Genomic DNA, 72,089 nt, shown 5'->3' with positions numbered 1-72,089 from the left:
TTGGCCTTCCACCTGCCACAGCCCGGATCTATCCTGGCCCCAGCTTGGCCTTCCATTGCCTACAGACTGGGTCTGCTAACTTCATTTTGGCCTTCCACTGCCTACAGACAGGATCTGCTAGCTGCAGACCGGATCTGCTAGCTTCATCCTGGCCTTCCATCTGCCACAGCCTGGATCTGCTAGCTTCATCTTGGCCTTCCATCTGCCACAGCCTGGATCTATCTTAGTCTCAGCTTGGCCTTCCACTACCTACACTCTGGGTCTGCTAGCTGCATCTTGGCCCTCCATCTGCCACAGCCTGGCTATAACCTAGCCCCAGCTTGGCCTCTCACTGCCTACAGACTGGGTCTGCTAGCTTCATCTTGGCCTTCCATCTGCCACAGCCTGGCTCTAACCTAGCCCCAGCTTGGCCTCTCACTGCCTACAGACTGGGTCTGCTAGCTTCATCTTGGCCTTCCATCTGCCACAGCCTGGCTCTAACCTAGCCCCAGCTTGGCCTCTCACTGCCTACAGACTGGGTCTGCTAGCTCATCTTGGCCTTCCATCTGCCACAGCCTGGATCTATCTTAGCCTCAGACTGACTAAGGCTGGGCCTTTGCTAGCCTTAGCTTGGCCTTCCAACTGCTGTAGCCTGGACATCTGAACTTTGAATATTGGACCTGGGTAGGTAGTAAAACAATTTAACAATGACTTTGACAAAAGCTCTGTATTTAATATTAATGCTTTTTCCTGGACTTGTTTTCTGCAATTGTAGTGGGGTACCTGGCCAGGTGCTCCACCAACCTTTAACTCTACCGAACGCAATAACAATCACCTGGTCCTACGAAACTACAGCATTTACACAAAGCTTATTGATATCTACATGTGGGTCAGTGCTAAATAATTCTAACCAGCTTCATTTATGGTGTATTTCTGTGTTAAATAGATGTTTTTCTCCTTCTGAAATTACTCATTTTGACATTGTGAAGCCAAGTAATGTTGTCATCGGGTTACCTTGCCACATGAAACGAAACATTTTTATATTGCTCTTACTTCTTCTATCAGGCAATGTGCAACCAAATCCAGGCCCAGCTTTGTACAACATCAGTACTCCTGATGAATTTAGAGCTAGGTCAGGTCTTGGTTTAATTCATTCAAATATTAGAAGTCTACTGCCAAAATTAGACTTAGTCAAAATCTGGATTCAAACAACCAATGCAGACATATTTATCTTATCAGAAACCTGGCTAACCAAAGCAGTCTCTGACAAGGACATTGCTATAAATGGATATAATGTCTTCCGATGCGATCGTCCTCGAAAAGGTGGAGGAGTGGCTATGTATATCAAAAACAAATTTAATGTTACCTTATTATCATCACTGTCAGTCACTAAACAATTTGAACTCCTTGCCCTGCAGCTTGAATTCTCACATGGCCAACCTCTCACAATTGTAGGCTGTTATAGACCTCCCTCTGCCTCCACTGAAGCCCTTGCCTCGCTTGAATCCTTTATGAGTGGGTTAAAAGCTAGTGAACTTCTCTTGGTTGGTGATTTAAATTTTGACTGGTTGACTTCCTCTTCTGATAACCTTAAAGCTGTATGCAACTCACTAAACTTAACTCAATTAATCACTTCCCCAACTCGACCCAATACTAAAAACTCCTCAAAATCATCTTTACTTGATCTAATTCTAACCAACGCTCCCCATAAATACACTGGCACTGGGGTGTTTGCCAATGACTTGAGTGACCATTGTACAATTGCAGCTGTAAGAAACTGCAAGCTACCAAAATCAAAACCCACTATTACATGCAAAAGAAATATTAAAAACTTTTGCCTCCCAGCTTTTATATACGATTTAGCTGCCTTTCAGTGGAACAGAGTTGCTTTAATTGATGATATTGAGATAGCGTTCAAATACTTTTATAATGAATTTCAACGTATAGTCAATAAACATGCTCCGTTTCAAAAACTTAGAGTTAAAGGTCGAAATAATCCCTGGTTTTCCTCTGCAATTGGAAACCTTCTCAAAGAGAGAGACGTTGCTTGGGCCAGGGCTCGAAAAACAAAGACAGAGGCTGACTGGCTTAGCTTCCGCCAGCTTAGAAATAAATGTACTTCGCTTGTTAAGAGGGCCAAGTCTGATTTTTACCTGCATGAATGCAAAAAACATACAAATGATCCCAAAAAGTTTTGGAAACCATAAAAGCTTCTTTAAATCATGTGACAACAAATGACTTTCCAAGTCCTTTAATTACTCAATCTGGTACTTTGTCTGATAAGACAACTATATTAAATTGTTTTAATGAGTATTTTGTTTCTGCCGGATCCTTGTTTGAGTCGTTGAATCCTCAATTGTCAAATGTTGGTTTAACTAATGTTAATATACCAAATACACCACAGGCTGTAAATAGACGCAGCACCTGCACTTTTGAGTTCACACCTGTATCAATATCCGAGGTAAACAGTGCACTAAAGAGCCTGGACACAACTAAAGCAGCAGGACCTGACCAAATTGAACCCTTTTTCTTAAAATTGGCTGCTGATTTTGTTGCTGAGCCTCTCTCGCATATTTTTAACCTAAGTCTAACAAGCAAAAGCATTCCAAAAATCTGGAAATCGGCCTTTGTTCTTCCCCTGCTAAAAGGGGGTGAACCCACAAATATAAATAATTACAGACCGATTTCTAAATTATGCATTTTAGCAAAATTGTTTGAGAAGATCATCAGTAACCAGCTAGAGGATTTTTTAGAATCAAACAATATTTTATCTCCATTTCAATCTGGTTTTAGAAAACAGCATAGCACTATTACAGCTGCTCTTAAGGTCTTCAATGATTTAATCGAGGCTGTAGACGGCAAGAAATATTGTGTCGCCCTATTTATTGATTTGTCAAAAGCATTTGACACAGTAGACCACAGTCTGTTAATTCAAGCCCTTCATCACGTTGGATTATCTAAAAATGCAGCTGCTTGGTTCACAGACTATCTCTCCAGCAGAACACAACGTGTACAGGTGGCTGGGACCACCTCTTCATTACTGGACATTACCAAAGGCGTTCCACAAGGCTCAGTGCTGGGGCCCATTTTATTTTCTATCTACATAAATAATCTTTGTAATAATTTGTCATATGCAATGTACCATTTTTATGCAGACGACACCATTATTTATTGCTGTTCAACCTCCATCACTCAGGCTTTTGAGTTTTTACAAGCTGCTTTTGATGTCATCCAGACTCGCGTATTTGATCTTAAATTGGTTTTAAATACAGATAAAAGCAAGGTAATGGTTTTCTCTCATTCAAGGGTGCTACTGGAAAATATTCCAAATATTGTAACATCAAATGGAAACCCTATAGAGCAGGTCTTAAATTACAAGTACTTGGGTTTTACTCTTGATCAGGAGCTTTCATTTAAAGCCCATATTAACAACTTGGTCTCTAAGCTTAGGGTAAAGCTTGGTTTCTTTTTTAGAAATAAAAACTGCTTCTCTCTTAAAGTCAGAAAGAAATTGGTGACAGCAACTATCTTGCCTGTAATTGATTATGGAGACGTGCTTTATTTTAGTGCTTCATCTAAATGCCTCCAGTCCTTGGACACTGTTTTTCATTCAGCACTAAGATTTGTTACTGGCTGTCGTAGTCTCACCCACCATTGTCAACTGTATATGAAGTCAGACTTATCTTCATTGAGTGCACGCAGATACACACATTGGCTGACTTTAATTTATAAGGCTCTTTTAGGTTTAATACCTCCATACTTGTGTACTCTGTTACAAAGAAAAAGCAGCTCTTACGCATTACGTTCTAACAATTTGTATGTTTTAACTGTTCCTCATGTACGGACTGAATTTGGCAAAAGAGCTTTTGGCATTGCTGCCCTTATGGCATGGAATGAATTGCAGACGAAACTGAAACTTACAGAACTACTTCCATTTGGAGCCTTCCGTTCTGTCCTGAGGGACAAACAGCGAGAGACGTTTGCACAGTGCCTGTGTTTTTAAAGATGTAAATCTCTGTTGTTTTACACTTCTCTTATGTATTTTAAAATGTATGTCTTAATGTATTTATTTTGAAACTGCTCTGTGACATGTGCTGTTGACCTCTTGGCCAGGTCACCCTTGTGAAAGAGATCTTGATCTCAATGGGTTTTCTTATCTGGTTAAATAAAGGTTCTAATAAGCAGGAAACTGAACCAAAATAAGACAGCTGACAGGAAATAAAAACAAACAGAGGAAAAACCAAAACATTACTAAACTGTCAGTGAAAAACCTGACACTATATTGCTTTATTCATTACTGTAGTTTATTTGCCACCTTATGCCGCAAAATTTTAACATGTGATTTCCAGTTCATTTGAATTCAGAATTCAGTTAAATTCTATTGGAATTGTGTTTGACTGTCTTTTGAGGCATCAGAATAGGACTCGGTCAGATCCTGTGCTGCTACAGAGAGGCAAGAAGGGGAGCGGGAGAAGAACTCCTCTGTTGCTACCCAGAAACCTAGCAAAAGATTGAGTCACAGCAACCCCAGCAGCACCTCCCGAATACAGGATTCTGTCTCCATCATCAATCATCACCTTCACCACGGCCCTCGCCTCAAACCTGGGTCTCCACCTGCTGCATTGACACCCTGTGGAGGTGCTTCTCTGTCTTTCAACTCGCCACTGTCACCCATGAGACTTCCTGACTATTTTGAAAGCTTGGTGAAATCAGGGTTTAAAATCAAGGATTATGTGATCAAAAAAAGTCATGTCACATATCATCACATAATAGCTGAATGTTATGGAGTCGATGCACACTTTAAAGGAGAAATGCTTTTCACTAGATGTATTTATTACTGAAGTGGACTTTTAAAGCTATGTAGATCACACTTCCTTTTGAACCTGCAAGAAGTAGATGTACAAAAGTATGGAGGCTCATCATTTATTTACACTCGAATGAGTCAACGAATTAAGCATTAACCCATGAAACAATGTTGGACTTATTTGTGCATCAGGATGTTAATGAATACCATGTGATCGTTGTTAGTTTATGAATTGTTAGGTAATTTGCTTATATAATATGCTCTCTTGTTGCAAGCCAAACATCGTGCTGTCATCTATAATTTCTTGTTTGCAGTTGCTCTGATGGTGTGTTTCAATGTTTAGTTAGGCTACTCCCCTGTTGTCCAGCAAGCTTTTAGTTTCCAGCAATATTCAATGATTCTTTATCGTCAATTTTATTTTATTTTTTAAAATGTTTATATTTAGTTACATCAAGATACAGTATGTTGTTGCTATGAAATATGCAGCCTATTAGGGATTTTTCTTAATCTATTTTATTGATAATATTTATACACAGACGTTTTGCATGAATAAGCACATGTAAAATGTCAATTTATGAATGACAAGGCGCTTCATAGGAAATGTTACCGCAAACGTATTCCTATCCCCTTCCTGCTCTGTCACTGATATGAAGACAATGGCAGATTTCCCCTGACATTCTCATTGTTCCCTGTGGTGCGCAGCGTTCATGCTGGTCTTGCGCAAATACTTGTTCAAACTGAAAATGTCATTATTCTGGATAAACTAGGATATGTTTTGTATGTCATCAGTGTTGGCGTATAATGGTAATGAAAATGCCGTAAACACAGAAAACTCTGAAAACAGCAGTCCTACACAGATTGTGGGACCATTGCTAAGGTAGGATAAGAATGACTTTATTCATCCCACAACGGGGAAATTATGTGGTTGCAGTGCAAATACAAAGACTGCATTTACACTGCAGGCCAAAGTGGCCCAAATTGGATTTTTTCTATATCTGATTTTTTCCAGCTACTGTTTCTACTGCAAGTAAAATGTGATCTTTATCAGACTCCAGTGTAAATGCGCACAAGCCCCAGTGGGGCCCCAATGTGGTCTCGGCATCACTTGCATGCGCAGTTAGATAAAGTGAAAACAAAAAAAGTTGACCGGATTCTGTAAAGGAAGTCACTACTATGACTACAAAATAAAAGTCGCCACACCTTAAGAATGAGTGTTTTGTTTTTTTACGAGAAAGTAAATTAAAGTGATATAATTTATGAATGGACATATAGACTGTAATTTACTTGGGAGGGTCTTTTTAAATAGAGGCATCACGGACATCAACGTGGATCTATGTTAGCTTTGTGCAGAAAATTTTAATTTCCCCTCGAGGATTAATAAAGTATTTCTGATTCTGATTCTGATTTATTTTTCAACTCACTTACGTAACCAACTACGCAATGTACGTAACATGTAAACAAATACACCACACCGTCAATGCCGGTCCTTCAACAATCGCAATTTCTTCTGAATCAAAATATATATCCATATATTACATATAGCCTATTATTTGCGCACTATTGACTGCCGATGCACCAAAATTCCGCCTTCAAAGAAAGACTTTGCTCACCGAAACCGGCGTTTTTGATGAAGTATCCACTTCTGCTGGCGGGTTGCATCTTTCCTCGCGCACACGAATGACGTAGCTCGCCCAAAGCTGACGAAAATGTCACATACAGGTCGCATTCAGGTTGCATTGCGTTTAGACTGAAGTCACATTTCAAAAGATCAGATTCCAATCGAATTTGGATTACCTCCTGATAAGGCCTGATTCTGATGAAAAAAGACAGATTTGAAGCACTTTGGAGCGTTTAGACTGGCAAAAAAACAACCCACAGAGTCACTTCAGGGAAAAAAATTCAGATTTGGTGTGCAGTGTAAACAGGGCCACTAAGTCCACAAAAAATATAGTAAAAACACATGAAAACAAGAGGGAAACATCAAAGAAAGCAAAAGACATAAAATACATCAGAAGAGCACAGAGCTGATGTTACCAAATACCACTTCAGTAGCTCTATTTCTACAAAAAGCTCAAAGTAAAACACAACGAAAACCCCCCAAAAATGAACAATAAATAATACATATTGCGCACATACGATTGCACCAAGCATAGACAAACAACAAAACAAAAACACCATTTCAATAACCACGTACTGTACATGAAAATCCGGGGGAGAAGGTGTAAATCTCGCGCCAGGCCGTACCCATATCCGCAGCAGGTCTCCAAGGTGAACAGCCTCTGGCATGTTAGAACAAGACAATGACCACAATGGCGTGGTAAGCTCCACGCCATTGTTTTCTGGGGTCGAGAGCTGCACGGCCAGAAACAGGAACAGATCCAACAAAGTAACCAAGAGAGCTGATTCCGTCCTAGGCTGTCCACTTGCACCCGGCCAATGTCCGGTCCGTGCGGTTGATCAAGAATCCGTCTAGGGAGCCCAGAGTGTCTCATGCTGATTCAGCTCATGAGCGGGCCTGTTGACTTATCTTAGAGAAGCATCAACTCTAATTTTATCCAACTATTTTCCCCAAATTTAAAGACATAAGCTATTTTGCAGGCAAAATGCTTGCTTATTTATTTTGAAACAAATATGTTTTAGTGAGGAAAAGGTATTGACAAGACTTATTCAAAATCAAAAGTATTCAATGCATCTTTTTTATTGCCTTTACACGTCAAACTTGGCACACACATACATGTCTCCCCCCCGCATCCTTTGTTCAAACTAACTTGCTATATTCCCTCTGGTTTTCTTCTTTCTGCATGCAACTTTTGTTCCCTTTATGACCTACAATCTCATAATACCATTGATATTCTATACCTTCTACATTTTGGTCATATTTACTTTATTTCTAAATGTCTACTTCCACTTACTAAACTTGGCTGCATCAAATGTGTTTAAAATGTATGTTGTATCATTCAATTACCTTTATCCTTTTCGCAACAACTTCCAGGCCCCTCAGAGAAAAGCCAACTCGCAAAAGATCAAATATTGTAATCCTTAACCAAATGTAAACTGTTTCCGACAAACATGGTCCTATTAAGGTCTTGTTTAACTTTTTATATTTCATATATTAATCAGCCCTCAGTTCTTTCAGCATTGCCACAACCGGAACGCAACTAAACTAAAATAGAGACATGATTAACAAGATTGTAAACAGAACGAAAAAATTCAAGCATTCCCACTGCAATATTATCAATATCCTTAAATCGATGCAGAATAAAAAAAATGACTTCTCACACCATGAAATTAAAAAAAATGGCAATATGCAGAGTTATAAAAAAAATCTGCTAACATTAACTATAAGTAGTGCGAAGTCAAGTTGTGGCCTTTACAGATCACGCCGGGGTCACCAAATAGAAGGGAGAATAACTTTTTCTCCTACGCATATTCGTTTTAAGTCTAATAAAGCTCATAAAGTCATTGTGAATTTACAGATTCACCGTCTTAGATTTATTTTACAGTGTGATTGTTTGAAGCAAAGAAATACAATCCCCCCATGGCCACAAGCAGGAAAAGGGAGACATCCTGCTTCCTCTGGCTCTCTAAATATCTGTCTTCTCTTTTTCCCCAGAGTCTGATAAACTGTCTTTGTCCCATCTGACTCCGGTTTCCATGGTAACTGTTTAATCATACCCCTTTGCCTTGTCTTTAGTTCACTCACACTGTAACTTTTACATTTTTGGAAAAGGTCTCTTCATGTTTGAAAGAAGGAAGGTGTTAGGGAAAAAAATAGTATGTACTTTTGTAATAACTTTTTGGTGATAGTCAATGAGTGTTATGTAGTAGTTAATATTGTAGAATTCGTCATAATCTGTTATTTTTGTAGTTGTTAGCTTCAGATGTAGCAAGTCTTTGAGTTGTATTTTTGACGTCCTTGTAATCCAGATGATGTCATCCTCAGATTTGTCCAGTTCTTAGATGTAATTAACAACAAGTACTAGTTTTCTGCTGTCTTCCATCTGACTTGATGCAGATTTTACAGTTGAGATTCAGAGCTCCAAGTGCTCTGAATTTTCCTCTGCTTCTTCAACTCGCTCTTTCTTGTGGATATCAGCATTGCATTTTGTTAGATTCTCATTGACGTAGATCAGGGGTCTCAGACACGCGGCCCACGGGCTGCAACGGTCCCCACCTTAATATGAAAGATTAATGTTAGTGCGGCCCGCGAGCATACTTGCCAACCCTCCCGATTTTTCCGGGAGACTCCCGAATTTCAGTGCCCATCCCGAATATCTCCCGGGGCAACCATTCCCCCGAATTTCTCCCGATTTTCACCCGGACAACATTATTAAGAGCGTGCCGTGATGGCACTGCCTTTAGCGTCCTCTACAACCTGTCGTCGCGTCCGCTTTTTCACCATACAAACAGCGTCCCGGCCCAGTCACATAATATATGGGGCTTTTGCAGACACACGTAAGTGACTGCAAGACATACTTGATCAACAGCCATACAGGTGACACTGAGGGTAGCCGTATAAACAACATTAACACTGTTACAAATATGCGCCACACTGTGAACCCACACCAAACAATAATGACAAACACATTTCGGGAGAACATCCGCACCGTAACACAACATAAACACAACAGAACAAATACCCAGAATCCCTTGTAGCCCTAACTCTTCCGGGCTACAATATACACCCCCCCGCACCCCCCAAAATCTCCCGAATTCGGAGGTCTCAAGGTTGGCAAGTATGCCCGCGAGTTATATATGAATGGCGCTTGACAGTGTTGTGTGGAATCTACCAATCACGGTGTGGTATGTGGCTCTCGAGGGCCGAACATTGACGTCACTTGCGTGATGCAAGCAGAAAAACGTTTTTGCCGCTTTTCCACTAGACCCGCACGCGGTCTTCCTCCCTCTCTCTCTCTCTCTCTCTCTCTCTCTCTCTCTCTGTCTCTCTCTGTCTCTGTCACTGTGTGTCTCTCTCTCTCTCGCTCACGGGCAGTCCGGGCGGGGGAGACGAGCGGTCCGGTAGCTTCCGAAGCACTCAACCGAAGGACCGAGCGACAATACAAAACTGTGGTGCACTGGACCCCAGCGCTGATACTTCGACAGACAGTCGCTGGGCGAATGGGACGTGTAACACATTAGTCGTGATATTAGCCCGTCCGGGGCTAATTGTGCTACCTTAATTGTAAACTCCACAAACTTTTATTTCTTTTTTAAATTTTTTCATTTGCATTGCCTCACACGATGAACACTACATATATTTTTATATGACGTCGGATAACACTCCGGGAGCCGTCACTTTTTTGCGTTTGCTATCCCGGTACTTTCCGCCGACCGCCGTGTTGCTGTAAGGAGGAAAAGCAGAACGACACACATTGCGAAAATAACATTATTCTCCGTGCGTCGGCTAAATACAAATATATTCCACAACCCCAAACATGTCTTTTTGAAAGCCTGCAGTGAAGATAAAGGTTAGTGATGAGCAAAGACAATTCCAGGAAAAGTGGGAGATGCAATATTTCTTTGTTGAGCACAGGGGCACCCCGACGTGTCTTATTTGCACAGAGAAAGTTGCGGTGCACAAGGAATACAATTTGAAACATCATTATACAACTAGACATGCTGAAGAGTATGCAGGGAGATGAGAGAGTGAACCGGATTGCAAATTTTAAAACCAGTCTACTGAGGCAACGAGATTTCTTCAAGAAAGTAACGGAAAAGAGCGATGCAGCAGTCAAAGCTAGCTACATGGTGAGTGAGATGGTTGCTAGGGTGGTAAAGCCATTCAAAGAAGGTGAATTCATTAAAAAGTGCATGTTAGATTTTTTTTAAGAAATCTTTTCTTACGGCCCAGCTTCACCCAGTTTCTGCATCCAGTGGCCCCCAGGTAAATTGAGTTTGAGACCCCTGGTTTACAGGGTGTTGCAGTATCCTCACAAAGTGTAGTAGTATCTTTCCTCAGTTCCTTAATATCTATCAAGCCTAGCAACCACTTTGGTCTGCTTGGCTTCCATATTATGTAACATCCTTATGACTTCTTGGAGGGTACCTGATTCTGGACTCTTTTCCACATCCCCCTCCTCCACATTTGTTGCGGTAGAAGCCTTTCTTTCTTTCCATGTTGTTTGGGTTTGACGGCTTTGAAGCTTGGAGGTTGGAAGTGGTTAGTTTGTCTTTCCAGTGATGGACAGCATTCATAACTCGTCTTTTTCGAGGACTGAGTTTCTCCCAAACCAGTGGTATCAGTAAACAGATTTGGAGTAAAAATCTGTGGTCCGAAAGAGTACAATATTGGTGTACAAACCTTGAATCAGCACAAAGCTCTTTTATATCCCATCCTTTCACACAGGAAGTGACATCAAAAAAGATACAACTTTGGTTTGAGAATCGATATTGGAGCATAAAGATCTGGTATCGGTGATATAGATATTTCAGTAAGGATCTGCACATCACTAAATAGTAATAGTTTTGTCACTGAATACTTACTCAAGTAATTTTTAGATGACTTTACTTTTTAACTTTTACTTGAATCATATATATCTACAGCAGGGATATTCAACCTTTTTTCTTCGGAGATCTACAATTACAAAATTAAAATCACAGAGAGCTACTCATTTTAATAGCTTATTTTAACCAAAACAGAGGTAGTACGCTTCGTTTGCCAGAACATTAACAAAATGTTGGTATACACAACTCACAACTTGTAATAGATCAATTCAACAGCAAAACATGTTCATCTGCATCTTGTATTTCAGTTTGCATGTCTTTCTTGTTCAGTTGTTTTTAGACTATTTATCACCAAGCTACTTTGCACAAAAAAAAGAGAGAATTTGGGGTTTTATTTTTATGTCTGGCAGCGCGGTCATTGTCTTTGTGGCAATTGTCATTAAATAGAGGCATATTGTCTGAATTGAACAGTTATACAAATACTGAGAGTTTAAGTAAATATTAAATTGACCCTTTGGTGAGCTAATCAGTTGGCAAGTTACCGGTTAGCGACCCTTGCTCTAAAGAACTGCCCTTTTACTTTTTTTAAGTACAAACTTTTGGCTACTCCATCCACCTTTGTGTACGAGGCATTTTCACTATGTTTCCAACTGATTCCTTGTAAGGAATACGCTTGTTTGCCCCGTTTGTACACTTCACTTGCTAACCGTGTTACAAAAAAGGTCAGTTACAATAATACTGTACATAATGCTATGAATTAGAAAAGGGGTACGATTAAATAAGAGTGGCTTCTTCCTACCCCTTTTCGGACACATTGTAAAGATAACAGGAGAATATGTAAATAATTTGATGTATAATAATAATAATAATACCTGGGATTTATATAGCGCTTTTCTAAGTACCCAAAGTCGCTTTACATGTTAAAAACCCATCATTCATTCACACCTAGTGGTGGTAAGCTACTTTCGTAGCCACAGCTGCCCTGGGGTAGACTGACGGAAGCGTGGCTGCCAATTTGCGCCTACGGCCCCTCCGGCCACCACCTATCATTCATTTAACATTCGGATGTATATGTTGTATCATATTGTAACTTTATACGTGTTCGAAATAAACTTAACCCATCACCATCCATCCATCCATATATCTTCTTACGCTTATCCGAAGTAGGCCAAGCAGAGAAGCCAAGACTTCCCTCTCCCCAGCTTACTTCGTCCAGCTCTTCCGGATAAATCTTAAGGCGTTTCTAGGCCAGCTGGGAGACATAGACTCTCCAACGAGAGTGGGTCTTCCCCACTGGTTGGACGCGCCCTCAACACCTCCTCAGGGGGCATTCTGACCAGATTCTCGAACCACCTCATCTGGCGCCTCTCAATGTGGAGGAGCAGCGGCTTTACTCTGAACTCCTCCCGAATGACAGAGCTTCTCACCCTATCTCTAAAGGAGAACCCCGCCACCTGACGGAGGAAACTCATTTCAGCCGCTTGTACCCGCTTGTCCTTTCAGTCATAACCCAAATCTCATGACCATAAGTGAGTATAGGAATGTAGATGGACTGTTAAATTGACACCTTTGCCTTCAGGCTCAGCTCCTTCTTCACCACGACGGACCGGGGACCGATACAGTGTCTGCATCACTGCAGACGCCGCACCGATTTGCCTGTCGATCTCACGACCCACTCTTCACTTACTCGTACACAACACCCCAAGTTACTTGAACTCTTCCACCTGTGGCAGGATCTCGTCCCCAACCCGGAAATGGCACTCCACCCTTTTCCGGGCGAGAACCATGGACTCGGACATGGAAGTGCTGATTTTAATCCCAGTCGCTTTACGCTCAGCCGCGAACCAATACAGGAGAGCTGAAGATCCTAGCCAGTTGAAGCCAGCAGGACCACCGACCTAATCTTGCAGCCACCAAACTGGATCCCCTCAACGCCATGACTGCGCCTAAAGTTTTTGTAAAAATTCTCAACAAAATCAGTGACAAAGGGAAACCCAAATTCTCACAGTGGTTTAACTATTTCAAGTTATTAATCAAATCTTGGAAGATGGCAAACAGTAGAAAAGCCCTTAAATTGTCATCTCTATAGGAGGAATTTAATTGTTTCAAAAAAGCAGTTTTTTATTATCATTTTTATTTTTGTATTTATTTGAGAGCATCTTATTTTAATCTGATTAGTATGGTCTCTTATATTTACTCTCACTTTCTTTAACACGTTTTGTTTTTATGAGGATTGTATTTAATTAGATTGATTTTATATTGCTATGTAAATTGCTGAACCTGATTTCAAATATTGGGTAAATATTGATTCATTGTATATGTATGTCCAATTGTTAAATACAAAAATGTGTGACCGGATGTGACGTCAAGTTTCTTATACTTCCATATACAGTGGTTGCTCCATTTGACGTATGTCTGTGTCTCTGGTTACTTCCACACTAGAGTAGGTGAAAAGAGAAATGGTGGAGTTTACACTTCCGGTAAAAAAATAACTATTTCAAAACAAAAGCACATTACGGTGAAGGATGTAATGTACTTATTACTTAGTGCCTCACGTCATCTTTTATTTTGAAATTAAGAATCAACAAGACTCGCTAGCGTGACAAAAATGTCACACACTGTATATACACACGCTGCATTGTTCTGTGCAATTTGCTAAGTCACAGATCAACCTAGTCAGTCCCGACTCACATGAATAATAAATACATCACCTCCTAGATAATTCATGTGTTACATGTTTTTGATATTTATAGCTCAGCACTATATAACTATAATTAAGATGAATCAGCGGTATTACCAAACAGGCGTTCGTGTAACCGGATATGTAAAGTGTTTTTTTCTTCTGAATGCACAGAGTCGCAGCCCAGTCCGGTAGACGCTGCGGTGAGTCACTCATTGGCATTGAGCAGTGATGGAGGCTGCTAACTCGACCTTTAAAGACGAGAAAAAGGCTGCTTTGATAGCCTCGGATGAACAAGCGACCCACAAGGAGACGCATGAGAAGAGACCCACATGGAGCGGGCAGATGGAGTTCATCCTGGCCACGGTTGGCTACGCGGTGGGGCTCGGTAATGTCTGGAGGTTCCCCTACCTGTGCTACAGCAGCGGCGGAGGTACAGAATACCTGCTCATGTTTTCTTATACTGTATACCTGAAGATTGTGTGCTAGTCATACAAGTAAATATTGACGATTTAACCATTTTCATCTGACATCAGTTAGAAACTGAACGAGGTGAAGCCATACATCACTCGTACATCCTCGTGCAGTTTACATAATCAACATGTTCTGTAACAGGCAGTTGAACTTTCTTTAACAACAAAAATGGTTTTGTAAAAACACACATCACCATGCATATAATTTATGACTGTAGGGGAAAAAGCCTTACCGACTGTATCGTATTTATTTAATTAATTACTGTATTTAAAAAAACAAAGCGCGCATGCGCAAATTTGAGGGAGTGTATTGGGTGTGAATGGGCATACAAACGCACTGGGTCAGTGACTACAACTGCCAACATTCATTCAAACAATCTTCTTTTTTCCACCCAACAAAGAAATGGGTAAATGAGCTGTTTGCCACTTGCTCAAAGTTTCATTTTTCAAACCAAAAGTTAGAGCTGGCTGGCAAGTTTAACACATTACACACACAACATAACACAAAAATACAATATAATATAATATATCAGTATATATCATATAATGTATACATAGTATGTAAATATTACATATGTTAAATTTTATATTTTTACCACAGTACATTTTTAGTTTACTTTATACCTGCATTTTCCTTTCCATCCTTACACTTTCCAACCTTTGTACCTGAGCTACTGTGTGGAACAATTTCCCTTGTGGATCATTCAAGTTTGTCTAAGTCTAACCCATGTGATTAACTTAAAGTCAATTCATTTAAAAATTAATCAATTATATGTGCAGATTAATCACACAGTTTACTTTGTCCGCACATGCTGTTTTGCCTTAAAGGGGAAGTGCACATTTTTGGATTTTAGCCTATCATTCACAATCCCTAAGTAAGACAGGAACACATATGTTTATTTTTTATTGCTTTCAGCTAACAATGGAGTCAATGGGAGTAGCTCTATTCTGCCGATGCAGCGCTCGACAAACATCCAAATACCTCCATCAATGTTTTATATACATGTTGTAAGTATACAAACCCCGTTTCCATATGAGTTGGGAAATTGTGTTAGATGTAAATATAAACGGAATACAATGATTTGCAAATCCTTTTCAACCCATATTCAATTGAATGCACTACAAAGACAAGATATTTGATGTTCAAACTCAGAAACTTTATTTTTTTTTTGCAAATAATAATTAACTTAGAATTTCATGGCTGCAACACGTGCCAAAGTAGTTGGGAAAGGGCATGTTCACCACTGTGTTACATGGCCTTTCCTTTTAACAACACTCAGTAAACGTTTGGGAACTGAGGAGACACATTTTTTAAGCTTCTCAGGTGGAATTCTTTCCCATTCTTGCTTGATGTACAGCTTAAGTTGTTCAACAGTCCGGGGGTCTCCGTTGTGGTATTTTAGGCTTCGTAATGCGCCACACATTTTCAATGGGAGACAGGTCTGGACTACAGGCAGGCCAGTCTAGTACCCGCACTCTTTTACTATGAAGCCACGTTGATGTAACACGTGGCTTGGCATTGTCTTGCTGAAATAAGCAGGGCCGTCCATGGTAACGTTGCTTGGATGGCAACATATGTTGCTCCAAAACCTGTATGTACCTTTCAGCATCAATGGCGCCTTCACAGATGTGTAAGTTACCCATGCCTTGGGCACTAATACACCCCCATACCATCACAGATGCTGGCTTTTCAACTTTGCGCCTATAACAATCCGGATGGTTCTTTTCCTCTTTGGTCCGGAGGACACGACGTCCACAGTTTCCAAAAACAATTGGAAATGTGGACTCGTCAGACCACAGAACACTTTTCCACTTTGTATCAGTCCATCTTAGATGAGCTCAGGCCCAGCGAAGCCGACGGCGTTTCTGGGTGTTGTTGATAAACAGTTTTCGCCTTGCATAGGAGAGTTTTATCTTGCACTTACAGATGTAGCGACCAACTGTAGTTACTGACAGTGGGTTTCTGAAGTGTTCCTGAGCCCATGTGGTGATATCCTTTACACACTGATGTCGCTTGTTGATGCAGTACAGCCTGAGGGATCGAAGGTCACGGGCTAAGCTGCTTACGTGCAATGATTTCTCCAGATTCTCTGAACCCTTTGATGATATTACGGACCGTAGATGGTGAAATCCCTAAATTCCTTGCAATAGCTGGTTGAGAAATGTTTTTCTTAAACTGTTCAACAATTTGCTCACGCATTTGTTGACAAAGTGGTGACCCTCGCCCCATCCTTGTTTGTGAATGACTGAGCATTTCATGGAATCTACTTTTATACCCAATCATGGCACCCACCTGTTCCCAATTTGCCTGTTCACCTGTGGGATGTTCCAAATAAGTGTTTGATGAGCATTCCTCAACTTTATCAGTATTTATTGCCACCTTTCCCAACTTCTTTGTCACGTGTTGCTGGCATCAAATTGTAAAGTTAATGATTATTTGCAAAAAATTTTTTTTTTATCAGTTTGAACATCAAATATGTTGTCTTTGTAGCATATTCAACTGAATATGGGTTGAAAATGATTTGCAAATCATTGTATTCCGTTTATATTTACATCTAACACAATTTCCCAACTCATATGGAAACGGGGATTGTACATGCAATGTAGTAACAGGCCCAATTATAATAACATGTAATATTTACGTTTTTTGCTCATTTTAAGTATACGGCAGCGCATTAATTTCATAGATGTCTCACAACGTTCACTTTTTCCTTCAACAACACTGACTACTCTCATGGAGACTTCATGAGAGACAACAAACATAATAAAACACCCTTAGTGTACAATGTCGGCTCTCATTGAGATGACAACTGATAGGATGCTCATATCTTCCGGTTTAGATGAAGAATACACATACAGTGCATCCGGAAAGTATTCACAGCGCTTCACTTTTTCCACATTTTGTTATGTTAGAGCCTTATTCCAAAAATATAAATATTTACAGCCTTTGCTCAATACTTTGTTGATTCAGCTTTGGCAGCAATTGCAGCCTCAAGTCTTTTCGAATATGATGCTACAAGCTTGGCACACCTATCTTTGGACAGTTTCGCCAGTTCCTCTTTGCAGCATTTCTCAAGATGGGAAGCGTTGGTTTTCATCCAGGATGTCTCTGTACATTGCTGCATTAATCCAAGTCTAGTCAGGGAGGTGACAAAACCCATATGGTCACTCTGACAAAGATTGAACTCTTTGGCGTGAATGCCAGGCGTCATGTTTGGCGCAAATCAGGCACCGCTCAGCACCAGGCCAAATCATGGATACATCAGCACACTATGATTAATATTAACTTAAGGAACACAAATGACAGACTAGCAAAATAATGTATTTATAAAGGTAGAACAGTGCCCTGTTATATTACCAAATGTAATGGAAGCCAGCTGTTGTGGCTGGGCCATGTGCACGATGGTAAACCACACTCCCTGACAACCTTAAAAGGGAACTGCACTTTTTTGGGGAATTGTACTTATTATTCACAATCTCTATGTGAGACAAGAACACATAAAGTATGTCTTTATTCTTCTAATGCATTCTAAATTGTAATAATCTGCTTGTACTACATGGCTAACAATGCAGCTAATGGGGATAATATCTCCCGGTCATAAGGTCTTCTAAAAAACATTTAAAAAATGGCAAACATACTCCATTTACTTGTCATGACCTGCATATTAACCAAGTATTAGCGACATTGTTATTATAAGAAGTAACACAGAGGAACTTTCTAGTGGTGTCTCTGTCACAGAGCGGTAACTATCTTATATTTTATCGATATACTAAATGTAGCGGTAAAGTCGTAAACTATTACTGCTATTGGTTGCTGAATATAAATGAAGCTAGTTTAGACGTGTGCGGTTAATAATCGATGTCCAGAATTATATCCATGTTTAACAAAAATATTTATTAACATACAGTCACGTAAATAAAACTCACTTTGTAACAAAACGGAAAATAAACGGGAGCAAACAAATACTAGCCTGGCACAATCAAAAACTGTTGCGCCTCCACTCAGCAACACCTGAGCAAGATCCCAGCTCCTCCCCAAGTAGACTGGCATTTGGCCTTGAGCCAACCCCTTAGTGATGTCATGAACTTGACAGACAGAAAGAGTATATGGCTCTAACACTGCTGGATCGCCTCTAAGTTGGTAAAAGTTAATGCTAGATCCTAAACCATGCATCTCACTTTTACTGTTTAGTTGAAAGTTTTGGTCACAAACCGAGAAGTTGTTCAACTTTGAAATTCAATTTTGCCCCAAAGACATCATAAAGATCGACACAAAAAGACGCTCATTTGCGTCACTTTTTAATTATTAGTTTTTTACCTCAGTGGGGATTATGCTGAATTCATCAGCTAAATTGAAAACACAAGTCTCGAGAGCAGGCATTAAACAGTAAGTTATTGTTTTATTATGTTTGTAGTTTATATTTCTTGTTCAGCACTAGTGCTACATGATGTTTAGTGTTTGGATCTTCTTATCGCTCAGCGTCTAAAATTAGTAGTTCATCCTCCGTGTATTCAGGTTAAAAAATATAAGGTTATGGATCATCATTTGCCCCAAAGTAGTTTTTTTTGGATGTTAATGAAGTATGCCATGATTAGTAGTTGTTTTTGTTGTTGTTGAATGAAATAGCGAACGTTGTAATGCGTTCTGTTAAATCAATGCGCTACCGTATGCTTAAAAGGATCAAAATACTGTAAATATTACATGTTGTTACGATTGTGCGTCTTATATATATACGTATATACTTACAGCATGTATATAAAATGTTGGATGTTCATGGAATTTTTTTAGAAGGCTTTATAGGCAGAATAGATCAAATTCCTGTTAGCTGTCTACCACGACCCTTATATGACAAATTAGAATACACAAAAAAGAGAAAAGCATACAGTATGTGTTCTTTTCTCACATCGGGATTGTGAATTATTGGCAAAATTACAAAAAAGTGCAGTTCCCCTTTAAGAGCAGTGCTGATAACAGGTTGATAGCTGTGTTTAGCTCCATCTTTCTGAATCTAAGCGTGCTCCTGCAGCAGTGGAAGCACTTTTTGTTGCAGGAACAAAATCTAACACGACAGTTGCTGCCAGCCACTGTCCACAAAGAAATTTCTTCACCTATGTCAGGGGTCGGCAACCTTTACCACTCAAAGAGCCATTTTGACCAGTTTCACAAATTAAAGAAAACAATGGGAGCCACAAAACTCTTTTGAAATTTAAAATAAAATAACACTGCATACAAAGTTTTTTTTTGCTTTGTGCTATGTATAAACCAGGGGTTTCAAACACGCAGCCCGCATCTTAATATGTAGATTTAACGTTAGTGCGGACCATGAGTTTTATATGAATGGCGCTTGACAGCGTCATACTTGCCAACCCTCACGATTTTACCGGGAGATCCCAGAAATTTAAGTCTACTTTTCTCTAAATTGTCTGCTGATTTTCCCCCAAACAACAATAATATCACCCTCTACAGCCAGCATAGACAACATGCCAGTCAAGGTACATGTTGTATGCAGCTTCTGCTTACACACATATGTGACAGCAAGGCATACTTGGTCCACAGCCATACAGGTTACACTGACGGTGGTGATATAAACAACTTTAACACTCTTACTAATATACGCCACACTGTGAACCCACACCAAACAAGAATGACAAACACATTTCGGGAGAACATCCGCACTGTAACACAACATAAACACAACACAACAAATACCCAGAATCCCATGCATCCCTAACTCTTCCGGGCTACATTACACCCCCCCGCTACCACCAAACCCCGCCCACCTCAATCGACGCACGGAGGGAGGGAGGAGGGGGGGGGGGGGGGTTTGGTGGTAGCGGGGGTGTGTAATGTAGCCCGGAAGAGTTAGGGATGCATGGGATTCTGGGTATTTGTTCTGTTGTGTTTATGTTGTGTTACAGTGCGGATGTTCTCCCGAAATGTGTTAGTCATTCTTGTTAGGTGTGGGTTCACAGTGTGGCGTACAATAGTAAGAGTGTTAAAGTTGTTTATATTTCCACCGTCAGTGTAACCTGTATGGCTGTGGCACAAGTATGCCTTACTGTCTCATATGTGTGCAAGCAGAAACTGCATACAACATGTACCTTGACTGGCACGTTGATACTGTTGTCTGTAGAGGGCGCAAAATGCTGTGTCATCAAAGTATCCCCTCATTATAGTTGACAGGGTGAAAATCAGAGAATAATTGCCCCGAGAGATTACAGGGAGAGGCACTGAAATCCGGAAGTCTCCTGGGTAAATTGGGAGGGTCGGCAAGTAAGCAGTTGAGCCGCATCAGAGTGGTCAAAGAGCTGCATGCGGCTCCGGAGCCGCGGGTTGCCGACCCCTGACCTATGTGAACAGAATAATCACCTGACTGACATGACAAACGCGGAGTTACATAAATGTTGTCCGCAGCAGCATCACCGACAGTGTTTCACATCAGTCTCGTTCAATTGAAATCACCATTAGTACTGTTAATATAATTCCTTGTTAACGTTATGTTGTCAGCACATTTCGAATCAGATAAATGGAAAACTGGGGTCCACTGCGTTTCCTTGTTAATGTCTAAATTCTGGACATTACTGGAGATTTGGCTAGCAAAGGCCAAAGATCGTACATTGAGTAAGGGTTATCTACCGTAGAGTAATACAGTATGCTTCGCACGCGATGTACTATGCATAGTATTTTTGTATTAATACTAAGTACATGGCTACGGTGTCTCGTATGGTATTGAAGGCTATAATGTCATGGGCAGGGCCGGTTTCAACGACAGGCGAGAAAGGCAACTGCCTTGGTCGAATCTGCTGGAGGGGGCGCCAAATTGCAGAATCTACAAATAAAAAATATAAATACCATAAAAAAATATGTAAATACAAATGAATGTATAATAAAACACACACTGCACACGTATGATGGAAGTTTACTTTTAAATCAACTTAAACCCCCAAAGGATTGTTACGTGGGTAACGTGGCGCCAATTGCTGAAGGAGATGTTTACTTGTGAAATCATACTATTACATACAGTAAGCACACGCTAATTTCTCTGTGTTGAATTGTAGTGTACTCACAGCAGTTAAACTATGAAAAAAACAATTCTTAATGTATTTATATTATTTATTCCTATAATTTTAGGTCAGATTCTCATGCCTAATATTTTCTCCAAGTTTGTACAGCAACTGAAATCAAAAGCTAAAACGGTTGTCTGTTTAATGTTTGCACTCAGTTTATGGTTGGGTGAGCAAAGCAAGAAAGATTTGTGAATGTCATCTGTCATGCCTAAATAAAAGCTAGTCCTTGTTTATTAGCAATATGTTTAAAACAAAAGTCACAAAAAATGTAAAAATGTATTCATACATTCCAAATACAAAATGAGCTGAGCAAATTTGAATGTTATCCACATTATTCACATCCAAATTCTGTTTGAGGCTTGCAAGCCATCATCGCCTTCTTTCTTTTTTGACTATCGCTCTGTCTGCGCTAGTCTGTTTTTCAAAATTTTGTGCTGATATAGTAGTATTACTGTAGATGTTTTTATCTGTTTACTGAATTCTGACAGCCGCAAAGAAACACTGCAAACGTTAACTATTTAGCTTTGGCAGAGACGCTGATGGTCCCTTTCCCAGACAATATATTTTTATGCTTTCCTCAGCTATTAGAATCAGAATCAGAAGTACTTTATTAATCTTGCTGGCGTTCTGGTTGTTCTTACTCACTAAACACTTGATATTAAGCACACTACACCTTTTGCAAGAAAACACTTATATGGCAAATCTAAAAAATGACTTTCATATTGTTTGCGAATATTTTTTTTCTATTAGTTTACAATAGAGAGTCATCTGGTGTATTTAGTTAGTCTACCCATTTTGTTTTCCAATGTGAAAGAGCAGTGAATTAATCCCCCTCAAACCAGAAAGGGTTGAAGGTGATTAATGACCTCCAAATATGCCTGATTAGCACTCCAACCGGAAAGGCCGATTTGAGGGGGTTTAGGGGTGTGCCCAGCTCGGTCGGTTGTATTATGACTATCGTCCGATACTTATCAGTGGGTGGCTGATCATTCGGCACATCCGTAAAAACACATTTGAATGTAATTTTTTTTTTATTACACACTAAAGTGCAATTTGATTTTAAGGGTAGTTATCAGAACAATAAAACACAGAGACAACTTATAAGGGCTTGGAAGTCATAACATTGATTAGTGCAAAAATATGACTCGTCTTATACTGTGCGTCCTTTCCTTTCTGAGCAATACAAAAATACATTTGGATTAACACCAGATTGTAGACCGATTCAGTTTAGACTGTAGGCACTGGTTTGTGACATTGTGTTTCTCAAGTATTCTCCACTAATTGTTCTCTCCTTAACTTCTGCTCCAGGGGCATTTTTGGTCCCCTATCTCATCATGTTGATTTTGTGTGGCATCCCTCTGCTTCTCATGGAGTTTGCCATCGGACAGTTTACTCATCTAGGTCCAGTGCACGCTCTAGCCAAAGTCTGTCCACTATTAAAAGGTGAGTTACACATCAGATCATTAAACATGCATGAGCATTCGATGAATTTTACATAATCTTTGCAGTTGTATATGTTTATGCATGTTCTCATACATCCAGGGCATTGTAATCTCAGGGCATTCAATCGATCGCAAATGGACTGTTTGGTTTGTCTTAGAAGATGTTTCTTCTCTCATCTGAGTAGGCTTCATCAGTAGTGACAACAACTGTTTTGATGCAAACGAGCAATCCTACTGTCAAAGCTAATGACAGTCACTAAAGTGTAATTTCCCCTCGTTAGCATTGAGGTATTGTGTGTCAGAACAATCGCTGTGGATCGACTACTACCAGTCCAAAATAGTGGGGATCCCCCAAGGTAACCACAGGTTTTGAGGGCTTCCCTCAAATGCCTCTGCTCTTTCTCCTTGGCCTGTGGGCTGGTAGGAACATTAGACGCTCTGTGTTGTGGGGTTCTGATAACGCACAGATTGTGTTCCAGTGGGTGGTGTCAGTCAAAAAGTAGGTATTGATCGGTATGTGTGGGTTTTCGGTAAACCCCGACATGTAGGCCCCTGTTTTATCCAATATGGACTTCACAGTCCAAAAAAGGCAACTTACTGTCTTTCACATTCCTCATGTGTGAACTTGATGTTTTTGTCCACTGAGTTAATGTGCTCGGTGAAGGCTTGCACTTCTTGGTTTCTGATTTCCACCCATGTGTCATCCACATACAGTATCTGTATCAATGACTTGGTGCTGTTACCTTAAAAGAGCGCAGAGCTTTCTTTTCCATGTCCTCCTTGTAAAGGTTTGCTACTATTGGGGATACAGGTGATCCCATGGCACAACCATAACGTTCCCATGAATTGAACGTATGTAATATTAAGGCAAAGTTCCAGCAAAAGGCAAATCTCTTCTGGGTTTAGTGTGGATCTATCCAGTAAGGTGTGATCACCTAGTAGACGTTGCCTCACCGTCTCTACTGCATCCTTGGTTAGAATACAGGTGAACAGGCAGGAGAAGTCGAATGAATTTATAGTTACATTTTTGTCCAGTCTATGAGCATAAACTGATGAAGCCTACTGAGGTATTGGCACCAGCCGCTAGACTAGATCTGACCAATATAAGTCTATTAGCATGAACTGATGAAGCCTACTCGGATGAGAGGCGAAAGGTCTTCTAAGACAAACCAAACAGTCTAGTTGCGATCGATTGAATGACCTGAGGTTCCAGTTGTATAGTTTTTCGCTCATTGTTGTTTATGGCATTTCTGTTGTTTTTCAATGTAAAAATCCATCCATCTGTTTTCTTATCCTGTAATCCGAATCCATCGCTGTCATCTCCCAACAAGGTTTATCATTAATTATCAGATTATGAAGTTGTATGTTAACTCAGTAGTTTATTTACAATTTATTTAATCCAACCCTTTGTGAAGGTGATGTTCTTTTCTGTTTGATTGTGGTCTGACTGCAAAATCAGGTCATGAACTCTAAGTCACACAGTAACATTGTGCGTTAGAGCTGATCTTTTATAAACTGTCAAGTGTCAACCAGGCTGTGCTCTTTCTGCTAAAATAGGACATTCCTCTAGCAACCAAAGTTCACGTAAATAGAACTTCAAATTTTTCTGATATTTGATGGTCTATCTCCACATTGTTCAATTTTGAAACAATTTCTGCAATGGTAAACAATTGAAATAGATATCATTGTTGCAAGATGATACTTACACCCTTCTAAAATTGTTACAAGGAAACTTCTGGTAGTTGACTCCCCTGACTTCAGTAGCAGGTATCGCAGACTCAGTCCCCACTTGGTCATGATGTGAATGTGTCTCTAAATCAGGGGTCGGCAAACCAAAAATGTTGAAAGAGCCACATTGGCCGGAAAGTAAAAAAAAAATCCGTCTGGAGCCGCAAAAAATTAAAAGCCTTACATAAGTGTTATAATGAAGGCAACACATGATGTGTCTATATTGGCCTACTATCAAAATGACTGTGTCGCAGGCTGACGCAAATCTTCGTTGACAGAAATGTTGAAATTTAGATATTTATTCTACACATTTTTACAACATTGGAAAACATTATTAAAACGGAGGCTTCTCAGAGGGTGAGATACAGTAACTCCTGGAAATGACAGGCTTAGAATGGCCAAATATATAGATGTGTCTGTCCAAGTTAAAGGAAACAGCAGGTTGTCTTCTTGTAATGGATTTATTACAATCTTTGCAAGCTGGGTAATGTTTGCTGTGGTCTATAACAACATGGCACACAAACAACTATCAGAATTGTAGTCAATATTACATACAGATAATATGTCCTGAGACATGCAAATATAAATTAAATACACAGAGGACACAAGTGAAGAAAATGAAATGAGCTCAAATATACCTACAAATGTGGCATAATAATGCAATATGGACATACAGCTAGCCTAAATTGCATGTTAGCATTGATTAGCTTGCAGTCATGCACTGACCAAATATGCCTGATTAGCACTCCAACAAGTCAATAACATCAACAAAGCTCCCCTTTGTGCATTCACGCACAACATAAAAAGTTTGGTGGACAAAATGAGACAAATAAGGAATGGCATAAAACTTGTCTTACTGTGGCAGCGTAGGAGAAAGTTGTACATGTAAACAAACTACGGTGAGTTCAAGGACCACCAAAATTAGTAGGACAAAACGGCGCTCGCCAAATACTCTCATCAGTGTAGCATGTTTAATATAAACAGTGGGATTTTTAACAATTAGGAAGGTTTGTGTCATGTTTTTCGTCTACAGAAACAATATTAAAAGAAAAATTATACTTTTTTCCACATCTTTTTCCATTTTCATACATTTTTTAAAAAGCTCCAGGAAGCCACTGGGGCGATGCTAAAGATGCGGCTCTATAGCTGCGGGTTGCCGACCCTCGGTCTAAAGGATTATCTGTTTACATGTGCCCTGGTATGACGAGTTCGGGATGTAGTTTGCCTTTTGTCCATAGCTCCTCTCGACCCTGACCAGGGATAAGCAGAAAATGGATGGATTGATACATCTGGTGTATAGTCTTCATCTCTTGTCATGTTCTTCTATGCTTAACACCTCGAAAGTTGAGGCATATTTTTGCCGAAAATGTTTAAAAATGTTTTGACCTCAGGGACATTCTACTTTGGAGGTTTCACTGTACTTAAAAATTGTGTAAAACACTTTTTTTTTTTTTTTTTTTACATATGCAGTATATGTTCTATTCAAATGACAGCTGTAGATAATTGGTCTGTATTATTAAACCTAATTAGATTTTCTTGTATCTATATAATTGTACTATATGTTGATGGATGGGAACTTGCTTGGCTTAAGGGGGTATTAATGATGTTGTTCGCCTCTATTTGTTACACGAAACAATACCGTGTTATGCATTTTGTTGTTACAGAGGAAGTGATGGATACAAATTAATACATGTACTACATGCAGGCTCTTGTAATGACTGCGCAAATGAAAGGCCATGCATTAACTTGTTTCAGTGGTAATGATATAACTCTGAAAATCAAACAAGCTTTCAGCCATCAACGATCCAACATACTCTTTTTGCCTATAATGCTGTCTTTTTTTGTTCTAACTGATTTTTCTCCATAGTTTTCTTATCTCTTTAAAGACAGAGGTTATCTACCCGATCAAAACATATGGCCCATCACTTGATTTTTCGCTCAAATTCACCCTTGTTAATGCTCTGTGATTAACAAGGGCCAGAAAACAGGTAGTTTTTTTTCATACACTTTCTTTTAATGATTTCCACGTAAAAGTCTTTGCAATTTACAATCTGTTATGATCACTGATGGAGTAATTTCCTATCCGAGCATAGGAATTCTAAAATCTATAAACCTATAATACGCCAGTGACATGCGGTGAGGTTCAATGCAGGTGGGGCACTTTGAAATTTGAAAAATCATACGCTGTCATCAATGTATGATCCAAGAAAAAAAAAAGATGATTCACTTTTATAAAATGTTGTTTAATACTTCTTAGTCACATTTATTTACTTTTATAACATGATAAAACATTTGTGGTCTTATTTTCGCAATCAAAAGCTACTGTCTGTTCCTGTGGAAACTAGAAAAAGATGGTCTGGTAGCAACAAGCGCCTGCTAGCTCGCGTACTCGCGTGTGTGGCGACTAAGAGTACTGCAGCGCCTCTCAGTATGATTTTTCTGTATATTGATTAAGGTTTGCAAGAATAATATTGTTACATTTCAATAAGATGCATTACACAGGATGTACATTCAACAGTGTAGAAAGTCATTGCATAAAAATGTTTCTGGAAACGTTATTTTGGCGATATGTGGAGAAACAGAAATAGCCAGCAACTAGCTTATGCACCAAAGCAGACAGGAATACTCGTTTATGAATCATGAGAAAATTAAACTGCCTCGTCTGGTTTCTATCATGCATTTATTCAGTGCTTTGCACAAAAACTGGTATGGTGGTGTATGCATTGAACAAACAAGAAAGTGTATTGTGTCAGCCTCATATCAGCTTCCTGCATTCTGTCTGATCAGGAAATATGCAAATTCAGAGATTTTTACTTTCAAATTTTTAACGATTGTATTCAATAGGAAAACACATTTATAAAAGTTTAATCAACAAATATTAATATTCATGAATTATTAGTTTTTTACATTTGCATTAGAACAAGTTACTAGGGCTGTGAATCTTTAGGTGTCCCACGATTCGATTCAATATCGATTCTTGGGGTCACGATTCGATTCGAAATCGATTTTTTTTCAATTCAACACGATTCTCGATTCAAAAACGATTTTTTTCCCGATTCAAAAGGATTCTCTATTCATTCGATACATAGGATTTCAGCAGGATCTACCCCAGTCTGCTGACATGCAAGCAGAGTAGTAGATTTTTGTAAAAAGCTTTTATAATTGTAATGGACAATGTTTTATCAACTGATTGCAATAATGTAAATTTGTTTTAACTATTAAATGAACCAAAAATATTACTTATTTTATCTTTGTGAAAATATTGGACAGCTTATGAGATGCGATGCAAGTGTAAGCCACTGTGACAATATTGTTCTTTTTTTTAATATAAATGTGTAATGATAATGTCAATGAGGGATTTTTAATCACTGCTATGTTGAAATTGTAACTAATATTGATACTGTTGTTGATAATATTTATTTTTGTTTCACTACTTTTGGTTTGTTCTGTGTCGTGTTTGTGTCTCCTCTCAATTGCTCTGTTTATTGCAGTTCTGAGTGTTGCTGGGTCGGTTTTGGAATTGGATTGCATTGTTATGGTATTCCTGTGTATTGTTTTGTTGGATTAATTAATAAAAAAAAAATATATATGTATATATATTTTTAAATAAATAAATAGATTTTTTAAAAATGGGAATCGATTCTGAATCGCACAACGTGAGAATCGCGATTCGAATTCGAATCAATTTTTTCCCACACCCCTACAAGTTACGCTCTGCCTCACTTGCGTACATCTGACCGCACGTCTCTGCAGGGTTGCAATTATAACGATCAGACTGCTGCCACTTGAGCATGGTGACACATGTTGGTGTAATACACTTACGAAACATGTAAAGAAGTGACTCAGCAATATCAGAATGCTTTTACATCTACTTTTCCTATGACAGTGATTCAGTTCGGTGCTATGGTGGACACGTCCAATATCTACAGTATTATACAGTAGTATACTGATTTTGTTGCAGACAACAGAGGGGGCAGGGGTAAAAACATAGGGCATTTTATTTTAAAGCATTTTACTTGTTTGATGGATTGCATTAATCATGGCTTCTCCAAATACAGGTAAAATATTCTTGTGTGCAGACAAATACCTTTGAAAGAGATAACACTTATCTGCTGAGAAATTCGGCGTCACTTCAGTCTGAAGAATCTTTGACCTATTTTTACTTGTTCTTTGTAGTTTCTTATGATGTTCTCCTCATTGGGCAATATGATACACAAGATTAGATGTTTCAGTAAGCTGTTATCTAAAATTTCCTTGAGGGCAATACATAAAATTATGTGCTGCGTTCACATTCTCTCACTATATTAACAACCAACAATCTGCCGCAGGTGTTGGCCTGGCCACAGTTGTGATTTCCTACGTCTTTTGCACCTACTACAACGTGCTCATGAGTTGGGCCCTTTTTTATTTGGTCAACTCATTTGGAGCAACACCTCCTTGGAAAACCTGCAACAACAGCTGGAATGTTTTAGAGACCTGTTCCAGTGGTTTTCTTGGCAACACCTCTCATCTACAGTCAGCCAGCCAACAGTTCTTTGAGTAAGATGAGTTCCTTGCATTTTCAGTGTTTGTTCATCGTCCATTACAGTATGTGCCTCATTATGCATTGCACAGTATATAAATTCACATTAACTCAAGCCCTCCATTTCACTCCCTCTGATCAAACAATGCAATATTGTACCTTTAGTGTACAAAAGCTTGTCCCTTGGATTGTACACTCAAAGTTATCTTGTACACTTGATGTTTTGGGCCCTGAAAACAACAATTAAGTTTTAAATTTATGGATTGCTGAAAGGGGAACTGAACTTTTTCACTATCCATTTGTAATACAAGAACGCATGTTTCTTTTTTAATGCATTCTAACTCATAAATAAACGCTAGCAAAAGTCAGCTAACAATGGAGGTAGTGGGATTCACGCTATTCCGCCTATAAAGCACTCTAAAAACAACCAAAAACCTCCATCAACGTTTTATATACATGCTGTAAGTATATGTAATGTAGTAACCGGCACATTTGTAATAACATATACGGTAATGTTTACGTCTTTTGGTCATTTTGAGCATACAGCAGTGTAATAATTGCACAGACACATCACAACGGTCGCTATTTTGTTCAACCACAGCATTAGTACTCATTGCAGACTTCATGAAAGCCAACAACTTAATACTTTTGGACAAATAATGATCCCAACTCTTATATTATTTAGCCTGAATATATAGAGAATGAGCTACAAGTTTTAGAAGTAATAAGCAGATCCAGCTTTAGTGAAGCACCAAGCATAATGTAGCAGTATTGCTAAACGTTGAACAACAAATACAAACTATGAACATAATAAAGCAATCACTTACTGTACAATGTCTGCTCTCACTGAGATGCCGACTGATGGGATGTTCATATCTTCCCGTATAGATGAAGAATTAATCATAATCCCCTTGTAGGCAAAAAAAATTAAGTTGATAGAAAAGAGCGTCTTTTCGTTTTTTCTCACATCTCTGGATTTAAGTTTAATTTTAAAGTTGACCAACTTCTTGGTTAATGGCAACAACCTTCTACTATACAAGTGTGACATTTGATTTTTTAATCTCAAATTAACTTTCACCAACTTGGAGGCGATGCAGCAGCAGCAGTTCAGTATGTCAATACTGTAGCTGCATAAACTAGTTAGCACTTATAATTACTGCGTTAGCACTTATAATAACAATATATATATGGAATATTCAGGTCAGAATATGTAAATGGGGTATTGTTGGCGGGTTTTTTTTATGTTGGTTTTTTTTTGCACTTTATGGACGCAATATATTACTAACATTAGTTGCATTGTTAGCCACCTCGTACTTGCCATATTTTACGAATTAGAATGCATAAAAAAAGAAAAACATACTGTATGTGTTCTTGTCTTACATAGGGATTGTGAATATAAGGCAAAATTCCCATAAAAGTGCAGTTCCCCTTTAAGATGATATCTTGAGCGACAAAAAAGTTCTAATGGGATATATTCTAATGGCATATGTTGATGAATAATTCATTTATTATTTGTATTTTTTAGTCGCAGGCTTCTGGAGAAAACTGATGGCATTGAAGATGTTGGTGGTGTTCAGTGGGAACTCTTCGGCTATCTCTGTCTTGCCTGGGTCATTGTGTATTTATGCATCTTTAAAGGAGTCAAATCAGCTGGCAAGGTCAGAACAAGCAAAATATGTGGTGATTCTCCAAGTGGTAATACTTGATGGTTCTGTTTACCATTTTATATATGTTAATTCCACAAAGGACAAGGGCGTTTAAAGAAACTACACATATTAATCTCATCTTATTTAGTGTAAACTTGTTCAAACCTAAATTGCCATCACCAAAACCATATCCCTGATGCATTTTCCGCAGGTGGTGTATTTCACGGCTGTGTTTCCATACGTCATCCTGTTCGCCTTGCTCATTAACAATATTCAGCTCCCAGGTGCCAAGAAGGGTATTTTGTACTTTGTGACGCCTGTATGGAGCAAACTTTTCGAAGTGAAGGTAAGACATTCTGTTAATAAATGAGACCCTAACTGGCCAACCGTGACAGACAGATTAAGCAGTGAGTTTGGTTAAAAATTGGTACTGTGTTGCTAAAACATTGTAAATTAGATCAGTGAATTTGTCTCTACTTGGTCTCTGTATGAGAGGTGATTATATGCAAATAGTTTTTCCAAAGAGGAAAAAAAAGCTCTAAACTAGGTGTGCATGCCTGTACTTATATATAGACATGCATGTTCAGTGACTCTAGCACAGTGCTTCTCAAATATTTTCTGTTACGCCCCCACTTGGAAGAAGAAAATATTGTGTGCCCCCCCCCACTCTCCACCGTGACTATAAGTAGTATAATTTGTCTTTAAAATAGTTAGAACTATCCCTCTGCACAACATTGTGAGCTTGTTGTTAACATTAAAGGAAACAACACACTGGCCTTTCCTCGTCTCCCACTGTGGTCACAGTGAAGCCAAGTGCTACATAGGCTTCATCATATTCTAGTACAATAAAAAAAGCATGTTCCCCGAGGGAGTACGCACCCCCCCAATTTGAGAAGGACTGCTCTAGCAGAATTATCTGAAAGTATGCAGTGAACTCCCTCTTCTCGTGTCCTAGGTTTGTACCCTATTTTTCCACAAAAAAACAATATACTGTATTGTGTTTAAAATCACAGTTACTCGTACAGATGCAACCATTTGCTGACGTTTTGACAAAAATCATGAGTGAAATTTGTCGCCGACCATTTCTTTTGCCGACAATAGTTGGCGGCGTCATCGCTCATGTATTTAGACATAAGCGAACATGCTCGTGTCTGCGTGACTTGTGGCTGCAGAGCAACAGGTAGAGAAAAAGCACTGCGAGTAAAAAGTAATCATGTCAAAGACATGAATATCTTGCTCAATTTACAAAGTGGACCTTGCTTTTCTTGGCAGTACGTCTGTGATGCGGAGGCTTGTAAAGTGGACGCATGTCAGACGTGTGGAGGGTGAAATCTCTGGTTAGCTAACAACAGAGAGACAAAGTTATGTGATAAACTTTGTCAGTCCAGTTAAGTTAGAAAGCGATGGGTACATTCAAAGTTATTGGATCAATAACAAAACGTCTTTGAAATTGTTTTATTTTGTTTAATTTCAGATACATTTTTAAATAAATATATACGTTATTCATAACCAATACCATATCATCACATCATCAAAGGAGTTTAACGCTACAATCTAAGAAAAAGAAGACGATAAAGTCAAACATAACAAATTCAAACTTTTTTTTTTTTAAATTAGGGACCCATTGAATTTCTCATGGACCCACTCAAGTCGCAACATCTACTTCACTTCACGGACAATAGAGCTTTTAATACTTTTGTTGTATTGTAATATTGTCTGTTGATGTCACATTATTGATATGTCCTGCAAATTTGACAGTGACAAGCAAACCACAGCGTCCTCAACGCAATGTAGCGTCCGAGCTAGCACAGTACGAGCCACTAATCCTCGCCTCCATGGTGGCAAATAAACTATGTTTCCAGAGTCAATTATAGTTTTTGCTTCTGTTTAGTTATTTTGCATTATTGAATTTATTTTAATTAAAATATTGTAAGTGATTAAAAGAAATAAGGAAATAATTTAAATATTTTATATTGTTTCACTGTCATTCTGTGTTTTTGTGTGATTACAGTGATTACAAAAATGCCATTATTCAAGTGATCTTGAAAATATAAAGCACTGTAAACAACAGAAGAAGCTTATTACTCTGTGAACGAAGTGTAGATAGAGCCATGTTACAACTGAAAGTAACAATATATTAACAGTAGGTAGATTAATAATAGTTTTGAGAAAATAATACAACCAGAAATGATGTAATATGTTACAGCAGCCAAATAATGAGCCTTTGTGCATTGTTTTGAAATGGTTCTATTATCATTTATATGTCAAATAATATATTGTGAATGTGATTTATATCGTTTTCGCGGAAGGCTGCAATTTATATCGTGGTATAGATTTTAAGCCACATCGCCCATTCTTAGTAATAGTTATTGTAGAGATGACCCTCATATGATTATCTTGATGCACTTTTATCAGTTGAATTAATGTACACATGATGTGACCCAATTGTGTTGTTCATGCAGGCTAATTCAGAAAAAAAGTTTTTTAAAAATATGTAGTTTTCTCACATGAATTTTCTTTATTCTCTGTCTCAATCAAAGGTGTGGGTTAGAGCAGCTGCCCAAGTGTTTAATTCCCTTGGAATTGGTTTTGGCTCCATGATTTCGATGGCGAGTTACAACAAATTCAACAACAACATTGTCAGGTAATGTTGACCTGTATGTTGTTTGATATTTTTCCTTTCAATGGGTTGTGATTGATGTATTCATGCTTGTTGATGAAGTAACGGCGATAACACGTAAAGTATGTGATCAATAAACACTAGTGTGAGAATGTGCGCACCAGTCCATACATGTTTTACATTTAGTAAACAGGTTTTACTACACTTATTGTAATTTGATTTGTTGCATCAACATCTAAAAAAAATGCTCCTTAAAATTAAAATGTGTACCTTGCTATCCGACTTATGCAGACACCTCTACTCCAAATGATGGTAATGTAATTCATGTAACTAAGGTGCTGTCGCTTGTTAACTTAAGATGCAGTCAGTAGTCAATTAATTATGATATGCTCGTGGTGTTCCTCAAGGTTCCATTTTAGGTCATCTCTTTTTCATCATTTGGGCTATTCAACTCCCTGCCTTTTTGCAACAGATTCTTAAAATAAAGTGCTGTCATAAATATGCTCTTTGGCTTTAGCTTTTCTGCATAAGGTCCTTAAAAACAGAAGAGCACTCATGTAACTGACAAAATAAATAGACCAAAATCAAATTTCTACTGTGCTGGTTCAGCGGAATATACAAAATAAGTATAATAGTGAAGGCAGGAGTCTTCCCCAACTGTCCTTAGCTTTCTGGAAATGTGGCCCTCCAAATAATTAGTTGAATATCACTGGGACAAGCGATATAAAATGGATGGATGGAAGATGGGACAATAAAGGGCACAGGCCTTCAATAAGTCCAGTCCAAAATTAAACTGCTTATTCCTTGACCCATTTCCCTGCACTTTTGTTCATCATACTGACAGATGTAAACTTCCAAGTAATCCAAGCAACCATCAACAAACAGTGACTTTATATGCTTGTGTGTCTGTTTTTTTAAGGTTACGAAACACTTTTTTTCATGCTTCACTTCCAGGGATACTTTGATTGTTTCATTTACCAACTCATTGACGAGCATCCTGGCTGGATTTGTGATCTTCTCAGCTATTGGCTACATGGCCCACATACATAATCTCCCTGTGGAGAACATATCTACAGATGGTAAGCATCATAGAGACCATTACATTTCAATCTGAAAGCCATTGGCTCAAGGAAGTCAGTTTTTGAAAACTCATTTTTGTCTTAAAAGGAATGATTTTTTTTACAGCAGTGCTATTCAAATTTAGGTCTGGCCCAGCAATGACTACATTTCAATGCACTAAATTAGTCAGATTTTTCAAATAGTTTGTTTTTTTGTATTTTCACACCTACATGTGAAGTCCCAATGTCCATGCACACACTCTAATGTGACTATTTGTCATAAGCTGTGTGCAACCTGTACACTTGGGGGCGCTTATTTCCTTTTAGTGCAGATAAATGTATTGCTTTTCCGTTTGACCTATGACATCAAACTAAAACAAGTCATCTTTGTGGCTCCTCACAAGTCGCTCTTTTGGCTTGCAGAAATGGACGAGTCAACAGCCTAGTTCTTGTTGTACCTGATGTCCTGCTGTAATATTGGCTCAGATTTTAAATATAACGTGTTTAATAAAGACTATGTTAATGTTAAATAGCAGACGGCAACAAGAAATGATCCGAGTTCACTGCATCAACAGGCCACTACTACCATGATGGTTTTGAAGTTGCTAGATGCGGGTCCGAAGCAAAAACTGGTGGGAGAAAGTTGTTTTGAGGGAATTTTCGGATGGTGAATGGAAATAAATATTTCAAATATCTTCAAGTTTATTCAATAAACCCTGTAAATTGATGGAAGGAGTAAGTACTGTTTGTGGCCCGATACCACTTCAGATGAGGGTTTGTTTTTGTTCTGTACAAGCTTGCCAGTTGTGCAGAATACAGAGGTATTGCTAATCAGTTTGTAATGCACAGATGCAGCATGGATAAGTTTGTGTACACTTTCTTCTTTGCTTTGTAATATACCTGCTTCATTCTCTTCTATGATCTCAATCGTATTTGTTCTGGAGTCCGTATAAAGCCGGTATTCTCCATTTCCTTAGCTACCTTCTTCAATAAATCTCAGTTTCTCTTTTTTCTTCCATCAATGCACATCAAAATGATCCGTTCTTTTAATTTATGAAGCAAATATACAGTCTCTATTTCATTCGAGTTGTTGCCTATGTTTTGATTGAATGGGATCCGCTTCTAGGTTATAAACCGCGCGTTGAGTCCCCTCCGGCAGCACACACCACCTCGAGAGATCTAATTTTCAATCGTATAATCGAGGTGTGTTAGTTCGACTTTTCAAAAGCCAAACATGATCTGATTATGGTTTTTTCATGGGTTGTAGAATTCTTATTTTGAGCTGAGTTATTGGAGAAATCAGACTAATTTAGTGCATGGAAACGTAGTCAGTGAAACCAGAGCAGCCCTAAAGCTCAGTTCAAAACTTGGGGAAAAAAACAGTTTTGCAGCAAATTGCTAAAAACATTAAAGTTGCTCCTGCTGTATAGAGGAACTTGGACCACTGTTAACACATTGCCAGATCCTTGCATTTACATTTAAACCTCCGCAAGGCCAGCGTCCACCACAGTAAACACTTGTATTTTGCATAACAGGACTATTTTCTCAGAAATTTGTAACTGACAAAAGAAATAAACCAAAAACAAACGTCCACTGAAGGGGAAACTGGTTCTCACAATAAGAAGGATGGTGAAGAGAGTAGTTCGTCCCCCGGTGATTAGTTTTCTGGAAATGTGGCCTCTAGAATAATTATTTGGATATCACTTTCTTATAGAGTTTTGAAGGAGAAAAATAACTAGACGTCCTTTGTAAGATAACATGTAATATTAATCAAGAGTTTAAAAAAAATAAACATTTGCTAATGAATGTCAAAGGGGTAAAATATTAAATATAATCAGAATCATGAAGGTAGTGGGAGTGTTCTTTGCTTAATCTCATGAGACATGTCTATGGATTTCTCATTCATCCAGGCCATTGTATTCTCATGGCAGTCTCTCTCATCAGTATACAGCAGACTAATTTAAGTCTAAAACTAGGAACTGATGAAGCCTACTTGGATGAAAGGCAAAACGTTCAGTTATGATCGATTGAATGCCCTGAGAATACTCAAAAGACATATTATTGTGACATAAAACCAAGATCTTACCAAACGCCACAACAGGCCAAGACTTGAAGGTCCATAGTTTCCACACTAATCATACATTAATAAGATTCATTGCTTCAGAGCACTGTGTTTACTCAGTGGCCTTGTGGTTAGAGTGGCCGACTAGATGTAAGCACAAGTTAACACTTGCAGGGCATTACTGCCTGACGCACCTCCGACAGTGCCATGTGGTGCTGGCTGCAGGGTCGTCAGCCGGGAGCCACCCTTCACAGATGTTTCGCTCCTTTAATCCCGGAACATCTCTGGGTGGTGGAGCAGCGACAGGGACGTCTCCCTGCCACCCCCTGCAGCCAGCTGGAGGATCCATAGTGTACCCACATTCTAACCCCGGTGTTATTGCTGTTGTGTATATGGAATGAGTCCCAAGGGACTATGCATGGCAGGGACGTCCATCTCCCTGAGTCAAGCGTGGGCCTGACCGCATACCATAATATGCGGTCAGGCCCACGCTTGACTCAGGGAGATGGACGTCCCTGCCATGCATGGGGACTATAAAGACTATAAAAATTGGACCCATTATCCCCCTGCTTGGCACTCAGCATCAAGGGTTGGAATTGGGGGTTAAATCACCTAAATGATTCCCGGGTGCAGCCACTGCTGCTGCTCACTCCTCCCCTCACCTCCCAGGGGGTGATCAAGGGTGATGGGTGAAATGCACAGGATAATTTCACCACAACTAGTGTGTGTGTGACAATCATTGGTACTTTAACTTTAACTTATTACTCTAATACACATGCATAAGAAATAAACAGGCACTTACTTTCTTTGTTATACTTCTACCACAGCAAGGATACACCCTAGCGCCTCTTAATGTGATCTAATCATCCGTAAAAAAAAACGTCTACTGTCAGAACACGTTTTGAACACAGTTACAAGATATTATTACCTAGTGGATACTCCACACTCTTCCAGGCAGGTATTCTCATTCCTGCTAATAAACCTGATACACACCCTGTCACGCCAAGTTGTGATATTTTTATTTATATTTATTATTCCCTTGGACTGTTTTTGTGTATGCGCACACGGTCCCTGTGTGTACATGTGTACGAGACAGGGCTAAGTGACAAGCATGAACACCAGACAAATTCCTCAGACCCATGAGCAGTTTTTATTCAATTGAATTAGTAATTGTGGAGAATTTAGACACTTACAAAACTTATGTTCTGCTAAACCACTAATAGTAACATAACCTAGCCTGTGGCGTTCTTATTATATTTTTTGTTTGAAACATGTAACTGAGAGAAAGTTGCAAACAGCTGAGCCCTTTTAAAATTATTAATTAATTTCTTGTTCTTATATTCTTATTTTTCCTAAAAATGTTATATTGAATTCCTTTGGTGGTGGTATATAACAAATGGTTCATAATAACAAATAGACTAATTTATGTTGAGAATGTATCTGAATATAAACAAAACTGTCACAAGGTCATGACGTCCACAATTATAATAAAATATAACTTTTTAAATAACATAACACTTAAATAAATTAGTAAAATTAAAATGAAAACAACTAGTACCAAAAATATCAATAAAAGGGCTGATTTTATCACAAACAAAGCATTCTGAACCACAATCGATGTGTAAGAGTAGTACAAATGTTAAAGTACAAGAAATTGACATTTGAAAAGTGCATACATTTGCGTGTGGTGTTAATGAGCCACCGCTGGAGAAAAGAAGAGACACAGACCAAAGTTTATACAGGCGATGTTTAAATATGATGTTTAATATCGCTAGTCTGATCATTAGCAGTGGAAGCACAAATTATAAACTGCTGACCAGCAATAATAGCTTTTATCTTTTTCATTTGTGTAATTTTTGCGTTCTCTTTCCCTGCTTTCCATCTCGTCTGAAGTAGCACGCTGTGTAGCAAAACAAAACCGCAAAAGAAAACAGCGACCGCCATTCAAAGTATTTTTCATCACCGCCAACGGATTGTTTGCTTAATATCAAAACAATTCGTCCCCTAAACATTGAAACACAATCAACATGAATAGGCACAATATTCAGCAGTGGAAACGTGGGTTTATCTACTATGAAGTTCATATCTTTCCTTGTTGAAATGAAATCCGCGGTGACTGGCTAATTGTTTTGGTAGCATGTCGTGAGAGTGACGATGCTGTGTACACGTTATCACGTCTGGCTTAGGAAGATGCGCTGAGAGTTGAAATGGCGTCTCTGGTCTGTTGACAGCAACGTTCATTTTCCTGTTTATGAATCCTAAATCTTACTCTATTTGATCCATTTGTAATGGATTGATTTTAGGAGCAAAGTGAGAATGAAAGGGTTGAAATCCATACTTGCACGATTGATACTTTTTTTTTTCTTCCAGTTGCACGACCTTTTTTTTGTTGTAAATGCGAGTAAATAGGTTGCAGTGTACGGCCCTGATAGTCCACAATATCTTTTTTAGCCCATAGGAACCTTGTTTTTTTATGTTTAAGTGTTATTGTTATTGTTGAGCTTTTCTGTATTTAAATGCCATTTCCTTTAAGCACTTTTTTACTGTTTGGCCACAGACGGTGTGTTCAGTTTCCGCCCATTTGTTCTGCTGTGCATTTAGTGTTTTCAAGACATATTGCTTTAGTAATCTCAGGGCATTAAATCGATTGCAACTGGACTTTTTGGTTTGTCTTAGAAGACGTTTCACCTCTCATTCCAGTAGGCTTCATTAGTTCATGCTCATAGACTTACATTGGTCAGATCTAGTCTTAGACTTAGATTGGTCAGATCTAGTCCAATCCAGACAATAGTGACAGCACTTTCATTGATAAGGCGGTAGGAAAAAAAACATTAACATTCTGTTCCTGGACGACACAAATTTTATGGGACAATGCTTCAACGTCCACGACAAAGGAGTTGGCCTTAGAAGTGATTTGAGATAGTTCAGATATGTGGTTAAATCCTACTTAGGTCAGAGGTCAGAAAACCAATCAGTGTCTGGTGTGACCACCATTTCCCGGCTATACTTTATGAAAGTTCAGAGCATTCATTCGTACATAGAAACTATTTTACATCTTTGAGTGTTTTGTTTGTATTTTAAAGTCTGTACTAAGCAATGTTTGGCATAGTTTATTTTATTATAGAAGTAACTTTAATTTGTCTTGATAGCACAAGTTTATTTGCAGGGTCATACTACTTTTACAATATAGTTTTACATTTATAACATAAAGGTTGCATGGATTCCATCATTTTGAAAGTCAAATGAGTATTTAAATGTTCCTCTCATTAAATCTAGAGGGTGTTATGTTTTTTTCAGAACACATTTGCATTACAAATTTCAACTATATCTGCATTGCTTAATGAAAAACACCCTTACTCTGTTTTTTTTTTTTAAAGGCCCGGGTCTTGTGTTTGTCGTGTACCCTGAAGTCCTCTCAACGATGCCAGCCTTTCAGCTATGGGCCCCTCTCTTCTTTTTTATGTTGCTCTGTCTTGGCCTGGACAGCCAGGTAAATAGCTCCCAAGCTTATGTACACATTTCTGCTGAGTACATAAAAAAAAAACATTAATTCATACTAATCCAATATTTATCTTTTTTGGGGGGAATTTTGCCTATGATAAACAATCCCTATGTAAGACAAGAACAGGTGTTTTTCTTTTTTTATGCATTCTAATTTGTAATTTGCGACAATTACGAGGTGGGTAAATATATATGTATATATGTATGTATATTAGAGATGTCCGATAATGGCTTTTTTGCCGATATCCGATTTTCCGATATTGTCCAACTCTTAATTACCGATTCCGATATCAACCGATACCGATATATACGGTCGTGGAATTAACACATTATTATGCCTAATTTTTTTGTGATGCCCTGCTGGATGCATTAAACAATGTAACAAGGTTTTCCAAAATAAGAGAACAACTTCAACTCAAATTATGGAAAAAAGTGCCAACATGGCACTGCCATATTTATTATTGAAGTCACAAAGTGCATTCTTTTTTTTAACATGCCTCAAAACAGCAGCTTGGAATTTGGGATATGCTCTCCCTGAGATAATCCTGATACCCACTACAACTATGGGAAATACTATACTTTGACTTTCACTAAGTCTAAGTCTAAGAAAGTGCATTATTCTTTATTTTTTTTAAACATGCCTCAAAACAACAGCTACAAAAACAATGAAGGCACACAGCTTCAGTCCAGAGTATACTAGAGTAATAAAGTAAACAATAACATAGTCCTCATTTAGTGCAAGACTGCCTGGCATACTGTATAACAGGAAATTATAAACTGGGCTCAATCTGCCCTGCTCTAACGTATTTGTATGAGTAACACAAATGTGCTGCAAGCTAGTGGTGAGTGCTTGAAGTGGCCTAGCAGTCAGCCAGAGCTTCTGAAATGCTGCGTTGAGACAGGGCAGCTCCGTTCACTGCAAGCTGCAAAGTGTGCGCCATGCAGGGCAGACTAGCCATACCAAACTCCACTGTAGTTTTTGCCATACTGCGTGCGTTGTCCCTGACCACAACGTGAGCTTTCGCCCCGGGGTGGTTTTTGTTGTATTTTTGTTTTTTCTCGGTGGAGTCTTTAAGCGACAACTGTGCGGTATTTTTCATCCATCTTCCGCTTGTATTCATCGTGTATCTCCTTATTATTTTTGAAGAGGTGGGAGATCAAATTGCTCGTATTAAAGGAAGACGTCTTGGTTCTTCCTCGCATAACCAACTTTTTGCAGTCATTGCAAATTGCCATTTTTTTATCCGTCAGACACACTTTAAAATAATCCCAAACCATAGACATGATGTCGTTAGTCAGTCATCGAGCGAGCTCGCTTGTTAGCCACGGCTACAGCACCGGTAACAACACACTCTTGTTGTTGTTATGCTGCGCTCGCGGCGGTTTGATGAGGTCATCAAGCGTCGCCAGTAAACCTCTCATGCTGCAGTCGTCAACTCCTGTGTTGTGTGTGGGAGAGGGGTTTATATCCGTGTTTTACCGGATATGTACCGCTCCGTACAACGGCGTTTTAAAAAGTAATTAATTTTACTTTTTGAAACCGATACCGATAATTTCCGATATCACCTTTTAAAGCACTTATTGGCCGATAGTATCGGCCTGCCAATATTATCGGACATCTCTAATATATATGTATATGTAGTATATATCACTGATAGTCACGCACACTATGTGTGGTGAAATTACTCTCTGCGTTTGACCCATCCCCTTGTTCCACCCCCTGGGAGGTGAGGGGAGCAGTGAGCAGCAGCGGTGGTCGCGCTTGGGAATAATTTTTGGTGATTTAACCCCCAATTCCGGGGCTTGAACTCACAACCTACCGATCTCCGGGTGGACACTCTAACCACTAGGCCACTGAGGAGGTGTATGTATATATATATATATGTATATACGTTAATATATATGTGTATATATGTATATATATATATGTATATATACACACTATATTGCCAAAAGTATTTGGCCACCTGCCTTGACTCACATATGAACTTAAAGTGCCATCCCATTCCTAACCCATAGAGTTCAATATGATGTCGGTCCACCTTTTGCAGCTATTACAGTTTCAACTCTTCTAGGAAGGCTGTCCTCAAGGTTGCGGAATTTGTTTTTAGGAATCGACCATTCTTCCAAAAGCGCATTGGTGAGGTCACACACTGATGTTGGCTCTCAGTCTCCGTTCTAATTCATCCCAAAGGTGTTCTATTGGGTTCAGGTCAGGACTCAGTGCAGGCCAGTCAAGTTCATCCACACCAGACTCTGTCATCTATGTCTTTATGGACCCTGCTTTGTGCACTGGTGCACAGTCATGTTGGAAGAGGAAGGGGCACGCTCCAAAATGTTCCCACAAGGTTGGGAGCATGGAATTGTCCAAAATGTTTTGGTATCCTGGAGCATTCAAAGTTCCTTTCACTGGAACTAAGGGGCCAAGCCCAACTCCTGAAAAACAACCCCACACCATAATTCCTCCTCCACCAAATTTCACACTCAGCACAATGCAGTCCGAAATGTACTGTTCTCCTGGCAACCTCCAAACCCAGACTTGTCCATCAGATTGCCAGATGGAAAAGCGTGATTCATCACTCCAGAGAAGGCGTCTCCACTGCTCTAGAGTCCAGTGGCGACGTGCTTTACACCACTGCATCCGACGCTTTGCACTGGACTTGGTGATGTATGGCTTAGATGCAGCTGCTTGGCCATGGAAACCCATTCCATGAAGCTCTCTGCGTACTGTACGTGGGCTAATTGGAAGGTCACATGAAGTTTGGAGCTCTGTAGCAACTGACTGTGCAGAAAGTCTTTGCACAATGCGCTTCAGCATCTGCTGACCCCTCTCTGTCACTTTACATGGCCTACTACTTGGTGTCTGAGTTGCTGTTGTTTCCAAACTCTTCCATTTTCTTATAATAAAGCGGTCAGTGGACTTCGGAATATTTAGGAGCGAGGAAATTTCATGACTGGATTTGTTGCACAGGTGGCATCCTATGACAGTTCCACGCTGGAAATCCTTGAGCTCCTGAGAGCGGCCCCTTTTTTCACAAATGTTTGTAGAAACAGCCTCCATGCCTAAGTGCTTGATTTTGTACACCTGTGGCCTAGCCAAGTGATGAAGACACCTGATTCTGATCATTTTGATGAGTGGCCAAATACTTTTGGCAATATAGTGTATATATATATATATATATATATATATATATATATATATATATATATATATATATATATATATATATATACATATATATATATATATATATATATATATATATATATATATATATATATATATATATATATATATATATATATATATATATATATATACACATATTTTTTATATATGTATATATATATATGTATATATATATATGTGAGTGTGAATTTTGTCTGTCTGTCTGTGTTGGCCCTGCGATGAGGTGGCGACTTGTCCAGGTTGTACCCCGCCTTCTGCCTGAATGCAGCTGAGATAGGCTCCAGCACACCCCTCGACCCCGAAAGGGACAAGCGGTAGAAAATGGATGGATGGATGGATGGATGGATGTGTATATGAATGTTGTCTGTCTATCTGTGTTGGCCATTTGATGAGGTGGCGACTTGTCCAGGGTGTACCCCACCTTCCGCCCGAAGCAGCTGAGATAGGCTCCAGCACCCCCCGCGACCCAGAACGGGACAAGCGGTAGTAAATGGATGGATGGATATAAATATAGATGTGTGTGTATATATACCCCACAACACAATATATAATAATTAAATATATTACAATAATTGTAATCTTAACTGCAAAAAGGTAGCAAGAACAGAGAAAAAACAAGATAAATACATGAAATATAAATGAAGTACAGCATATAAGTACCAATGTAAATTGCACAAATCCTTAATCAAAGGATCTAATCACCATGCCTGAAAAATCCCTGAAGAAAGCTAACACATTTTTTTTTTCTCTATGGAGCATGCAAAAAAAAGATTCCTGCAGTAAACTATTTCGTATTTTACATAAGGCTTGTTTTGCATCATCCTAACAACATCTGAACACATCCAGTTATGATAACACACCAGTTTTGTACATAGAGAAACAGCAGATAATTAACATAGTATGAATTTAGTGCTCAGACTGTAGCAGATTTTTCAACCCGTGTTTTTCACCTTGTTTAAGCTGCTTACAAAATGCCATGTCAAAGTATATTACAGTAGACGTTATTCAACTTAGCATATAGCGTATAGCAATGCAAAAATTCCACAGTCAGGACTTGAATTTGCACTTGTTGTGTTGCAAACACAAACTAGACTAGGTTGCCAATGAATGAAATGAGTTACATGACATGATGCCTCAATAGTTATACCGTAGTTCTTAGTTCAGCAAAACTAAAAAACAAATAGTAGTTTTCTGTAGCTAATAGCAGTATATTAGCAAGAGGCTAATTAATAGCCTATAGCCTACCCGCGCAGGGCCGGCCCGTGGCATAGGCCGTATAGGCAAATGCTAAGGGCGCCGTCCATCAGGGGGCGCCACGCCAGTGCCACAAATGTTGGAGAAAAAAAAAAAAAAAAAGTTGGTACTATTATTTCTAAATACAAAAAATAATCCCACGTTAATTAAAATGCAAAGTAAAGCCTATTTAATAGAAATATTATTTGCTACAAAATTAACCCCCCCCCCGACATTCTGAAAGGGGTTGTGTCAAGTTGTCACAACAGGATAAAGTCGTTTTTTTCCATGAGAGAGTAAAGTGAATCATTTTCCCCTGCTGCAGTTTGCCACACTTGAAGTCGCTCTGACGTTCATAAAAGATGAATTTGGCCCCCAAATGCTGCGCTTTTTCAAAAGAGAAGAGGTGCTGGCCCTGGTTGTGTGCATCATCAGCTTTCTTCTTGGCATTCCACACGTTACTAAGGTACAGGAATGTTGTATAATTGGTCATCATTTGTCATGTCTTGTCTTGTGTTCTCTACTCAAACGATTGGTAACCGATAACTCTTCTCTCCTCAGGGCGGTATATATGTGTTTCAGCTGATGGACCACTACACAGCTGTGGTGTCACTCATGTTCCTGGCCTTCTTTGAGGTTATAGCCGTCTGCTGGTTCTTTGGTAAGCTCATTCCTTTGGCGTGAGCCTTATATAAGTTAACTTGCACTACTCTTGTAGAACCAGTGCTTTTTAATGTATTTCTAATTAGAGCTGGTCTTATTACATTAGGTGTCCATCGCATCTCTCATATGATTGAGAGGATGCTCGGGAAATCGGTGAACATCTACTTCCGCATCTGCTGGTTTCTTCTGTGTCCCTTGTTAGTGCTGGTGAGGTTTCTTTATCTTTTTTAATACCTTTGTTTACAATATTTTTATCAACCTATGTATCACTCAACAATTGCACTTAAAGGGGAACTGCACTTTTTTTGTAATTTTTCCTGTGGTTCACAATCATTATGAAAGACGTGAAGACAAATAGATTTTTTTTTTTAATGCATTCTAAATATTAAATACACGTGAATTAGAGATGCGCAGATAGGCAATTATTTCATCCGCAACCGCATCACAAAAGTCATCATCCACCCGCCATCCACCCGAACCAACATTTTATCAAAACCACAACCGCCCGCCACCCGGGCGGTATTTATCATTATTATAATATTATTGTCATTTCCATTAAGAAAGTGTTGACTATTGTTGCCAGGAGTGCGTTCCTCACACTTTGTGTGCGCAGTTGCAGCAAGCAGAACGATGCTTTTAAGAAGTTAAAAACATGTTTTAGAAAGACAAGGCCTATATTTTCGTTAGGTAAAATCAATCAATCAATCAATCAATGTTTATTTATATAGCCCTAAATCACAAGTGTCTCAAAGGGCTGTACAAGCCACAACGACATCCTCGGTACAGAGCCCACATATGGGCAAGGAAAACTCACCCCAGTGGGACGTCAATGTGAATGACTATGAGAAACCTTGGAGAGGACCGCATATGTGGGTAACCCCCCCCCCCCTCTAGGGGAGACCGAAAGCAATGGATGTCGAGTGGGTCTGACATAATATTGTGAAAGTCCAACACATCAGCGAAAGTCCAGTCCATGGTGGGGCCAGCAGGAACCATCCCGAGCGGAGACGGGTCAGCAGCGTAGAGATGTCCCCATCTGATGAGCAGGCTAGCGGTCCACCCCGGAGCAGAGTAGAAAAGAAAAGAAAAGAAACGGCAGATCAACTGGTCTAAAAAGGGAGTCTATTTAAAGGCTAGAGTATACAAATGAGTTTTAAGATGAGACTTAAATGCTTCTACTGAGGTAGCATCTCTAACTTTTACCGGGAGGGCATTCCATAGTATTGGAGCCCGAATAGAAAACGCTCTATAGCCCGCAGACTTTTTTTGGGCTCTGGGAATCACTAATAAGCCGGAGTTCTTTGAACGCAGATTTCTTGCCGGGACATATGGTACAATACAATCGGCAAGATAGGCAGGAGCTTGACCGTGTAGTATTTTATACGTAAGTAGTAAAACCTTAAAGTCGCATCTTAGGTGCACAGGAAGCCAGTGCAAGTGAGCCAGTATAGGCGTAATATGATCAAACTTTGTTGTTTTTGTCAAAAGTCTAGCAGCCGCATTTTGTACCATCTGTAATCTTTTAATGCTAGACATAGGGAGGCCCGAAAATAAAACTTTACAGTAATCGAGACGAGATGTAACGAACGCATGAATAATGATCTCAGCATCGCTTGTGGACAAAATGGAACGAATTTTAGCGATATTACAAAAAAAAAAAAATTCTGAATTTATTTCAATAAATATTAACTTGTTAACGTTAAAGTGCTCAAATAGGGACGAGGGCGGGGTGCACAGTGAAACAGTGAACAATTTTGCGACAAAGATGAACCTTTATTGATTGATCTGCTGCCATGACAAAATATCAGACAATCTCCATTGTCAACGACAGGCAGGAAAATAAAGATAAACACATAGCCTATGTTGTAGGCATAGGCATAGGCTCATACGTTTTTAAGTTGAAATAAAAAAAATAAAAAAAACTGTGCCTCATAAGCCTTAGGCTGTCAATCACGCGTATAAACTTAAATTATACAACAACATATGTATGTCATCCTTATTTAAACAAAAATAAATTAAATAAATAATAATAATTGAATTATAATGAAAATAGACGGTCGCGACAAACAAAGCAGGCTAAATAGCCTTACATTGTAGCCGATCGGAGATGCGCTTCACTTGAAAGCGAGGCCAAATAATTAACACACAGTAGTATATCTCCAATAGAAAAAAAAACACAATAAACAACGCAATTGCCTTAATTCCTTTGCATTGTAGTGCGCCCAAACAACACGTAACCATCACAATTATTCAGCTGACCGAACTCAATATAGGTTAGACATGATTTGGTATAGCCTAGGTAACGTAGACTAATTCGTTTAACATATCCAACCGTATGTCTACTTACTTTTTTTTTTTTTAGCACTATGCAGGAATAAAATGGCATCTACAGTGCCAGGATTCATGCAGGCGAGAGCGCCTGGCCTCTAAAATGCGCCCTGCTGCGCTGAAGGAGCGCTCACTTGCGGCACTCAATTGTTGCTGGGACACATAGGATTCTCTTTATACATTTACTATGTATATATATTTCCGAATTGGTTCAACTGCCATCCGCCCGAATCTATTTAAAATCTATTTTTTTCGTCATTCATCCGCCCGACCTGCGGATTACCCGCGGACACCGCGGTTGTGTCCGCAAACCGCGCATCTCTAACGTGAATACAAGTCTGCTTACAGCATAGCCAATGGGAGGTCCTCTATTTCGCCCATAAAGTCCAATAAATAACCTTTCAAAAATCGGCAACAATACATTCCGTAACTTGAATATTAACCAAGTATTAGTGAATATTAAACAAGTATTGTTATTATAAACGCTAACGCAGACAAACTATTTATAGCGTCGCCGTGATCACTGCCGTGTGTAAGTATGTTTACATCATTGAGTGGTCTGCTGCTTCCTCGCTTTCTTGCTCCCTGGAAGTTTATTGTATATAATAAATCATGCATCTTACCTGGACAGAAGAAGTCTAAGGATGTCATTCAACAAGTTGGTACACTTTTAACAGCCATTTAGGGCCCGGAAATGGCGAGAAAGACACGAACATACGCTTGGTGTCCCCCCTCCCTTGCTGTTTGTTGGCTCTCATAAATTCTGCAGTGAGTAATAATCAGTGATGAAGAAAAACAAGTAAACGTCTTGATTCGTTTTTTAAAATTGTATCCTTAAAATGATCAAAATACGTAAATATTAAATGTTGTTCTAAATGTGCCCGTTACTACATCACATATATACTTACATCATATACCGGTATATAAAACCTCAATAGAGGTGTTTGAATGTTTTTTTAAAGGCTTTATAGGCAGAAGGCTCCATTGTAAGCAAACTTTTAATCTCATTTATTTAATATTTAAAATACAAAAAAAAAAAACATCGATCGTCATTTCATGATTGTGAACGATAGGCAAAATTCCAAATAAAGTGCAGTTCCTCTTTAACAGTATTAACTCTTATTGTATTTTTATTTATTTACAAAGTATATAAACTTGCAATACAGTAGTACCGCAACTTCTATGCTTAATTGGTTCTGTAAAAGAGTTCTTAACTCAAAACACATATACCCCAAATCAACCTTTCCTATTGAAATTAATTGAAATCATTGGTGCTTGCCCCCCAAAACATGCAACATGCCTTTCCAAAAGAAAAACTAACTTTTAGGTCTGAAATTTTGTACACAAATTAGAGACGGGACGATCGATCGGCCACGGATCGGTATCGGACGATTTTTGTGAAAAAGTATGTGAACGCCATTGCCAATTAATGCATGTTATTGCAGATCACAAACGCTGATTCCCGCTGGCTGAGAGTATTTATTTTTTGTCCTCCGGTTGACAGGCAGCTAGTATTTGATTATGTGTCTCCATACAAGGTGTAGAGCCGCTCCTCTAAGCTTATAATAATCACTTCTGTTACGGAAAATAAACTGCAATACTTAGTGTCATTATCAAGTATCGACAAGGGTGATCATGTTTCATACAGAAGAGGAGGATAAGGAACTAGTTTAAGTGTTGTGTTGATATTGTTAAACTCACCATAAATAATTTACAGTTAATACATTTGACTGGTATCAGTATTGGTATCGACCGATTTCATTCATGGAGGCTCAGTATTGATTGGCAGCATAAAACCCTCTTTAGAACATTCCTAATAAAAACAATACAAAATACTTTTTGTTGTTTGTTTTAGGTACAGTCTTGGTCAAAAGTTTACATACACTTGTAAAGAACATAATGTCATGGCTGTCTTGAGTTTCCAATCATTTCTACAACTCTTATTTTTTTGTGATAGAGTGATTGGAGCACATACTTGTTGGTCACAAAAAACATTCATGAAGTTTGGTTCTTTTATGAATTTATTATGGGTCTACTGAAAATGTGAGCAAATCTGCTGGGTCAAAAGTATACATACAGCAATGTTAATATTTGGTTACATGTTCTTTGGCAAGTTTCACTGCAATAAGGCGCTTTTGGTAGCCATCCACAAGCTTCTGGTTGAATTTTTGACCACTCCTCTTGACTAAATTGGTGCAGTTCAGCTAAATTTGTCGGTTTTCTGACATGGACTTGTTTCTTCAGCATTGCCCACATTGTCCATTATGCTCTTTACAAGGGTATGTAAACTTTTGACCACGACTGTATATTGTAAAACTTACAAACGTTGCTTGGTGTGATGAATGAAGAATCCATACGAGTAGAAACGCCATCGACAGCTAGAAGACTGAATGGTACTCTGGTTGAAAAAAAAACAGCACTAGTGGAAGGACACCGAAGCACCTGCAGCGAACAAACTTGTCCAAAAGATAGCGCCATAGCACAAACAATAAAACACCCTCTCAGCGTATTTACTAGTTTTTAAAAAACAACAACTTTTTTTTATTGCCTCAGCGAAGAAAAATACATAAATTAGCCACAACGTTTTATAAGCCGCATAATTTAAAGTGCAGGAAAAAAGTAGCGGCTTATAGTCCGGAATTTACAGTAATGTATTACAAACATCTACAGTAGTTTTATGAAGTAATGTAATAATAATGTACAGCATTTACCTTAAAGATTGGGTTTCTAAGATATCTCTTTCAAGCTGCTTCTCCGTCAAACACACCATCAGCAGCTTTCCCGTATTTTGTGGATACATTTAAACATTTTTGGCTGGCGTTAGACTCATTCTGCTTCAGTATGGTGCAGATTAGCAGTGCTACACTCAAATTGCTTCACCAAGTCGACTAAACACTTGGTCATATTTATGATAAATTTTTCTTTAATTCAATAAAAATCATCTTACTACTTTTTGCTAGCACTGTCCTCCACACTCACTGTTTTCCTACACATGCGTGGAAAAACAAAGTTATGCACCATATATACGCAACTAATGGCGGGATGCTTCTAACTCATATATTTGCTTGCAACTTAAAGCATAATAATTAACCGAAAGACAGCTCTTATCTCAAAACACTCTTCAGTTAGGGTACCTTTAAGTTGAGGTACCACTGTAGTTTGCCTTGGTGGCATTATGGTACACGCTGCTGACTTTCATGCTGTCTTGATGGGCACAATACAAAATAATAACCGTAATAACCTTGCAGTAGTTTGTTATAAACTAAAACAATATATATATGTATATATATATATATATATATATATATATATATATATATATATATATATATATATATATATATATATATATATATATATATATATATATATATATATATATATATATATATATAATTAAGTACTAAATACTGTTTATTGTTACATATCAATGTATTTATAAATAAGTTTAATGTGCTCTAAACCTGTTTTCTATCCACAGTGCATACTGATGTCCAGTATTATCCACTACACTCCTGTTCAGTATGGACAGTATAAGTACCCATTGTGGGCTGAATGGGTGGGCTGGTGCGTCTCACTGGTCTCTCTTATATGGATCCCAATTGGTGCTATTCATGAGATCTGTAGCAACAAAGGCTCTTTTATCTCAGTGAGTACAAGCCTCATCATGACTTTGCAAAAATATTGTAGGTGTGCATCTTTATGGCATTGTTCCCTCTGTTTAGTGCACGGTCATTGACTCATTCACTCCCTAGTTACTGTATGTGCTGACAAACATATGCTATACATTAGTGCTGTACGATATGGACCAAAATATTTATTTATTTTATTTTGGTACATTTAAATGCCGATAACAATATACATAGGTAGTATATAGTAATATATAGTACAATATATAATTTATATTTATTTTTTGCTTGTTTGTTTTTGTTATTAGAATTGTACATACAGTAGTATACATTCAAAATGAATGCCAAATTTCCTTATAGAGGACAAGACAATTAAAAAAACTGTATTTTTTAGTGCCAGCCATTCTTTTTGTCAGTGTATACTAGAGCAACATCTACACATATGAATTTAGAGGTTTTGTAAAGAATTTCTCTGTGTCTTTGGGACTCCTTGTCAGGGAGACAATACCTTTGGACGACACTATGTGTTTTTCTTTTCAACACTTTGGGATGTTGCGTTTTAGTGATAGAAAATAATAGATGTGTTCAAGTCGCTAGCAACGACTTTTTGGCGGCATGTTTTTGCAAATTACCGTTGTAGTGCCCTATGAATCAGTTTTTTTCTTCTAAATATCATTACATTTTTTTCCTAAATTCCATTTTTTCCAGTTATTAATTATTTAGAATACTGTTTTTTACATTTTACGCTTATTTTACCTAGACGTTACGATTACAATATAAACAATCGATGATTATATCGCGTGACAGACAGTTTTATGTTATAACACGATATATATCGTTATATCGCACAGCACTAGTGTACATAGTCCTCAGCCAGTGTCATGGATACAGTATATCATTTCAACAATTTATTATTGTGGCTGGAGTTTACATGTAAAATATCCTAACTATACATTCAGTCATTTTTCACCGCCATACATCAACTGACTTTGAGCGAGACAAACTAGATCAGTCAGTTTTTGTGTTTACCTACAATATTGAAGCAGGAATAACAGGTCAGACTGTTCTGTGTTGGATTCCATCTATTCACACAAAAGAATGTACTCTAAATCTGGAAGATTTATGATTGTGGTTGTTAAAGTTAAAGTACCCATGATTGTCACACATACACTAGGTGTGGCGAAATTATTCTCTGCATTTGACCCATCACCCTTGATCACCCCCTAGGGTGTCTACTAGGGTTGGGGAAATATTTATATAGTAATATATGGCGATACTTTTTAACAATATAATGTAGATTTTAATGTCTTACTGTCAATTTTTTAAATTGAAAAAAAATATGTATACATATTTTATGTTTATATATATCAAGGCAGTACAAGAAGTCGACAGTTAAAAAGTATAATTTTTTTAAAAATTGTGACAAATTCATCCAATTTCTGTACATATGCAAAATTGATCATTTAACTTTTCATTTTTTCACTTGGTTTGTCCAATGAGTTATAACTTGTATTTTAAGCTGTATTATACATTTAGCTGTACAGGATGTAGAATATCGCACAACATCCCCATATCCCAATACTGTATTATATCGTGATACGTAGCGTATCATAGAGCCCAACCCTGCATTTGTAGTCATCTATGTAAAAGCAGGATTTTTAATCCGCGTCTCCTATTAGAGCTCGTTTCTGTGCAGGCAGCGTGTGTTCAGTGATGGTGTGTCCTGTGATTGAAAGGTCCAGTCTGCTTTTCGCCCAAAGTCAGCTCTGATATTGTTGCTACTGCACATATTTTTTTAATTCATATCTCCCCTTTTCTACTTTTTAGAGACTTAGAACATCCCTGACTACCACCGTAGAGCTGGATATCGATGACCAACTGCCGGAAAAACAAAACCTCGCCAACCCAATGGTTGAAACAACAATACCATGACCACAACACAACACTCTGATATAGTGGAAAATAGTTTTTTAAATGACAGAACAAAAGTTTCACCTCATTTTATTAGGGATGTGTATATAGTAGTTATAATAGTAATTGATAGTGGGAGTGATGCTGGGTAACTGCAGGTGTGAATGTAAGTGTAAATGGTTGTCTGGATGTGCCTTGTGATTGACAAGTGACAAGCCCAGGGTGCACCAGCTTTTAGATGCGCAGTACAAAATGGAAGAATGAATACTAAATTATTCAATATATTAATTCATTCAAAATAATGTTTACACCACACACTTTAACTTAACAAATCTGGCCGTGGTGTGTGAAAGCACTTCTTTGGAAAGCTAAACAAATAAACAAAAAGTAAGTGCTGGGAAAATGCAAATCCTTTGGTATTTGATTTCCCTAACAATTTAGGAACAGGATCCACGGTACAGTACACACTTGGTTGTAGCCTGTCATGCATACGTGGTGTTCTCACCAAAGCAACAGCTCCCACCAGGGTGTTTTTGACGTTGTAATGCATTGGGTTACAACTGTACGAAATGGTTCATCTTCAGGAAATGAACTTGATGTCTGTGTTTGAGAACCCTCGGACCCGTTTCCAGCTGTTAACCACTGACTCGGAGAGGAGAGCTAAAACAAAAGTTATAATTTAACTTCCAGATGGCACCTTACGTGAAATTGAAGGCGTTTGTAATGTAATTCTTGAGGCCAAAAATAATTTTTGTAGTTGGACGTGTCGCACAAGTCTAAAATTACATGCACAGGCTTTTCCTACCTAACATTTTAAAGACAAAAAGCTGTTTTCCAAAGTGCTTTAAACGCAGTAAATATGAATATGATTGAAAGCTTTAGACACTGCATCGGAATATCTTGAGTGATCAAAAACTGCACAAAATGTATGCACTGATTTATTCAACGTCATTTTACAATATTTTCAGTTCAAAGTGTGAAAATTTTTCTACAATTTTGGGACATATCAACGTGGTTATAGCAGGTTGTATAAAGATGTATTGATCAATCAATAAGTGTACTTAAGTTATGTTTATTTGACCAGGTGATATAACATTACAGTTTTAGCCAAAATGATTCAACCTCTTCTGTTTACTCGCAACTAGGCCTGTCAATTCATTACAAAAAAATGATGCATTAATCATGTGTAAACAAAGATTAGTCACACAATTAGTTCTGACAGCACATGCTTCTTTCTTTACCTTAACTGCAAATGGTTAATTGGTTAAAAAAAATGGTCTCTGTATTATGCAGGCAAGTCATTTTCGCAAGTGTGATTACTGTCTTATGAAAAATATATCGTTTGACAGAACTTGCAATAGTTATAATAAAACCGAGAAAACAAAAACAATTACAATCAGGGGTCTCAAACTCAATTTAGCACAGAGTATTCACTTCAGAATCACATTTTGTGACGATATGTAATGAAACTACAATTTACTACTTCTACCAGCAGCTACAGTGACCATGAGCAATGGTAATAATTGTAAGTAAAACGTTTTTTTTAGTTTTACACTGCTGATTTCTCCAGGAGATGGTCAGAGACACTTACGCTAACTGGAAGTTGCTCTTTGTGTTGCCCAATGTGTTTGTTGAGGTCATTTTTGTATTTGCACTGTTATTGTGTTTATGCTGTTCTTTCTGGTGGGATTCAAGATTGCAAGAATATATTTAACTATGAGCTGCCGATGGTGCGTGGGCCGCATTTACATTACACTAGGAAGTCAAGTGGAGGGCCACAAAATATGAGTTTGAGACTCCTGATTTTTTTAGTTGAAAAAAACAGCTGCCATCTGTTGTACAGTTTGAAAATTAATACAATGAATATTTTGGAGTGAAACTGTCAATTTTCCACCCAAGCCTTTGTCTTGAGCTTATTTTAACTCAAAGAGTGCATTTATTTTTGGTATTGTTGGGTTTTAACTTTTCATTTTAAAAAAGGAGTCCATTTCATACACTCCTAATGCACGTCCTGTAACTGGTATGCACATTTTTTTTTTTTTTTTTACCAGCAGAGGGTGCTACAATACATACGATTTACATTTATAATTGTGGTACTGCTACCTCACCTTTGTACTGTATTTGCATTCATACAACCTGCCTTATTGCAAAATTTGTATAATCATGTGCACAACATATATGCATTTTATATACACAATTTCATCATAACATGTTAATTAAACTGTATGCAACGTCGGTCTTTATTCTTTTTTTTTTACATTTTAATATTTTGTTTCTTGTTACCCATAACTCAAGTTGATTTATGTTATGTTGGTCAATAAAAAATGCTCTTATGCTATTTGTATTTGTGTCACTTGGTGGCAGTATAGAGGCAGAGTAGAACTCTAAAGCAATCTCAATATTTTCTGCAAAATAGAGGTGGCTTACCCTTGAATGTGTGTTTCTTTGGAGACACATCTATCTGGAATATTGTTATATTGCAGGACACACACACATTGAATAGTATAACTCAATTTGGGTTTCAGGACAAGAGCGGAGACACATGCTATTGAGAATGTATTGGTATGCATTGAGGCGGTGTGGGTGGATGATTTGACGACATTGGCTGTATTGTCAGAATGGATGACCCAGCTGGGGAGCGAAGGAGAGCCGAGTCGGGACAAACGTGAATACGCTGCTCATGAGCTTTGAAAAGTGAATTAGGTGAATTGTCAGAGGCGAGCGGTGCCCTTCGCACAATTGCATGTTAATCAATAGTCCCTTCCTGTTTGGCCCCTGGCAGAGCGTATCATGGCTCTGAATTAGAGCATGGAGCACTGTCAGATCAATAGTCATGGACCGCGCAGGCCAGGGGGCAGTAAATAAATGGTTATGCACGGCAGAGGGGAAGTGATTGCGACTCTGAATGGGCAATTGAGGGCTTAGCTGTGGTTGTACGCTCCGACAGGCGGGTCGCTGTTCGAAAAAACGTCGACACTGATTTTTCCGACGCCCTTTGTTCATCTGTTTGCCTGTTTTTTTTTCCAATCTCGGCGCGCCCTGGGAGAGAGATAAAGAGGATCTTATCACATTTAATTTCAGCGAGTGTGTGTGCGCACACAGATGATTACAGACGTCAAGTCACGGCTTTGGCGCGGGAAATAATACTGGCGGTTGACTCATGTTGATTCTCACGTGACGACTCTATCATGACCATCTCGCTGCAGCGCTTTGTTCGCTGGGGAAATTAGTTCGCCGTAGCTTTTGATCACCCAAAAGCAGTTAGACTTGCGCGTTTAAAGGCCAAACATCTTCGGCGTTTAACTTTATTTTGTAAGGTTTTACTATAGATTGTCATGATCTCACATGACTTTATGAGTTTCTGTATCATTTTTGCTCTTCTTTTTGTTGACCGCTTCCTGTTTGCCCACACCACTTCTCAAATCTGAGCGCTGGCTTCCTCAACTGTCCCTGATTGGCCATCGGGACACACCTGTCTCTGGTCGCCAAATCAGAATATGATCATGTTGCATAGTTTGCTTCCACGCTGCGTAGACTTCCCTGTGCTTTTTGCTTTGCTGTGCCTTCACATGCACGTTACCTGCTGTCTCTGCATCCTGGGGTCTCGGCCAACGACGCCACACTGAAACGTAACAATAATTGTCACACACACCAAAAATAGATTTCTTGAAAGTTTCATCTACACTTTATTGCCAAAAGTATTTGGCCACCCATCCAAATTATGAGAATCAGGTGTCCTAATCACTTGGCCCGGTGTATAAAATCAAACACTTAGGCATGGAGACTGTTTCTACAAACATTTGTGAAAGAATGGGCCGCGCTCAGGGATTTCCAGCGTGGAACTGTCATAGGATGCCACCTGTGCAACAAATCAAGTCGTGAAATTTCCTTGCTCCTAAATATTCCAAAGTCAACTTCATTATAAGAAAAGTGAAGAGTTTCGGGAACAACAGCAACTCAGCCACCAAGTGGTAGGCCATGTAAAGTGACAGAGAGGGGTCAGCAGATGCTGAAGCGCATAGTGCAAAGACTTTCTGCACAGTCAGTTGCTACAGAGCTCCAAACTTCATGTGACCTTCCAATTAGCCCACGTACAGTACGCAGAGAGCTTCATGGAATGGGTTTCCTTGGCTGAACAGCTGCATCTAAGCCATACATTACCAAGTCCAATGCAAAGCGTGGGATGCAGTGTTGTAAAGCATGTCACTACTGGACTCTAGAGCAGTGGAGACGCCTTCTCTGGACTGATGAATCACGCTTTTCCATCTGGCAATCTGATGGACGAGTCTGGGTTTGGAGGTTGCCAGGAGAACGCTACATTTCGGACTGCATTGTGCCGAGTGTGAAATTTGGTGGAGGAGGAATTATGGTGTGGGGTTGGTTTTTCAGGAGTTGGGCTTGGCCCCTTAGTTCCAGTGAAAGGAACTTTGAATGCTCCAGGATACCAAAACATTTTGGACAATTCCATGGGATGGCACTTCAAGTTCATATGTGAGTAAAGGCAGGTGGCCAAATACTTTTGGCAATATAGTGTACATCTGACTATAGCTTTGTCTTAGCTATTTTTTTAACTTACAGACACTATAATTTCCAGACTATAGGGCACACCTAAAAATAAGATCCAATCACCGGATTTTTGGACAAATGTAATTTTGTACACATTTAAGTGTACACATTGAAACATGAAATATTCACACAAGCATTTTTGTTTATTTACAAGTTTAACAAAAGGCAGTGCCGACTACACAACAGTAGCCTACCGGAGAAGTCATTGAGAGCTCTCTTCGTCCTCCTCCTCTTCTTCGGAGTCCGGCAGTTAGGCCTTTCGGGGCCCGTTAGTGGTGGCGGATTTACGTTTTGTGCGGTGGCTGTTATGTTTTCCGACTGCCTGGTCGATCGTCTTGGGCTTTTGGGCTGCGTCTTGTCTCCTGCCTGATGAGGGTGAGGCCATAATGTGCTAAATGGCTGACTGAAGGATTGTGTGAGTGCGTTTGATTTAATGTGAACATGTTCATTGGTCCACCGTGGCCCGTTTGGCAATTTCATTGGTCGGATGTGACAAGGCTAAATTTATCGGCAGCATGTGAAGCTTGTGAACCCAGGAAAATCCATAAATTAGCTGCACTTGTGTATAAAGTGCAGGGTTCAAAGCGTAGGAAAAAGTAGTGGCTTGTAGTCCGGAAATTACAGCACATAACATCTGGCAGAGGTAATTAATCAAAGGATAATGAAATTCTCTTATCTGTGTGTGTATGTTTTGTTCCTCTTGTCGCTTCCAAACAGGCCGGGATTACTCTTTGCTGTTCTACAGCAGAATGAAATACACCGAGGGAACCCTCTTGTTAGTAGTCTACTCTCTTTGTTAAAGTAAACGCTCCAATGCAGCAATTTCTAAAGAAAAAATTAAATTAAAACAGGTCAAGTTGGGTAAGTCCCATGGGGGAGTGTCTCGTAGCTTTTAGAAGAATCACTTTTGGACAGGCAGTGTTTTATATGGAGCCTCTCATACTTGGAATACAATACATCCTCTAAATAGGTGATCTGCACACTCTCAGCTCATTTATCAAACTTCTTAATAGCTGCTGGAAAATTAAACCTGCTCCCACAAGCCAACATAAACCAACTTGAGTTTTTCCTCTTCTTTTTCTACTTTTTGAAAATACTTTCACTGTATTGATTATATCATCAACGTGCTACTGAAACTGTTACTTTATCTGTTCTATTTTGTTTTCTTTAAACCAGGGGTCTCCAAACTTTTTGACTTGGGGGCCGCATTGGGTTAAAAAAATGTGGCCGTCTTTATATTCCAGTGAGTTAATCCGTTTTGTCATTTAACATCAATTAACATTGATGTTCATCAACATTTAACATTGTCACATTATCGATGGGAAAATTTATTTTTAGACAATAGGATTTGCCTGAGCGGCTAGGAGACACCGAGAGTAACAAGCGGTAGAAAATGGATTAGAAAAAATAATAAATAAAATAAAAAATAAAATAAATGTTTTTTTTTCAAATTTGGGATTTCCCGTGGGGCCGGATTTTGGATGCTGGCGGGCCGGATCCGGCCCGCGGGCCGTAGTTTGGGGACCCCTGCTTTAAACGGTCATTTTATTATATTGTATGGAATGCTCTTTTTTTTTTTTTTTTTTTACATCTTTCCTTTTATTTCTTGGACGACGCGTGATTTTTACAGCAATTTAATGTATGTTTATTACTATGCACTGTCCCTTCCAAATAAACAAATATGAAATGAAATAGGAAATCGCAGTAAATGACTTGCTTACAGGGCAGCCCCAGGCCAGTTTGGGGAATTTGGTCGATGCCTTTTAAGTACTATCTATCTAAAGTACTGAATTCAGTACCCATCCCCAACCAAGGGAAGTATCAATGTGATTAGATCGATATTTGTATTTTTTCAATGTTTTTGTTGTTGTTTTATGTTATACCTTTAGGGGGGAAAAAAACGTAGTACAAAGCAATGTGTACTTTTGACTCTGTTTTGCTCAAACAATTGTATGTAATAAAAGAGAATAAGGAACTAGTTCAAACGTTGTGTTGATGTTAAGCTGCCAATAGCACTCACCATAAATAAAGTGAAAAACTTGCAGTCAATACATGTGATTGGTATCGGTATGGGCCCAATCAGGCATGTGGTTTTTCCGTCTATAGTCTGAAATCCGTCTTTTCTATCTCTCAATCAATCAATCAAGGTTTATTTATATAGCCTTTAATCACAAGTGTCTCAAAGGGCTGCACAAGCCACAATGACATCCTCTGCTCAGATCCCACATCAGGGCAAGAAAAACTCAACCCAATGGGATACAATAAGAAACCTTGGAGGGGGCCCGCATATGTGGTCATCTTGAGTGGAGACAAGTCAGCAGCGCAGAGACGCCCCCAAACTGATGCACAGATGAGTGGTCCACTCCGGGTCCCGACTTTGAACAGCTAGCGCCTCATCTGTGGTCACCTATTAACCTCTCCACGCAGGAGAGGGGGGCCAAATTAAAAAACATTTTTTTCATTTTTTACGACTTACAATGTGTGCTAAAATCTTGATCCGTCTCTTTGCCATACCTGCCAACAACTACGGTTTTCCTGTAACGAGTACAGTTTTTGATAATCCAGTGGTAAAAACTATGGTTTTCCATTAAAAAAAAAAGATAAACTTAAAAATCGAAGCTACGTAGCGAAGCAACTCCACGGGCAGGGGACAACATATACGGGAAACATCAATGATGATTGTTGGTTTACGTATAAGAGAATCAATGATTAGTTGGTTGGTTTACTATGATGAGTCACTATTGGTTAAGATTAGGGCAAAAGCCAATCAGAGGCAAGATAGGGCAGGTCATGGGACCAGGAAGGGAAATCACAACAGACCTCACAAATGATGACGAGAGAGTCATCCATGTGTATTCCACATAGAAGACGTGGAATACACTTTTAATACACACATGATTGTGGTGACTTTTGCTACAGTATAGCCTGTCTAAATGCTACATTTCATTTTTATTGCTGTTTTACAACAAGACAGTAGCTGACATTTTGTTCATTGTTTCTACTGTTTGTATTTTGACATTAAATAGTTGAATCATTTGGAAACACAAACATGATTGCAAGATATTTGTCCCGCCTTGTCCCCCCACCTTATTTTCTGTCTTGTTCATTAATTCTAAAGGCCTTAGTGGCCACATTTGTGGACATCACCTTTTAGCTCTTATTTCCAAAATTGTGTACACTACTGAATTGGGGTTTATGGCCGCTTATGTGAACACTTATACTGCTGTCTGGTGGTGTCAGAAGAGTATATATAACATACAATGGAATTTGGAAAAAAAAGTGTAAAAATAACAATTTGCATGTCACTACACATGAAGTACACGTTTGTGTACTTATGGACTAAGTACATCATATCAAAAGATGATTCTTAGTTTTTATTCTAACTAGGGTCCAATAAGCCCAAATAGCAAAGAGAAATAAAAAAAGCAGGTAAACAAACAGCTTGGGCCTTTAGAGGTTAAGTTCAAATCTCATGCATGTCCATGTCATGTATGGATGATGGGAATTGGCAGCTGAAAACCCTGATTGGAACATTCCTAATTATGATGTCATTAAAATAATCAATTTTTCACAATGGGGCCGAAAGCTGTTAAAATAGGCTCCAGCGACCCCGAGAGGGACAAGCGGTAGAAAATGGAGGGATGGATGGAAAACGATAAAAAAGAAAAAAAGTGTAAAATGTATGTAACAAGCATAAATAAAACGAGAATAAAGGGAGGGCATTTAATGCATGTAAAAATACCTGGTGTGTGAGCACATAAACGAACAGCTGCTAACGGCAAGTTGGCTCTCATGGTTCTCTTAAAAAGAGCCGTTCAATAGAATCAGCTTGTTCGCTGACATCACAGCTCTAATAGCGAACCTTTAAAGGAGACCTATTATGTAAAACCAACTGTTTCTAGCTGATATACCTGCTCATGTGTATTTGGGATCTGCATAAGTCCCGAAAATTTGAAATCAAAACATGGAGGCGTTGCATTTATAAAGAATCAGGCCTTCTTTCCCAGCAGGCACAAGACATTAAAACAATGTTGAGAACTTAGGTCCTGACATTGAAACATAACGTTGAAACAACATGCTTTTTGACGACGTTTAATCAATGTTGGGTTCTGACGTTAATTTGACATTGAAATTTGGTAATTTCCCAACCGATATTCTACAACACAAATACAACGTTGAAACAACGTACTTTTTGACGTTTAGTCAATGTCAGGTTGTGACGGTGATTTGACCATTGACATTTGGTCATTTCGCAACCAAAAACGTGGATCCAACGTTGTCTCAGTTTACAAACACAACTATTTTTCAACAATGTTTCAAAGTCAGTTTTTAAGGACATATATGTAAAATCACCGTTGTATCCTGGTGGGATCATACTTCCTCCAAACAGTCCGTTTGGAATTTTGTTCAAGTGTAATGTCAGCAGATTATCCGTATATGGTAGACATTTACCCAGACATCCTTGTGTGAGTCAGCCAATTGAAATGTATGTAAAACGGGCTGTGCCACACCCTCATGTCCACAATGAAACCCAATGAAGACAATGGTCTGTCACCACACTAACGTTCAGGCTCATCTAAAGTAAAAAATGCCTCACTTTTAACTTTTAGGATTCGTGGCAATGGGCCTTCCAACTGTGAAGAAGTCGCTCTGGGTGCGTGCAAAAATGAGCCCTACCGTACTTCAACCACAAACTTTCACAAAAAGATGGATTTGCCGTAAAACTACTTTTAAAGGCGAGCTCAGTGCCAACTATCTCTGGCAATGGAGGAGACAATAAAACGGTAAGTAGGTTAGAAATGTGTGAAGGATATGTTAGCAATGTTAGCCCGATTTGTTGTGTAGCCAGCTTAGCCTTTTACTGCAAGACAATAGCATCACTGTCCTCTGGCAAAATAAGGATCGTTCTAAGAAATTATTTTAATTACCGTATTTTTCGGACTATAAATCGCAGTTTTTTTCATAGTTTGGCCAATTATTAACACATTACCGTAAAATATCAAATAATATTATTTAGCTCATTCACGTAAGAGAGTAGACGTATTAGATTTCATGGGATTTAGCGATTAGGAGTGACAGATTGTTTGGTAAACGTATAGCATGTTCTATATGTTATAGTTATTTGAATGACTCTTACCATAATATGTTACGTTAACATACCAGGCACGTTCTCAGTTGGTCATTTATGCGTCATATAACATTGTAAGCTTTTCTACTCACAGTCCCACAGAATCACGCTGGAAACAGTTGCGCAGAGTTGACAGGGTTTAATAATGTTCTCTTTTTTTGTTTTCAATATATATACATAATTGACTTTTCAGTCTCTTCGATCCTTCCTCCTCTCCTGCACCCGGCCGCTCACTGTTAAAGACAACAGATGATCAGTCCAACACATACCACCTGCGCAAACTAATCATCTGCCAGCCGTGTCTCTCAGTCAGAACATGCCACGCCCCCGTCTGATGGACAGGGGCGTTGACCTTTACTCCAACAGTGCGCTGATCACAACCCTCTCCCACATACCTCCACCGCCAGACTTAGGCCGGGACATCGTCCGGCCGCGCCTACTCCCCCCCCCCCCCCCCGCATGACAGCGGGAGAGGAAGTCCGCCACGGCAATCTGCGCCCCCGGCCTACAGATCACTCTGAAATGGTAGGGTTGTAAAGCGAGATACCAACGGGTGATCCGCGCATTGGCATCTTTCATGCGGTGGAGCCACTGGAGAGGCCTGTGGTCCGAGCAGAGGCTGAACGGGCGTCCCAGCAGGTAGTACCGGAGGGCACCGACCGCCCACCGGATGGCGAGGCACTCCCTCTCCACCGTGCTGTACCGGCTTTCATGTTCTGATAGTTTCCTGCTGATGTACAGCACGGGGCGGTCGCTGCCCTCCTTCTGCTGGGATAAAACAGCTCCCAGCCCTCTGCCCGACGTGTCCACCTGCAAAAAAAATGGGAGGGAAAAATCAGGCATGTGCAATACCGGCTCCTCGCAAAGTGCTTTCCTCACCTTCTCGAATGCCTGCTGGCACTGCTCCGTCCACTGGACCAGATCTGGAGCACCTTTTCGGGTGAGGTCAGTTAGTTGGCTGGTCAGGTCCGCAAACCGGGGAATGAACCTCCGGTAGTAGCCCACCAGCCCTAAAAACTGCCTCACCTCCTTTTTCGTCTTCAGGGTTGGGCAGGCCGCAACTGCTGCGGTTTTGTCTATCTGAGGCCGCACCTGACCTTCCCCCAAGTGGTACCCCAGATACTGTACCTCCCTCCAGCCAACCGTGCACTTCGCCGGGTTGGCGGTGAGCCCCGCCCGCCTCAGGGACTCGAGTACCGCTCCCACCTGCTGCACATGCTCCGCCCAGTTGTTCCCCTGGATGATGACATCATCCAGATAGGCGGCAGCATATGCCGCGTGGGGACACAGTACCCGGTCCATGAGTCTCTGAAATGTGGCAGGTGCACCGAACAAGCCAAACGGAAGGGTCACGAATTGGTATAAACCTTCCGGAGTGGAGAATGCCGTTTTTTCCTTAGACTCTGGAGATAAGGGAATCTGCCAGTAGCTCTTAGTCAAATCCAGTGTCGTGAAAAAACGAGCAGTGCCTAACCGGTCCAGGAGCTCGTCGACCCGGGGCATCGGGTAGGCGTCAAAACGTGACACATATTTTACCTTACGGTAGTCCACACAGAACCGCACAGACCCATCTTTCTTCCCTACCAGAACTATGGGGCTGCACCATGCACTGTGTGACTCCTCTATTACCCCCAATTCCAGCATTGCTTTTAATTCCTCCCGAACTACTTTGCACTTGTGTTCGGGCAGCCTATAGGGCCGAGACCTCACTGTCACGCCTGGGTTGGTCTCTATGTGATGCTGGGTGAGGTTCGTGCGGCCTGGCAGGGGGTAGAACACGTCAGCAAAATGTTGCTGCAAATTGGCCACATCTGCTTTCTGTGACGGCGTCAGATGATTATCACAGCGGAGAGGGAAGGGCCGGGGGGAGGGGGGAACCTCCGGCCCCAGCTCCTCGCTCTCCGCTATCGCCGTCACCATGGAGACAGGCTCCGCTTCCCTCCAACCTTTTAGTAGGTTGAGGTGGTATATTTGTGTCGCCCCGCCCCGGTCAGACTGCCGAACCTCGTAATCCACGTCACCTACTCGTCGTGTGACCACAAACGGTCCTTGCCACTTGGCGAGTAATTTGGAGCTGGATGCTGGGAGTAATACAAGTACTTTCTCTCCCGGTGAAAATTGTCTGAGTTGTGTCCCCCTGTTATACAGGCGCTGCTGACGTTCTTGGGCTTGGAGCAAATTCTCCCGTGACAAGTGCCCCAATGTGTGGAGTTTTGCTCTCAGGTCCATGACGTACTGAATTTCGTTTTTACTGGGGCTTGGACCTTCCTCCCAGCTTTCTTTAATTAGGTCCAGTACCCCTCGCGGCTTCCTGCCGAACAACAGCTCAAATTGAGAAAATCCTGTTGAGGCCTGAGGAACCTCCCGCACTGCAAATAACAGGGGATCCAACCAGTTATGCCAATTTGGTTTGTCCTCGTGTATGAACTTCCGGATCATGGATTTCAAGGTTCTATTCAACCGCTCCACCAGCCCATCAGTCTGTGGGTGGTAAACGCTCGTCCGAATGGATTTGATCCCCAATAATCCGTACAGCTCCTTTAACGTGCGTGACATAAAGGACGTGCACTGGTCAGTCAGAATCTCTTTCGGGATTCCAACTCGGGAGATAACTTGAAATAGTGCCTGCGCGACACTCTTTGCAGAGATGGAGCGCAACGGCACTGCTTCGGGATAGCGCGTTGCGTAATCCACCAGGACTAGCGCAAAGCGATATCCCTGGGTGCTCGGGTGAAATGGTCCGACGAGGTCCATGCCAATTCGCTCAAATGAGACCTCTATGAGTAGTAATGGCCGCAAAGGGGCTTTAGGGGTGGCCGTGGGGTTGACTAGTTGACAGTCCGGGCAAGCCGCGCACCAGCGGCGCACATCTGCCCGAATGCCTGGCCAATAGAACCGGACCATTATCCGATTGAGTGTTTTATCATACCTCATGTGACCGGCCATCGGGTTAAAATGTGCCGCCTGGAAAATCATTTCCCGACGGCTTTTTGGCACCAACAATTGGGTGATTTCCTCCCCTGTCTGAGTGTCACGACTCACTCTGTATAATCTGTCCCTAATCAATGCAAAGTGAGGGAAATCCCGCGCTATCCCCGGGCGAACCCGCTGCCCATCAATTGTTATCACTTGGTCCCAGGTCGCGCGCAGAGTTTCATCCCGAGACTGCTCGAGTGGAAAATCATCCATGGGGCGCCATTGGGAAACCGGGGAAACCTCCTGCGAAGCCCCCGCCGGCTCCCCTTCCCCCTCCTCCCCGGCAGCGTCGGATAATCTTGCGTCGCCGATGAGAACAGCGCGGCTATCCCCTTTTCCTACCGGTCGTGAACGCACCCCTGCGCACTGCTTTATTAATCCGTTAAATCCCACCCAATTGGTTCCCAAGAAAGGGGTGCGCCAGGCGCAAACTTACAGCCACCTTAACACTATGTTTTTCCTCCTTGAAAAAAATTTCCACCGGCACGATAGGGTACTCGTGAATATCCCCATGCACACATTTAACCCGCACCCCTGTAACCTTTCTCAACGCCCCGGGTCGAACCAGATTCTGGTGGATCATGGACTGCTCGCAGCCCGAATCCACCATCGCCCTGTGTGTACTCCCTTGTATCCTTACCGGTACATAGTATGTCTCTCCTGGCCCGTGGGAGGGCGCCGCAGGGTCGACGACCCGGATCACCTGTCCCACCTCCATGCTCGGACATTCCCGCTGCAGGTGTCCGAGCCGCCCACACCTCCAGCACGTCTGCCCAGGCACTCGAGGAGCCATTTGTGGGGGAAACACAGCGTCAGTAGCGGCCGGGGTCTGAGGAGGAGAAAAAACATTCTGATTATTCCGTAGCCTAGGCCACTGCTGGGTTCCCTCGGCCGGTGGCGCGCGCATCCTGCGCGACGCTGGAACTGGACGCTCCACCGCCTCCGCGGTCTTCTCCTCCTTTTTTTTTTCGCGGTGCACCGCCAGATGGTCCTCCGCTAACGCCACCGCTGCTGCCAAGTCCTGAGGACGGTGATAACGGACCCACGCCAAAGTCCGCGCCGGGATCGCCTCCATAAATTGCTCTAGAATGATTTGTTCCAGTACTTCCTGGATTTGCCCGGGTTGCAGCCATCTCGTCGCCGCATCTCTTACAGTAGTTGCTGGCCCAGGGCGAAAGGCCGCTCCTCCGGGCCGAGCCACATTGCCCGGAACCGGCGCCTGTGATCCTCTTTGGATCCTCCCGTCTGGTCCAGTACCGCACGTCTCACGTCCCGGTACCTCACCCGGGAATCTGGTGGTAGACTGAGTGCCGCCCGCTGAGCTTCTCCCGCCAGCAGCGGTAGCAGCCGTACTGCCCATTCTTCCTCGGGCCACACGCATGCTCCCGCCGTGGCCTCGAACATGTCCAAAAAAGTCTGCGGGTCCTCTGTCTCCGCCATCCTGTGCATCCCTACGGCCGCCAATGATGGTTTTGCTGCCGCGGGTGCCCCTGCTCCGGTCCTCTCTGTCAAGGCTCGCAGGATTTGGCTCTGCTGGGCGATTTGTCCCTGCATGGCTTCTATCTGCCGGTGATTGGCTGTGGACACTTCCGCCAACAGCTGCCCCAATGCCTCAATCGGGCTTGGTGTCGACATTTTTTTTTGATTGGGTGCCAAATGTAAGCTTTTCTACTCACAGTCCCACAGAATCACGCTGGAAACAGTTGCGCAGAGTTGACAGGGTTTAATAATGTTCTCCTTTTTTGTTTTCAATATATATACATAATTGACTTTTCAGTCTCTTCGATCCTTCCTCCTCTCCTGCACCCGGCCGCTCACTGTTAAAGACAACAGATGATCAGTCTAACACGTACCACCTGCGCAAACTAATCATCTGCCAGCCGTGTCTCTCAGTCAGCACATGCCACGCCCCCGTCTGATGGACAGGGGCGCTGACCTTTACTCCAACAGTGCGCTGATCACAACCCTCTCCCACAAACATACACTTATTCAGCCTGTTGTTCACTATTCTTTATTTATTTTAAATTGCCTTTCAAATGTCTATTCTTGGTGTTGGGTTTTATCAAATACATTTCCCCAAAAATGCGACTTATACTCCAGTGCGACTGATATATGTTTTTTTCCTTCTTTATTATGCATTTTCGGCCGGTGTGACTTATACCCCGGAGCGACTTATAGTCCGAAAAATACGGTAGATCAGTGCCTACTGTGTTTGGCAATGACTGAGTAGGTGATATAATCCTTAATTACGGTCACGATGTCGCTGTTGTCGTACAAGAGCTTGTAGCATACCTTGTAGCCTTGAGCCTCTATTTGTTTACAACTCAAAGTGAAATTATTTACATGATAAAAGATATAAAAGCCTGTTTATTGTTAATATACATATGTATATGTCTAGGATCTAGCATTAGAAAGTTAGACTCGGTCTTAGTTTAATCTTAGTCAGGGAATAGTTCCAGACCTGTACTTTAGCCGGGCTTTGCTCCTCATTCCTCCGCTCGCATCTTCGCCTCCTTCCTTGTTGGCGACAACAAACCACGGTGAGCCGCTGAGCTTGCTATATCACCTGGGATGTTGTGTTGTGGTGAAGGTCACTCAAAACAGATGGCTGGTGGCGGTCACTTAAGAACCACCATTACATGCTATGTAGAGCACCAGGAGGTGTTTTTAATGTAGAAAAACAAATCATGATGTGACCATTTTAAGAATATCTACATCAGAGTTCTTCAACATTTTCCAGGCCAAGGACCTCCAAACTGATGGAGAGAAAAAGTGAGGATCCCTACTTATATTCTTAGTGTGAAATTATGATTGTATTTTACATCAAATTAATCCTAGAGATACCTTGTTGTTGTGCTACACTAACGAAATTCAAATAATAACAATATGGTGCCGCTAATAGGTAGCTGGCAAATAATGCTCTAATTGCCAGCTGGTAACTGGCATGCTAAACGCATTCATCTCCAGCTGACAACTAGTGTGTTATTTGCTAGCTGGTAACTAGAGCGCTAATCGAAAGGTAAAACAGTACGCTAATCGCTAGCTGACAACTAACACAATCATCTCTAGCTGACAACTAGTGCGCTACTTGCTAGTTGGCAACTAGTGTGTTCTTTGCTGGGTAACAACTAACATGTTAATTACTAGCTGACAACTAAATCGCTAGTCAAAAGGTAAAACACTACGCTAATCACTAGCTGATTATTTGCTAGCTGGTAACTAGAGCGCCAATTGCTAGTTAACAACTAGCATGTTAATTGCTAGCTGACAACTTGTGCATTAATCACTAGCTGGCAACTAGAGTGCTAATCAAAAATATAAAACAGCACGCTAATCGCTAGCTGACAAGTAGTGCACCAATCGCTAGCTGATAACGTTAATCGTTAGCTGGTAAATAGAGCGCTAACAGCTAGGTAAAATTAGCACGCTAATCGCTAGCTGACAACTACTGCACTCATCGCTAGCTGATAACTACAACGTTATTCATTGGCTGTCAACTAGAGCGGTAATCGCTAACTGACAGCTAATTGCTAGCTGACAACTATAGCGCTAGTCATTAGCGAACAACTATGGTTTTAGTTGCCAGCTGACAACTAGTGCATTAATCACTAGCTGGTAACTAGAGCGCTAACTGCTAGGTAACAAGTAGCATGGTAATTGCTAGCTGAGAACTAGTGCACTAATCGCTAGCTGATAACGTTAATCGCTAGCTGGTAAATAGAGCGCTAACTGCTAGGTAAAATTAGCACGTTAATCGCTAGCTGACAACTACTGCACTCATCGCTAGCTGATAACTAGAATGTTGTCTTTGTAGCATATTCAACTGAATATGGGTTGAAAATGATTTGCAAATCATTGTATTCTGTTTATATTTACATCTAACACAATTTCCCAACTCACGGAAACGGGGTTTGTAATAAAAGTCTCAATCAATTAAATAATCTTAAATGCTAACATATAACATAAAAATGTATTCATGTTATTATTTAATCACATCAAACTACACTACTGTGTGTTGGTATGTATTAAAACTATTTACATTTGTGGAAAAATTGGAGAGGGAAATATAAAAACATATATTTAAAAAAAGTCAACCAAATATTTCCCAGCCCCCCTGAAGTGTCTTTGTGGACTCAAGGGTAGTGGCGGACCCACTCTTGTGTAAAAACCTACATTTCGGTCTCAATTTTGTTTTTCAGTTTGGAGGTAAAACATGCTGGCCAAACACCGCCTCCCCAACATCTAGAGAAAACAACATCAAAGGGGAAAAAAAGGTGAGTGTGGTAGCTCAGCGAGCTCTCAGATTACCATAAAGAACATTTCAAAAAGGGCCACAGTGCTTGTGATCATCTGTCACAGGCGTCAGATCGCGCTGAATCAGGACAGAAATTACAAAAGAAACGTTTCTGTATTCCGTCTTTTCTTATGAGAGCAACTCCACAGCACGGTGACAAATAATCACACTTGATAGCGGCTGCTGGAGTTTTTTTTTTCTTCTTTTTCTTCCCTACCAGGCGTGCAAACTGTCACTTCTGTGATAAATGCAGACTCCTGTTTCCCTGCTTGCAGACTTGCATGAAGCATGTGCTCACAATCTGTAAGACCAAGCTGTGGTTGTGGACTGCGTGTGCAAAGACTTTCCCTCTTTATCTGGGCTTTACCTGATGCACGATTTATAGGCCTCGTATATTCTGCAGGGCTCTAACCTAGGCCAGCATCCTAAAAACAATGTTGAAGCAGATGAGCAGACGTTTGTGTTTGCGATGCAGAACAACAACAATAGAGTGAACCCCCCCAAAAACAAGATTTTTTTTATTTTTATGTTTGCCTATCATTCACAATCCCTATGTGAGACAACACATCTTTCTTTTTTTATGCATTCTAAATCGTAAAAAAAAGCTAGCAATAGGTGGCTAACAATGCAGGTACCGTTTTTTCGGACTATAAGGCGCACTGCCGATCAGCGGGTCTAGTCAGGTCTATTTTCATACAAAAGGCGCACCGGATTATAGGGCGCATTAAAGGGGTCATATTATGATTTGTTTTTTCTGAATAGAAAACACTTCCATGTAGTCTACATCAGTGTTTTTCAACCACTGTGCCGCGGCACAGTAGTGTGCCGTGGGAAATGATCTAATATCACCTATTTGGGTTAAAAATATTTTTCGCAAACCAGTAATTATAGTCTGTGTTGTTGTTGAGTGTCGGTGCTGTCTACACTGCAAAGAGTCAGTGTTCAAAAACAAGAAAAAAAAATATACAAAAATTAGGGGTATTTTATTTGAACTAAGCAAAATTATCTGCCAATAAAACAAGAACATTCGGCTTGTCAAGACTTTCCAAAACAAGTAAAATTAACTAACCTCAATGTACCCCAAAATACCTTAAAATAAGTATATTTTCACTAATAACAAGTGCACTTTTGTTGGTAGAAAAAAAAGAGACCTTTTTGCTCAATATGTTGAAAAATATTCTTAAACTAAGTAAATGCTAGTACCATTATCTTGACATAATGATATGCGCTCGGTATCATGATTTTTTTCCTTCATGTTATTACTTTAAAAAAGTCGTTTTATACTTGTGAATGTTAATGACACAGCTTTGCATCAGTTGATATTCTAGTTTCAAGCATGTTTTACTCAATATAGGTCATAAAATCTCAGCAACAAGCTGTAATATCTTACTGAAATCATTTAGGACCAAAACCCTTAAAACAAGTAAAACACTCTAACATACAATCTGCTTAGTGCAAATAATTATCCTATCAGACAGAAAATAAGCAAATATCACCCTTATTTGAGATATTTAGTCTTACATAGATTTCAGTTTTTGCAGTGTAGAGCTCGGTAGAGTAACTGTGTAATACTCTTCCATATCAGTAGGTGGCAGCCGGTAGCGAATTGCTTTGTAGATGTCGGAAACAGCGGGAGGCAGGGTGCAGGTAAAAAGCTATCTAATGCTTTAACCAAAAATAAACAAAAGGTGAGTGCCCCTAAGAAAAGGCATTGAAGTTAAGAGAAGGCTATGCAGAACGAAACTTAAACTGAACTGGCTACAGAGTAAACAAAAACAGAATGCTGGACGACAGCAAAGACTTACTGTGGAGCAAAGACGGCGTCCACAAAGTACATCCGAACATGACATGACAATCAACAATGTCCCCACAAAGAAGGATAAAAACAACTGAAATAGTTTTGATTGCTAAAACAAAGTAGATGCGGGGTATAGCGCTCAAAGGAAGACACGAAACTGCTATAGGAAAATACCAAAAAAAAAGAAAAAGCCACCAAAATAGGAGTGCAAGACAAGAACTAAAACACTACACACAGGAAAACACCCAAAAACTCTAAATAAGTCACGGCGTGATGTGACAGGTCGTGACAGTACACCTACTTTGAGACAAGAGCTATAGTGATGCACGGTTGGTTATGGTTTAAA

At 39.9% G+C, this 72,089-nt stretch overlaps 1 protein-coding gene across 1 annotated transcript; it reads left to right on the top strand.

The window, feature by feature from the left end:
- The first annotated feature begins 13,873 nt into the window (after positions 1–13,873).
- si:ch211-225b11.1 (uncharacterized protein LOC561694 homolog) lies at positions 13,874–59,010 on the top strand. Its single transcript, XM_062051311.1, has 13 exons — positions 13,874–14,340; positions 22,757–22,891; positions 28,947–29,157; positions 30,666–30,798; positions 30,998–31,132; positions 33,327–33,430; positions 34,361–34,485; positions 39,904–40,016; positions 44,776–44,916; positions 45,012–45,111; positions 45,220–45,320; positions 50,923–51,090; positions 52,898–59,010. Exons 1-13 carry the CDS (start codon positions 14,139–14,141, stop codon positions 53,000–53,002), a joined length of 1,773 nt encoding a protein of 590 aa, XP_061907295.1. The 5' UTR covers positions 13,874–14,138; the 3' UTR covers positions 53,003–59,010.
- Positions 59,011–72,089: the final 13,079 nt, after the last annotated feature.

This window comes from Entelurus aequoreus, linkage group LG06 (assembly GCF_033978785.1).
Source record: "Entelurus aequoreus isolate RoL-2023_Sb linkage group LG06, RoL_Eaeq_v1.1, whole genome shotgun sequence".
NCBI classification, from domain to species: Eukaryota; Metazoa; Chordata; class Actinopteri; order Syngnathiformes; family Syngnathidae; genus Entelurus; species Entelurus aequoreus.
The sequence above is the reverse complement of the archived record's forward strand: the minus strand, read 5'-3'. Positions and strand labels throughout refer to the sequence as shown.

Bases quoted from the DNA above. Each gene is read 5' to 3' on its own strand.
- si:ch211-225b11.1 (XM_062051311.1), top strand. From the start codon at position 14,139: ATGGAGGCTGCTAACTCGACCTTTAAAGACGAGAAAAAGGCTGCTTTG. The intron at 40,017-44,775 runs GTAAATAGCTCC...CCCCTGCTGCAG, and splicing joins GTCTTGGCCTGGACAGCCAG to TTTGCCACACTTGAAGTCGC. The intron at 51,091-52,897 runs GTGAGTACAAGC...TCTACTTTTTAG, and splicing joins ACAAAGGCTCTTTTATCTCA to AGACTTAGAACATCCCTGAC.